General features: G+C 46.3%; 1 long non-coding RNA gene across 1 annotated transcript; it reads right to left on the reverse strand.

The window, feature by feature from the left end:
- Nucleotides 1-25,171: 25,171 nt before the first annotated feature.
- On the reverse strand, nucleotides 25,172-59,927 carry LOC142586819 (uncharacterized). The gene is made up of 3 exons (XR_012829252.1): nucleotides 59,792-59,927; nucleotides 30,991-31,099; nucleotides 25,172-25,446 (listed from the first exon to the last, which is right to left on the reverse strand). It is a non-coding gene; the product is annotated as an uncharacterized LOC142586819 (long non-coding RNA).
- Nucleotides 59,928-72,089: the final 12,162 nt, after the last annotated feature.

Consider the following 72,089-nt stretch of genomic DNA (forward strand, 5'->3'; position numbering starts at 1 on the left):
TCTTTCACAATTAGCGGGCACGCGGGCTCCATTCTTACGAAACACGATCGAAAGCACCGATATTCCGATGTCCAGGAGCGTATGCAGACCATTTTGTTTTAATATTCCGCAAGCCTTCCTCAAAGCCCGCTGGAACACTGTCATACAAACAACATCATTGGGGGTTTTCAAGGGTGCTCTACAGCTTCTCTAAAATGACCATTTTCCCGAAAAAGAAAATATAACGTTTTGCATGATGAAACGTAACTAATTAGCAAGTGACTGCGACTCAAAAAGTAATCCCAGGAAATCCAGACGATTGTGAACAACAACATGCCTTTGGTGCCACTCTTTTGAGTGTACCATTCCAATTTTTAAAATTTGGTTTAAGTTACGTGATACACGCGGTGCTGTTGACAGTTCGCACTGATGTCTACAGCATCAAAAGAGGTGCCATGTCCACTGAACACGGAAACTTGTCTTCCGAAGGGGTTACGCAAGGGTGGCTACTGTAACCAAGGGTCCAGGGTGAAGTCCATAAAATTCCAGAGCTTTAGTGAAAAAGTCGCAAATGCCGTAATTTTGTCGCATGTCGACAAAAAATGACAACTACAATTTAAGAAAGTATCAGCAAACCATGCTAGTGCTGAGACTGGCAAAACGTGCAAGCATCCTTCAGATGTTGAAGCTAAAGGCGCATGGCTATAATGTAGAACATGATATTCTGCTGGAGCTGCACGCAAGTGGCTGAGATCATGAAAAACAGAACGGAGATGCCAGAACAAAAGAAGATTACATATATTTCTACCAGAATGAGTTCAAATGTGCAAAAGATAAGGCAGAGCTCTATTCGTATTATAAAAGAAAGATCCTCTGTTCTTTGCACGCTCTTGATATTCCTACTTTTCAACAGATGCTGTAACGAGGAAAGAAATACCGGCACTTTTCCACTGCAATAGGTCCTGTACTCGTGTGGTGAACAGCGTTAAATTCCTCCTGATACTGAGCCCTGGTATGAACATCGAAATAAGCCGCAGTAATAGACCAAGTTTTCTTGCAGTGCAAGTGTGCCTGTTAAACGGACGTCACCGTACATCTGTCAAAACTTGTGTTTAATGTGACGCATGACAACGCTTTCCTGTTTCTGCACGTGTTCCATCAAAGGGATATCCGTTGCCACTTTCTCTTGAACGCTAAAAGCACTACATCATCAAGCTTTTCTTTAATGATGACGTTACTATGCTTACTCCACTTATCTTGTCGCGCACCTGTTGGAAACATGACATCTAAAATTGTTAGGCGTCTACGTGCTACAACCACGATGTAATTATGAGGCACGTCATAGGAGAGGGCGGGCTCCAGATAAATTTTCTGATCACCCGGCGTTCTTTAATGTGCCCCCGAAGCACTTTACAAAACTGTCTTTGCATTCTGACCCCATGGGAATACGGCCATCGCGGCTGCGCTCGAACCCGCAACACCGAGTTCAGCAAGGAAACGCCACAGCCATTGGTCCACCATGGCAAGTGAACTAAACGGGAGAAACGAGTGTCACCAACTTTAACACCATGAAGCCAAATAAACAAGTCGTATATCTCGCGTGCTGAAATGTGGCTAGGAGAGCAAGACCACGTAGGATCACACTTTGATCCATTGAAACGGAACCTGCAATTTATGCGCAATGAGTCATGAAATACTGCTCCGCAAGAACAAACAACCGGTCGTTATTTGTACGAGAGTTATAAGAGCATGCAGCCGGTGAAGCGTTATTTCAACGAGCGGAAGTGCAATAATAGTGCATACGAATTTTGTCAAACTAGAGAGGGACTATTTTGCAGAGCTTTTATAATGTCTACGCCGAATATCCATTATTATTGGCCATTATTTTCTGCTTGTTCATGAACCGTCAAGGAGCCTTTAGAACTGAAATATGTCTGTGAACACCAGAAATTATCAGTCACGGTGATTTTTCTGCATACGCGATGAGGGATACAAAGCATAGCGGGGCGGGGTTTATTGGAGTCGTCGAGCGACAGCCATAAACGCCGCGACAGCAACCATAGCTCAGCTGCAAGGGCGAACTGGCAGCCCGACAAGCGATGGAAACGGCACTTTTTAGCATGCCACTCGTCATCTGGCTCTGACACTGGCGATGACGAAGGAACCTTCTAGTGCCGTTCTTCCTCCATACGGTCACCCCCGGCTGAAAAAGGAGCCATCATGGCAACGTACTGTGATGAAAAAACAATGGTCTCAAAATAAGGATGGAGCCTAAATGAACAATATCACATCCTCAGCGACGATCGTCACACGGGGAGCAATTGCCTCGACGATGCAGTTAACGGGCGAGGTTTGAGGAACGACGGGATACGGAGCGCCAAATTTGAGAAGTAGTTTGGAAGAGAGGCCACAACTCGCCGGTGGGACCCAGAGCCGTATGAGGTATGCAGGCGGGAAGGTAGGCGCAGGTCGGCCGTCGTCACGTAGAATCTTTCGGCTGCATTATTCTGCGGTAGTGAGCGAGCAGGCGAGCTGCGGGCATTTTTCGGCATGGTTAGCGGTGGAGTAAACCGGAGTGTGTTATGAAGCACCTGGATGATATGGAAAAATTGCATCCATGGTACAGGAAAGTTAATGGCCGTAGAGAAGGAAAAATGCAGGAGACTGCGGCTGTGACCCGTTTGGCGGTGTTGTAGGCGTATGTTACGAACATTAGAACAACGTCCCATTTGCAATGATCCGAGGTGACACACATGGACAGGATGTCGCCTACAGTATGGTTGAATCGTTCTGTCAGATCATTTGTCTGGCCGGGATAGGCGGTGGCGCTGCGATGTGTAATCTTGCATTTATGAAGCAGGTACTTCACTACTCTAGAAAGAACACGCTCCCTCGGTCACTGAAGACTTCAGAGGAGTGCAAATGGCGTAAAACGAGGTGATGGAGAATAAAAGAAGCGACATCGTGCGTTGTGGCTGCTGGGAGGGCAGCGGTTTCCGCATGTCGAGCCAGGTGATCGACCGTGACTAGGACATAACGATTGCCAGCGGCTGTGCATAGTAGATGAGCATATAAATTAATCCCAACATGGTCAAGGAACGGACTAAGCATGAAAATTGCTGCAACGGAGCGGCTGGAGGAGGTGATTTGCATCGTTGACAATCAGGGCACGAGTGCAGATATTTGCTGACGTAATCGTACATGGCCCATAAGTAATATCGAAGTCGAAGGCACGTGTGGGTCTCGGGCACACCGACATGGTCCCATTGCAGGTTGGCGTGAAATTAGGCACAGATATCGCTACAGAGTTTGTGCGGAACTACTAGAATCTACATGCGGCCATCGCAGTGGTAATTATGGTGGTAGAAAAGTCCATATCGAAATTCGAAGTGTAGTGCTTGATAGCGAAACGCGCGACACTTCGGCAGTCCGATAACATTCTTCAGAAGGTTCACAAGAGTGGCAATTCATCGGTCCTTCTGCAGCTCTGAAGCGAAGTCGGTGGTGTGAAAAGCTAACAGAGCAAAGACCAGGGATTAAACGCTGTCGCCGTCGGTGATAAAGCGTTGGCGTAAGATTGTTTGTGCCATGAGGGGTAGACAACCCTGATGTCGTATTTCTGTAGGCGTAGGGCCCATCGAGCGACGCGTCCAGATGGGTCCTTGAGCGACGACAGCCAGCAAAGTCTATGGTGCTCTGTGACGACGTCTAACGTTCAACCGTAAAAGCAAGGCCGAAATGTAGGAAGAGCCCACATAATAGTTAAGATTCCTTTTCAGTCACAGATAGTTAACTTAAGCTTTGGTAAGAGCTCGGCTGGCGTTGGCGGCAACGTCCTTGCCAAAGCTAGCTTTTCTTTGTGCTAGCACTGCAACCAGACCATCGCCGCTGGCGTCAGTGTGAGTTTTCGTAGGTGCATTCCGATCGAAGTGACGCAAAATTTGTTGTGAGGAAGTAAGGTGGTAAATGCGGAGTCGCACTCTTCTGACCAGAGAGAAACCTCACTGGCGCCAGGAACAAGCTGTGTCACGGTTGTAATGATGGCAGGAAAATTTCGCACAAAATGGCGAGAATGTGAGCAGAGGCCTATGAAGCTGCGCAGGGAATTATGTGTCGATGGCTTAGGAAACTCGACCACCGCGCGGATCCTAGCCCGATGAGGAATTACGCCGTGTTGAAACAACCTGCCTCAATCACATTAGAGTTAATTGTATCGTACCGGAAAAACGATTGTTTAAGTTTAGCCGCGAGCCAGCTTGCAAGTCAGGCAAGTCGAAACTTGCTTAAAGCGTTTGAGATGTGTATCGAAGTCGGGCGCAAACACCGCAACATCGCGTAAACAGTAGAGGCATGTTTTCTGCTTCAGGACAGGCAAAATAGTGTCCATCATCTGTTCAAACGTGGCCGCCACATTACAAAGGCTGAACTGCATGAGATTAAATTATTACAAGCCTTCCAGTATGACAAATGTGGTCTTGAAACGATCAGCCTCGGCCATGGGCACCTGCAGTATCTGGAACGAAGATCTAAGGAAGTTGAGAATCGGACGCCTGGTAAGCAGTCAAGTACACCTTCTATGCCCGGTAAAGTATAGAGATCCTTTCGCACGATCTAATTAAAACGACAAAAATCGACGCGAAATCGAATGGAACAATATTTCTTATTACCAAGAACGACTGGGATGCCCACGCACTACTTGATGGCTGAATAACACCGCGAGTGATCATGTCGGTCACTTGCTCGTTAATAACCCGCCTCTCTGTGGGCAAAACAAGGTAAGCTCGCTGCCGCAGAGGAGCACGAGAGCATGTTTTGGGAGACACCTGTCACTCTACCCAAAAAAGTACTGTGGCAACCAAATCAATAGCTGAAAGAATGAAGCTTCTCGCGCTGCGTCAGAATAAGGTTACAGTCGACGAATGTGGCAATGGGATGCGGTGAAGGACTCGAAGGCACAGGGTCTACAGCGGCGATGTAAGCGGCAGGTGGACCTCCGTTCGTGTTGAAAATTAAGTGCACTGGCTCAGCCCGAACGAGGAACTTGTGTAAGAAATGAAGCGGGACTGACGTAGTGTTACAAACACACATGGAAGTGACACCAGTACGGAAATTAAGCAAAGCGAATAGCAGAGGAACCATTGCGTGACGGGTGAAGAGGTCAGAAAGGCGTAAAAAGCACAGTACCGTCACACAAAGAGTCGCGCGACAAGGGGACTATCACAGACGATAACGAAGGTATGTTGATGTCTTCTGTGACGGCATGTTTGGCAGGAAGCTGTCCTTTGAACAGAGTGTTACGAAGAGGAAGGAACGCAACCTCGGCGCGGGCGCAGTCAACGACCGCATGATGGTTTGCAAGAAAATCCCATACCGAGGCGACGTCGTGAGAACAAGAGGCGAGAAGAAAAATTTCTATATCCTAAAGCTTATCTTCGATCACGACTCGCGCTGTGCACGCTCATAATGGCTGAATGTGTTGCGTGTTAGCTGGGGGTAGCGAAAGACCCGATAGCAAGGTCATCACCTTACGAAGTCTGGGGAAAGGCGACATCCATTACCGAAATTGCGGCTCTAGTGTCTACAAGTGCTGGTATTTGTACTCCTTTCGTGACCAAATCAATCGCGTTAGGAGGAGGAGGCCCTGAAGATTTCACAGGACACGCTTTTCTCGCCTCCCGAAATGGGGTGACTAGATTACCTGGGGAAGAGCGATAGGGCAGGTGCCTCGTGGGCGAAATGGAGCGGCGGCGAGAGGAAAGTGGCTGACGACTGGCGAAAGCTGATTTGTCCGATGGGCTCATAGAATCGGAAGGCGGATCCTGTGAAGTACATTGGTGAAATTCTCTTCGCGTGTAGGTTAAAGTTGGTTGCGAGAAGCTAGCATGAGGCGGCATTCGGCGCCGGCAGAAGCGCGCCACGTGCCCAGAAACTCCGTAGGAGTAACAAATCCGCTGATTGTCTCGTGTGCGCCATGGCTTTTACCCGCGGGGATACTGTGGCACTAGCTGGGAAGGAGGCTTGCAGCCCGCGCTGATGCATGAAACCCGGCCTATGTCGGCTTTATGGGCATCGTTTTGACCAGCGAATAGCTGACTCGCGCAGCAACAGGAGTGTTGTGAAAGGCAGGGGGAATGCACTCAGGGACTCATTCCTCGATGACGCACTGCAGCGTGAGCGTCAACGAAGAGTAGGGCGCCTCTTGCGTCAGAGGCACCGAATAAAGTTCGCGGGCCACCTCTTCGCGAACAAACTGCCTAAGCTTCCCCTTCAACGAAGAGTAATCGGCGGTAACAGTCAAGCCAGAGAGACAGCGAGCGCGCAACAGTGAATTGGGCGTGGCGAGCCACTGCTTGTTCAACTCATAGATCTGGAAGAGGGTCACCACTCCAGTCGCAGTGTTGGGGTTCTTTACCAATAGCATCTGAAAGGCATTGTCATCAACCCTCTTCAAAATATACTTGATTTTGTCGTTTTCTGCCTTTGTTGCACTGACACGTTTGCAGAGATCCATGATATCCTCGATATATTTTAACATCTATCACCGCTCTGCGGCGCTTGTTCTCGCAAACGTTGCTCGGCGGGAAGCTAGTGGGCGGCAGGCCGCCCAAACATCTATGTGAAGCTGGTCTTTAACGCCACCAAAGTCTATTCAGGTTTCCGGTTGCAGTACCATAAGTTCTCAAAGTAGCTCGCATAGACAATGGCGTTGTTTAGTTTCATAGCCTCGTCTCACTTATGGTTACCCACCCTTTCATAGGCCGCGAAGCAGGCCTCCACGTCATGGTGTCCCTAGCGCTCTTCCCCAGGTAATCTAGTCAGAAAATTGGCAAGGTCGCACTCACGCATTACACCCGAGCACGCCACGGCCGGCATCGTGGCCGTTCGACGTGGTGACGGTGTTCTGCCATAACGAGAATGGATGGCAGAGGCCTGCTTCGAAGTTTTAGGTTTCGAGGCGTACCCCGCACCTCCAACAAATGTGACGAGCATTATTGGAGTCGTAAAGCAACAGCCAAAAATACAGAGGCAGTAACGATAGCCTAGATGGATGGGCGAACTGGCCGCGCGACACGCGATGCCGAAGGCGCTTTCTATTGTTGGTCAGCAACGTTCGGATAGTGTGTGTATGTAAGAAGTAGCATTGCAAATATGCAATCATACTTGCCGCTTGAAAACGTAAAACACGGCGAGAAAAAATTTGCGTCACATAAGAAAGATTGCGCTACTTCATTCTGCCTGAAAACCTATAATATGTGCCTAAACAGGGTTTATAAGTTACCGTCTCTTCGAAACGCTGGAGTTAGCATAGTTAATGACTTCACAAAGGGTGCGGTGCTGTAAAAATTTGTTACTGCTGCCATAACAAAGGTAGCGTCAGTCAATGTATCTTGAAAAGTACACGGCATTACTCAACTTAATGCCGGTCGTTCAGTGCATTGCTCATCAGATGTTTTCACATTAAACGACAAAGGGTTTGAAAGCCAGGTGGATGAGTGGGGATATTTGTAGGCTATCTTGCGTCATGACCGTTTCCGCGCGGTGTTTACTGAAGGTCCTTAAAAGCTTGGCTTACAGGTGCGCCCGTGTGAGTGGGGTTTCCTTTACTAGAAAATGCAAGAGTACCGTAACATCGATAAGTAGTTGTAGTACCGCCTTGTGAAATGTCCAAGCAAGGAGAGCTCGGTGCTTCCGGGGTAGTACTCCAGAAAATAAAGAGCACCCGCTGCGGTCGCTCGCTTCGTTCAAAGGAATGTGTATTGGAAATCATTCTTCTTACATGCGAAAAATGCTTATAATTAAGGAAACGGTACTCTAAATGTAGCAGTAATGTAGCGCAATAGTACGGCAGCGGAACATGCAAAACAAAATCGGCGACAAAGGAATTTTTAAGCGAGGTTGTAGAAAGAAAATTTCTTGAAGTGGCAAATTGCCTCCTCAAACGTCGAGTGTGAAGAACAAAGTTTTTGCTATATACGTTGATAAAAAAACATTTTAAAATTACGCATAATGAAGTACGATATGAAAGTATGGTGCTGTATTAGAAGGTACGAGCAAATCGATCCGATAACATTTCTCCCAAACCGACTTTCGTGAGAACAAGTCTGGGCAACTCAAAGCTTGGTACACTCAGTTTCTACGTATGTGCGAGCTCATGTCATCCCAAAGTTTTGGAATGTTCACTTCATATGGCTTCTGCTGTTACTACTTCTATTTTTGGGATATGTCGGCGAAGCAAGAAACAGTCCGCAAAATCGAGTGGTCAACTTATACGGGAATGCCAAATCACTCAATTGTCTTCGTCTTGAATTTGTATAGTCGATGTATGATGATATACAGTGTACAAAAATGTTATTTTCCACTGAGAAAAAATGAATCAATTATCTCCGCGTCCTTCTCCCACCCACAGAAATGCTTCGGAAAAGCAACTAGCTGTATTCGCAAGCCACCAAAGGTTATTGAGATATGCTAGGTATGTTTCGCATTTGCAATACAACCAAGCAATTCATTGTTGCTATAACATCGCGTTTATTGAAGAACTGTACCCTAAAACTTGATTACAAGTAATGTGCATGCTGTGTTAAATGAAGGAGCCAAATACGCGCTTGAATTGTACTATTCCAAACTGGACTGTGGTATTCCGGTTGAATACGCTTAATGTACACAGGGCGGATATTAATTCAATTTTAAAGCTTTTTTAATATACAGAGTGTAAAACCTAAATTACCTTAGTGGTCTCGTCTTCAAATTGTCCTATAGAAGCGCTCCAAAACCACACAAATGTAGGCTAAATGGTGTTTATGCAGCATGGTAGACACTATAGGTAAATGAAAAATTGCGTTCATCCAACCGATAAATGCGAACAATCACTCTTCCATGGGTTTCCTCAAACGTGTCAGAGTTTTGCCAATCAACTCATTCGTGCTAAGCCACTAAACACACACTTATCACCGTGGTGGTTTCCATGGTGCGCATGTTTCTCCAGCAGTATTATCATACTTAATTTATAGCACTTGAAGAACTTTTTTTGCAAAATTTCAAACTAGGTGCAAAGCGTGTTTGTGGCAAAATTTCAAAGCTAGGTGCTAAGCGTATTTGTCACAAAATTTCAAAGCTAGCGCCACTTGTAACATGCGCGCTCTCAACATGTTCTGTGAAATACAATTGCTATCTAGGCAGCTCTGATACAGCGACGCTTTCGGTTAAATGATTGTGATCCACAGGGAAATGGGAAAACAAGCAGCGTCATCGTGTTTAATCTTATGCGATGTACAAACGCTACGCTGACTTAAAACATTACTTCATCATTGGAAGCATGCATACACTTGCACAGCCAAGAAGCAAATCTGTCAAAACTGTGCGTCCTGTCTTGATGGCACAGAAAATTTCCCAGAAAATAGTGGTAGCTCCCTGAAGCCACATTTGAACACATGCAAAAATTCTCACAATGACTTACTTGCGTCTATTGTGGACCAAACAAACGTGTTTCACTCACTCACTCACTCACTCACACTCGTTTACAAACACGCATTACCATGATGAAGGGTCCCTTGAGCTTCACAGGATCTTACTTAACGTTACTTGGGTATATATAAGCAGATCTGATGCCCGCACATCTGTCTTTGGCATTCAGGGTCTTCAATTCCTTTTTTCGCAACATGTCAACAGGCTATAAATTCCATAGTTATTTCTTAAGCTTTAGCTCATTCTACACGTGATGAGCGCAAGTGCTTGATAATATGATATGCCCACGTAAACTAGAAACCTAGCAGAATTAACACTCGCTTAGTTCGAAGAATGTGGCCAAAGAAATTTGTAAATATGTAACCTTGATTTTGACATAGATGTAGCGTAAACTATTGCTAAATCTTGCCGACATCTCTTTGAGGACGCAGCTATAACCAGCATTATTTTAATGTTTATTTTTGTCCTCATAACTTTGCCAGATTTTCTTTCTGATAGCTATTTGCTCAATGATGATAAAGAACAGAGCACGAGGTCCCAATTTGTAATGAGAAAACACCTGTATAGTGCACAATGGGTACCCAGTAAAAAACGCAATTGGACAAAATCCACCGTTTTTCAATAAGATGGCCAAAACCAGGGCTGTTTCGTGGCGTTGAACCGCGAGATCTATTGCACATAAGTTAACTTATATTCCATGCCATTCAACAGTCAATGCCACTAAACACACACTTATCACCATGGTGGTTTACATGGTGCGCATGTTTCTCAAGCAGTATTATCATACTTAATTTATAGCAGTAACTTTTGTCTGACTGAGAGCTGACCCGTTATTTATTTATTTATTTATTTATTCACAATACCTTGCAGGGCCCAGAGGCCATTGAGTAAGGGGGACGAACAAGGACATTATAAGAAATGCAAAATATACAGGTCAAAAAAGGGAAAGGGAAAGCATTGCACAGGGCTAGTACTAAAAAGCAGCTACAAACATAAGAGCAAAGTACACAAAATAATTGAAGTATACAAATGCAGCACATATGTCTGACACATGACTCAAGAAAAAAATTAATAAAGCAGGGGTTTACAAAAACACAATAGCCAAAAAGTGCGATATTTTATACAAGAGACGGTTTAACCTCACGATGTCACTTGAAAATATTCGCGCAGATGATTATGGAATGATTGATGTTTCCATATGGATGCAATATTATCGAGAAGATCATTCCAAAGAACGATGGCACGTGGAAGGGCTGATGAATTGAAGGCTTGTGTTCTTCCATATAAGCGCTTGATGCTGTACTGATTATGTAAACGGCTCGAAATGCGTGACGGCGCTTCTAGAGGTAACGCAGATTGCCTGGTGCAGTGGCGATATTTATGAAATAAGCATAAATGTGCGATTGAACGACGAATATGTAATGGCTCAAGACAGATATCAAGTTTGATCTTTGTTACGCTCGAAAAGGGACTGTAGTTACGTGCAATGAAGCGAGCGGCTCTATTTTGTATGGATTCTAGTAAGCTTATTAAGCAGTTTTGATGTGGGGACCAAATGGATGCTGCATATTCTAGCTGTGACCGCACAAGTGTTAGAGAGGCCAGTTTTAAAACATTGTTAGGAGAATTCCGCAGGTTCCTGCGCAGATATCCCTGTGTCCTTGAAGCTTTCGCACAAATCGTGTTGACATGCGTGGCCCATGAAAGATTATGCCTGAGGTGAATACCTCAATACTTATATGATGATGCCTGAGACAATACGGTGCTATCTATGACATACGAGAAGTTAGAATAGGTACGCTTTCGGCTGAAAGAGATAACCTTGCATTTATTCGAGTGAAGTGTCATTTGCCATTTAATACACTAACTGGAAGTTAGGTTAAGTTCACTTTGGAAGGCGTGATGATCATCCTTGAAATTGATGGAGCGGTAAATGATGCAGTCATCAGCAAAGAGTCGTAGACGAGAAGATATGTTAGTGGGCAGGTCGTCAATGTATATGAGAAACAATAAAGGGCCAAGAACGCTGCCTTGAGGTACACCTGAAGTTACGTCACAGAGTGATGAAGTAAAATTGCTAACTGTTGTAAACTGTTGGCGGAAAGAAAGAAAGTTACGAATCTATGACAGTGTAAAAGAATCTAGGCAAATAGCAGATAATTTTGAAAACAAACGGGAATGTGCAACGCGGTCGAAAGCTTTAGCAAAATCTAAAGAGATGCAGTCAGTTATGGAAAACTGATGCAGTTATGAAAAAGAACCTCTAGAATTAATGGAATCCGAACTAGTGTGCTCGGATAGCATCATATTAATTCTTAATAAACCACTAAAGAGACCCACCCATGAATCACTAGTATTCAAGCTTTCCATGAAATCACGAAACAAAACGACGACTTTCAACCAAAGTTGTGTACTTACGTTCTTCTGTGGCTACACTGAGAAGGTCGACAAGCTGACATGTACCTATATCGATCTGTTTCCGATGGGGAAAGCACGCCATGTCACATACCAGAAAGAAAGCATCCGGTTCTAGAGAAATCGCAGGACATCCGGCAATTAAGCGAGCTCATGTCGCAGATCGTTATGGTCGCTTATTGATCTGCAGTTCATGCGTGTGCCAATTTCGATGGTTTATAACTGTCGCAGCCGGATGAGCTCCGCGACTCAATGACCAACACGTGCTTCCGTTTCAGAGAAAGCAGCATTGACAACCTACAGAGATATAAAGGGAACCTAAAGATATTGTAAATTTGTTCGATGGTTTCTGTTGTCGTAAATCTCAGAGCTGCCGCAATACCAATATTTACGTTTTATTTATTGAATAGTTCAACTAGATCCCTACAAAAGACTACCACTTTAATTTGTGGCAATTTTTACTAGGATGTGCAGCTTCATTGCAGGAAGTTCTCAAACGATATGATGCCAAAACAGTAACAAGCAATTCTAGCAGCGCTGCATCTCAGAAACTCTCTTGCGAGATTTCACAACTCGACTGTGTACGCAGGCCATGCTATTCCAGTCAATGAGGAGCTCAGGCTTGTGATTCTACGCAGCACTCCTCAAAACGCTGCTGATGAAGATTGTAGCGCTACTGCGTGCAAGTGCCTTTCTCGTTTCCAAAGTGCCATACAACTTTGTAACGCAGCGGTTGCACGTTTCTATCAATAAACGTGACGGCGTACGCATAACAAGCTCTTGGAACACAACTCCTTAACGTGGTTAATGGCAGCAGGGACGTAGCAGCCCTCAAGGGGCGCACTTAGATCGAGGCACAGCGACGTCAGCGCACTAGCATAAAAAAAGTAAAAGCGGTGTTAATGCGATTGTACTCGCAGGCAACTCTATTTAACAACAAAAGAAAGCACTGCCGGGCTGAAGTATGTTTTTGCGCATCATTTTATTACGGCCACAGAAAGTGTAGTAATGTGTAAAGTTGGGCTAGTTGGTGATTAATCATTGTGCCTTGCGGGTGAAGCAGACACGGACACGGCGAAGACGTGTATTCTTTTGCGTCTTCTCCGTGTTCGTGTCAGTGCGCTGCTTCACCAGCAAGGTATGATGATAGAACGTGCATTGATGTCTATGTTGCTGGCGTTAAAAATAGCGGGCCTCACTTGTCAGCTCAAAAAAGCGCGGCTTTACACAAATAGTTCTTGGTTGATGTGGGCTTTATTCCCAGCTCGGCGGCCGCAATTACCGTCGAGGATAGGGTGTACGTCAAGCAAACGCAGCTGAACAAAATTGACCCAGGGCTCTCCTTAGCATAGTTTTTCATAGAGCCTATGTTTCTTCGGCACGTTAAGTCAATCAGTCGGCCAGCGAATTCGCAAATGAGACAAGCTTGGAAAAGGTGGCCTAAGCGTTACAACTCGTAGCGCTGCCATCTTGCTACCATCAAGCGTCGGTCGCTGTTCTGTCCCGTAAACTAGGCTGCTGAATGAGCATGACAACTTCGACAGCTGCAGACAATGTGTAATGTAAACACCGTTAAATGTTACCGCGCCTCAGAGTGACCGCGCAGGTGCCTTTTAATTTTTGTATTATAGAAGCGTTGGCTGGAGTTCTGGTGGGTCTATAGAGATCGCGGCGGAGCGGAGACATTTGGACCAGCCCTGCTGAAAGTAAATGCAGCAAGTTCCTCGTCTGGGACTGTAAGTTCTTTTCCGTAACTGGGGAAGCATATGTGCGATAAGCAAGAAATAAGTTTTGTTGAGTGAGAGCCATCGCATTTTAAGATAATAATCGGCAATGAAGCAAATTTTTTGGACCATCGCATTTAGGCATTTAATTTTTTACTAACGGCGATATTAAAATCGCCTCAGCTGAAGTGTTGACGTGTGTAGAAGAAACCAACCGCCTCGGTAACTTTTAATGTCAGCTCCTTGGGTACCGTTCGAAGCCGTTTCTTAGCAGCGGTTACCTTGCGAAAACGCCACATCCTACCCCGCAATAGCAATGCGTATGAGGACCTTTATTTCCCGGTTCTTCTGAATGGTACTACAGTGGGCTGGAATTTATGCACTGCTAATTTTCTGCGTGAGAATATTTCTGATGTTCAGCATCGACAGTTCCGCCGCACACTCATGTAGGATTTCCCCTAGCATATGTTGCCAGAGTGGTAGCTGAGGATTACTTGTGCCTCTTCTTGCGGAAACTCTTTGAACATTTCCAACAACTTCAACTGTTGTAGTCCTGCTTAAACTTTTCGTCGAAATTAATATCTTAGCAGTAACATCAAAATTTCACTTCACCTCTTTTTATGTGACACATCTTCCACAAGGTAAACACAAAAGTGCAACGACATAATTGTTTCTTCCTGCGATGTATTTTAACAGCGGGGAAGAAGGGAAATATGCAGGCAAGTTTTCTGAATTTGTGGATCCATTCACAACAACCTGGGTATGAATTTTTATTTCCAAAGTGCTGAAAGGTTCTGTACTTTACGCTCGTAAGTAACGAACACAATTCACTGTTAAGAAAAGAGATAGTGAAGACAAAATGTTTTCATGTTGAACAGCCCGTTTATTGAACGGGCAGGTACCGTTGGCACTCAATATAGTTACCACGCGCATTGAAGCACTAGCTCTAATACATGGCGCGTGCAGATATTACAGCGAAGCTGTATATGGCCAGCCGATTCGTCCATCCGTGTGTAGCCAGTACGCCGAAAACTCCTACGGCGCAGCCCCATGCGCATACGCGGGAAAAGATGAGAGAACGGATGCGCGCGACTGGCTGCGCCAGTAGTGATGTCGTTGTTCTCCGCTGCAGCCGAGCGCGCGCTAAGCGGTTTCTTCCCGGCTTCGATATGAGTAGGCCACGTGTCATACGTACTCCCGAGGCGCAGGCTTTCCATCCACAACAACCCGAGCTGAACAGGGAACGAACTCGCCTGCGCCATGCCGATGCTGGCGGCCGGGAACAGGGTTAGGCTCGTGTAGCCGAGCGCAAGCAGCAACTGCGCACTGAGCATCCGGCAGCCTACAAAGCCGTTGTTTTATCAACTGTCTGGATTAATCCAGTGATAAACATGAGGGTCGCACGTTTCAGCTTCGCTGGTTAACAATCCGTACGGAGTGCAAGGGCGATTTTTTATTGAGCAATAATAACTACAAACCAGGAAGGTTGGGCAATATTCCGTGGCCAACAGGAATCCACGTTAAGATGTCCTTTGCAATGCTGTCTTCAATTTCTATTTCCGGAATATGATTCATATGCAGTGTTTTCAATGTTGCAATTGTGTCGCGACATATGAAGTCTTTGTGCTGTGTTTAGGGACAATTATTTGGCGATTAACGACTTTTTTCCGACTCGACAAAACAGTTCGCGACATTTTAGCAAATTTAAAGTTTAAAGAAATTGCTCCAGGAATGCCATTTGAAGACGCACTTGTTTGCTCAGAAGCTGCTCAAAGCGTGTCGGATTTGGCTGTACGACACGTATTGACCCTTTTCGCGAAACAGTTTGCTCTAAAGAAACTAGATGGCGCTTTCGACGGGGCGCCACACGTTGCCTCAGCGAAATAGCACGAATATGAAACCATTACCTCTTCTGCGTTGCTTCTGTGCGATCAGCTGCCGAAAATGCAACTGGGGTTTCGCTAAAGCGCCGGGCTCCATTCATGCTCCGAAATGTGGAGCGACGGAATGAACTTGTCTGCAGCAGTTGGCCCCCAAAATTGTGACTGGCACATTAAGGAACGAAATGAATCTGTGTGTGTAATTTCACGGACCGCAGCTACATAAAGACTCTCTGTGTTGCCGGCACATTGCGATCCACGACTTCACTCGAGGACGCAACCGGAGACCTTCTCCGTCGGCATAGCCGCAGCTGGCAGGCGGCTCTGAAATGTTCGGAGCTGGAAGACCAACTCTGGGCCGTCCGACAAGCCGCAGACACTGCCTCAGTACAAGGACTCCGAGCCGCCACCTGAGTCCAGTACAACCAGCATTGCCCGACCAATATTTTCAATAAAGTTCATTTTATTCTTCCTCTTGATCCGTGAGCGTTTTAACACTAACCTCCAAGGAAAGGACTTCAACGCCGGATCGTATGCACGAGTCAGTGCCACTCGTTATACGGCGACAAAGGTAGTAACGCGGCTTCTTGGCGGTGACAACGACCGGTGGCGTAGTGAAAGTGAGCTCCTTGTCGTGTAACCGGCGGTGGGACACTTCGCTCGGAGACAGAGGAGTCACTGCGTCTTGTGCGTCTCCGCAGCAGCTGTTGAAAGGAACTAAGAAACGGCCGAAGAAGGAAACCACGAGGGAAAGGTAGGGAGGCTAACCAAGGATGTGGCAGGCTGGCTACGCTATGTGTGGGGAAGGTAAAGGGAGAGTAATGGATAAGAAGGAAAGCTAATACAAAAGATTAAATAGCCAGTTATTGTGAACACCTTCGCAGAGGAATGTCCGCTGCTACAAGAGTTCATACCGTCCAGTCGCCTTCGTGATGGACAGAAGGGGTTTTGTGGCACATTGCACGGACTAATTCATGGACCGTGGTCGCAGAATGTTTTCTCCTGAGAAGGCTCCATTTTCCAATCGGCTGAGTCTAGCTTGTAGAGCAAATCGTTGAGCATCAATGGATGGAGAGTGGCACATAACATGCTCTAGTGTTTCCTCACACCCGCAAAAACTGCACGCCGCACTCTTGCCCATTCCTATTAAGAACGAATACGCTTTTTCGATTGAGATAGCCACCTACTTGTGACACAATAGAGTTGTTTCGCGATGGGAGAGTCCAGGTGGCCGGCAAATTCGCTAGTTATGATCGTTAGAGTGCAAGCGTAAATTGGTGAAATGCGATAACAAGCACGATGTGCTTAGATTGACCAGCAAACAAAATCTGTCAAAAAATGTATTTGAAATAAAGTCTGAGTTGATTTGATTTGATTTAAGTCCACTGTAGAGGTGTGATGGGGCGAGCAGGTTATTGAGTGTGGGACAGGCGTCGGCTGACATTTTTGATGAGCCGAGCGGGCAGGCTCATCTGCGCTATCGTTGTCGACAATTCCGCAGTGGGTCGGCGGAATTGTCGGCAACGATAGCGCGTTTTTTTTTGGCCGCAGTGTCTTGGCGGAATCGTACAGCACTTCACAAATGTCTACTGTCGACTCCGGTTTCATTCATGGGATGATCTTCTACGCGATGTCGGGCGAAGTAGTGAAAGAGCACGTGCCATCTACATACATCCCCGGTCGTCTTCGACGTCATCGCCTCCTCACGTGCCCATCATCCTATGTCGACTAGATAAGACGAAAGATCCCGCAGCGCCCCTCATTTTGGCGGCGGTGGTTGTGGCAGAGTGGCACCGCGCTGCTCGTGCGACTCGTGTATACGTAGGTCGCTTTCATTTGTACTTGTGCGGCTTCGACTTGATTTGTTTTCTTTGTATTGCAGCCGGACCATATCCTGCCATTGTTTCATGGTGCCAACTAAAGCGGAACTTGCGAAGGACACAGATACACTTCGCCTGGATGTTGGAGAGCTGCGGAATAGCCTCTCCCTTGTGAAGGATCCATGTGAAACTGTGAAGCAAAAGAATGGATTCTTAGTTAAAGAGAACACATAATTTCTGCGATCTCTGTGAAATAAAATGAAATTTCTGTGAAATGAGGAGCTGATCAGCCGACTTGCTGATCAAGAACAACATTCCCACTTGAATAACGCTGAAATCAAGGGAGCGCCTAGTACAATGGGGGAGGACGGTATGGCAGTTCTTCAGCGCATCGGGGAAAACTTTGGTTGTGCTATACCCTATGGCGACATTTATGTCCATCGGCTGCTATCCAAAAAAAAAAGCAAGCAGTGAACGAGAAAATCATTATTGCCAGGTTCTGCTCGCGCGTGAAGGAAACTGAGTTCACCGTTGAAGGGCCCCTAAACCACCTCCGATTTGTTTTCTACATTTCAAGTAAACACGCGCATCGAGTTCGAAATGCCGTTACGATCAACAATGCCAAACGAAGCAACGCCATGTGCTGCGAGCGCGCCAGGAAATAAAAAAAAGAACCATCTTTTGCTGTTCTTCGGGCCTTTCCGGTAACCTAAGCGCTCATTGGGACTTGACCAGGGTTTATCCGGTGATGTCGCCAGGAGCAGATGCTGTTGATTGGTCGAACAAAAACGTTAGTCAGCTAGCATGTACGCGCGCGTCCTACTCTTTGTCGTCGTGTTGGTCACTTGTGCGAACTTGCGCATTGGTAACTACGGCCCCAAACGCAAGCGCCAAATCGCTCGCATGCCAATAGAGGTGGGCAGAAACAGTGGGCAAAAACAGCAGAACGTACCAACCCATATCCTCGCCACGATCTGGTGAAGGTGGCAACAGCGGCTGTTTATCTCCGGCGGAGGTGCCTTGGCTCGGCGTGTCACCGTTCGGATTAATTATACTGGCGGACCTTCCTAGACGTGCGCGCAACACAGTGTCCACTGCGGAACGCTTCGCAGGAGCACGGGCCGGCACGGCAGAAACAGCGGGTAGCCGAGAAGTGCGGAGTTGCGGTAACCGGAAGTGGACAGTGCTTTGCAAAGCGCGTTGGTGATGATGCATGTCACTTGAAATATAGAGGAGCACTCGGCGAGGAGGAGACCAGCCGACGAAGCGAGCGTAGCGATGGGAACTGCGCTATCTGCGCGTGTAACTGCGCTATCAGGGTATCGTTTCGAAAAGTTCCCGCGGCTACGTGTTTGTTGCAGATTCGTGCACAACTCCATCAGCCCAACTAAATTTTGACCTCGCGGTGGTTTAAGGCTAAAAAAACTCAACGAACAGCAGGGGCCGCTGGCTTCAATGCACATCAAGACACACCAGCGTTTGTCGACAACCACTTTACTCCTGAGAACAAGCACAATTTCACTCAAGCGCTTGCCCTAAAGAAAGGAAAACGCTGGGAATTTCTTTGCGTTGATTATAACGAGATGAAGGCCAGGAAATAGCCGGCCTTTCGTGTTTGCTGCATTTCCAAAATTGGTGACCATTACGTTTTTATGTAGACTATGCTAATCTCACGTGGCTGAATTATGGCACTGCACACCGTTCCACAGAAGGGGGAATTATTTCACAGCTCCGCGAATTGTCATCGTTTCCTCATTCATTTCAACACCCGTAGTTTAGCGAAACATTTTGACGATTTAATCAAGTTTCTGACTCTCGTTAATCCAAACGTTTCCATCATTTGCCTTTCTGAAACTCGGTTCTCGTCACCAGAAAATGCCTTTGATTGTAATGCAGGTTATCACTCTGAGCTTGTTCAGCGCGCTGTAGCGGTCGGCATGGTGGTTCTGCCATATTTGTAGACAATCCTCTCTCGGGCGTACAGTCGTCGCCATTGAATTACCCTCTTCTATTCATAACTGCGAATCCGCTTGGCTCGAATTCTATGGCTCTTGTCATCTTCGGCCTACCCTCAGTTCTGCATTGGATTTGATGAACTACTCAGTGGAACTAACAATGAATACAAGAACATAATATTTATGGGTGGCCTCAATGTAAACATGATAGATGTTACTGAAAAGTCGTGATCAGATGATGTCAAATGTTTTCAAGAAAATGATATAGAATGTTCACTTAATATTGCCACCCGCGGGGTTCCTTTAAGACCCTGTGCTCTAAATGACCACATTTTCACCAATGTAACTGCAGGTCAGTCTGGCGGGGCTATAGGCTTTCAGTTCCCTGACCCTTATTTCATGTTTCTGTTGCTCGAACACTGCGCAATATATAGGCCCACGATTGTTGGTTATGATGCGTCCATGCAGAATAAATTCCGCAGGATCCTTTGTCACACTGATTGGACCGAAGTGTTAAAGAATAACTACGCTATTTCAGCGTTCCATAATCTATGACATTTAGTTACTGATTAATCTAGGAATGTTTGAGTCCATCATCGTACGTAAAAGGGTGTTCTGTTATTATACAGTCGTGGATGACCAATTGAACTGAAGAACGTTCATTTTATAAAGAAAAGGTTGTGGAAGCAAATAGGCTAGGCCTTTAGTGCGGGGCTCCACTGGCCAAAGCAGCCCGCCGTACTTGGCGGAAGAGTACCTCTTAGGCCTCCTTTTCCTCGCTCGCGAGCCAGGCCTCACAATGATGCGTTGTGAATGCTGGCGCCGGTTTGTGAGGCGTATTAATTTTTGGTGGCCTGAGCTCGCATCCTTCCGTAATGTCGACGAGACTTGGCTGGCCTTCGTACCATGGGCAAGTGCCTGCGTATGCGGTGGTGTGGATGGCAGGTTTTAACCGTAGGTGTGGGTAAGTATTTATCTGCAGGCAGCACCACTCATACGCTTTCCTTACACGTAACTTAGAGTGTGGCGGGGGATAGCTCTGTCTTTCGCGACCCTGGTGTTCTAGGATATCCCGGGGCGTGTGCGGAGCCTGGGACGTGAGGAGGGTGTCTGGACGGGGGACACTCACTCGTTGAGTCATAGCTCGAGCTGCAGTGTCCGCTTTATCGTTCCACGTGGTAGCCATGTGTCCAGCGCACCATATTGTCACGGGGATTCAGGAGCACAACGGGAAGACACGAACCCATATATTTCAGTATTTGCAGGCTGCTTCTACCACAGAAAGGCTGACACCATCTCATGCGGCATGTACCGTCGTCTTTGTCTTAGCGGAGCGAAGCGGTCCTTTAACGGCATGCTCATACGCGATGCCTCGTAACATCGCTTCCGGCGTACTGAGCGCCGTCACGGCGCCTTCTAAAATCAGTCAATACTGCTGGTGAAGTGGCCTTTTAGTCGCGACTCATGGACATCCGTAGTATACGTAAAAGAAGACCGGCGATGTGGGAGCGGAGTGATGAGGCAGTCAACGTCGTTGAGCTTGCGGCGAACATTGTTGGGTCCTGCGTAGCGAGGGACGAACTTCTCGCACAGAACTTGGCGCCAACACGGCGTCCAGAGTTGAACTAGAGATTCAGGTGCGTACTCAACTTCTCGGTACCCGTTATCATAGCGCTCTTTTTGGGAAGCCTGCGCCGCACACAGCCTAGTGTGAGCAACCTGGCGAGCTATTCTGGCCCGAAAGATGACCCTCTGAGCATACGCGCTGGGCACGAGGGGATCAGCAGGAAGGAGTGTCTCGAAGGGCAGCGAAGGGTTGCGACCGTACAGGCGAAAGAACGCTGAATAGGCGGCGGCTTCATGCCGGGACGAGTTGTAGGCATAAGTAACGTAGGGTAGGGTGCCGTCCCAATCGCGATGATTAGTGGACACGTATATAGAGAGCATATGCGTGAGAGCTCGCTTGAGGCGGTCGGCAACACTGTTGGTCTGTGGAGGTAGACTGTCGTAAGGCTATGTTCAGTGCAGTAGCTACAAAGAATTTCGTCAATGACCTTTGCTAGGATACAGCTGCCATGATCCGTAAGGAACTAAGATCCGTGTAGAAGATTGGCGTCATTGAGCAGAAAGTCTGCTACATTTGTAGCGCAGCTACATGGCATGGCGTACGTGATAGCATATCTGGTCGTATGGTCAGTTCTGACGGCAATGCATTTGTTGCCGGATGTGCACGTACGGAAAGGTCCGAGTAAACCAAGGCCGACGCTAAAGAAGGGCTTCGATAGAGTGTAGACAGGTTGAAGCAGGCCAGTCTCTGGAAGAGCAGGATGTTTGCGCCGTTGACAGCGCTCGCAGGCACAAGGTATCGGCGCACAGAAAGATACAAGGCAGGCCAAAGTACCGCTTTACGTTTGGGCGAATTGGTTGTACGTGATTCTTATGTACATCATTGGTTGTACATCATTGTTTATGTACAAGCTACTCGCCGAAAACGTAACTCTTCTAAAGTGCATTTCTAACACGTCGGGCTCTTTTTCGTGTGTTCATCTTGATCACACAAATGCCGCTCGCCAAGCGCGGTCTCTGTGTTCCTGCATTCGTGAAGCCCCAAGCAGACGTCATTGGAAACCGCCTGCAGCAGCTGCCAGTGGACCTCGGCCCGTTCGAGGACCAGAGGACGAGCAGTACAACCCGACGGTGCATGTCGATGCGACGCGGCCGAGGTGGCGGTGCGCGAGTGCTGTGTGTGTGTTGTTCCTTTTCAAATTGGCAAACCGAGCGGAACTCTACCTTAACTCCCAACAGTGTAACTTCGGCAGACAACAAATCACTGTGCTTGGTCATTTGATAAGTGCTACAGGTCTCCAACGTGATCCTGCCTTTGTGCACGCATAGGTTTCTAAAGAATCAAAGAACCGCTGTCGCACCCGGTCGTAGGTGCGTGAGGCGCCGACGTGTCCCGCAGTTGGAGCAATGTGTACATTTTGAAGAATGGTGGTACGCAGGTGTCGAGGAATAACTAGCAAATGTTCCGGCCCGCCAGGTTTTATGTAGCGATGGTATAGCACTGCATTGCGTAGGTTATACTGACGCGGAGAAGGGTTGGAGCGTACGGAAGAGAGTTGCTGAATGGTGAGCGTTAGGGATTCATTCCGAAGCTGTTCAGTGCCGACGTCGCGTGAATGAGATATGGCGAGCACATATGAATCATTGTGACGGTCAGCGGAAGACAATCATGGCGCAAAAGACAAACCAGCATCATGACTTAGCCTGCCATATTTACAAATTATCTCAAATGTACAGTGTACAAACCCAGATCCCAGTGACCAAGGGGACCGGTTGGGTCCTTGAGCGCCGACAGCCAACGAATAGCGTTTTTGTCGGTAAGAACCGAGTATGCGCGGTCGTACAAATACGGGCGAAATTTCGCGAAAGCCCAAACCAACGCAAGGAACTCGCGTTCTGTGATCGTATAGTTCCGTTCAGACGTTGAGAGAAGGTGACTGGCGTACGTCACAACGCGTGTTTGGCTGTGCTGATCCTGACCGAGGACGGCGTCGATACCATGCCTACTAGCGTCTGTGTTAACTCAGGTAGTCGCGAATGGGTCGAAGTGAGCCAATATAGGCGGTGAAGGGAGAAAGTTGGTCAGGGCCGGCGCATGAGAAGGGGACGTCCTTGTTTAGAAGGTCGGTTAGGGGTCGGGGTATAATGGCGAAATTGCAAATGAAACGCCGGAAGAACGAACATAATCCTACAAAACTGAGAATATCTTCATTAGGTGAGGGCACCAGGGAGTCCTTGACAGCACTATTCTCGTCTGGATCACGTTGGATACGTGTAGCACTTATAAACTGACCAAGCTAAGTGATTTATTGTCTGCCTAAGTTAAACTGTTGGGAGTTTAGGTAGAGTTCCGCTCGATGAAACACACTTAGAATGGTCGCCAAACGGGTGAAACGGGTAAGGTGAGTTTCAAACGTTGGGGAAAACACAATGACGTCGTCTAGGTAGCGGAGACAGAGGGCCCATTTGTAACCACAAAGGAGGGAGTCCTTCATGCATTCCAAGGCGGCAGGAGCTTTGCACATTCCAAAGGGCGTAACTTTGGACTGATAGAGGCTGTCCGGTGTGACAAAGGCAGTTTTTTCTTGGTCCAAGTCGTCAACGGAAATCTGTCAGTAACCCTAGCGCAGGTCTATGGAGGAGAATTATCTCGCACCGTGAAGACATTCAAGGGCGTCATCAATGCATGGCAGCTGATACACGTCTTTGCGCGTTATTTTATTTAAGGCACGATAGTCGACTCAAGTCGGTTCTTTGTTTTCGATATAATGTTCTACCTAAGAGGCGGACGACCCAAGCAGCAACGCGGCCGCTAGAAAAATAACTGCGTGCTGATTGAGAGCCCGTGAGGATATAAGACCCCCCCACCTCATGACTTCTTTGGTCGGGACTACGATGGCGACAGCTAAGGTTTCTGCCATGTTTGCCGAACTGGTCTTGGCTGAGGCGTAGGTGAACAAACCTGGCCTGTGGGCCGATAAGCCATGTGTGTCACAGCGGGGTGCGTGATGACCAGTGGTATCCCGCGCAGTATCCTGGGAACGAATAGCTTGCGTAACAAAGTAAATCGCAGCCATTTCTCATATGAATTTCGCGGCGCTTTAAAACGTATCCTAGCACACTGCTTATTTTACGAAGGGACTCAAAGCATAGGTTTTATCAGAACCCGATTAAAAAAAATTGTATCTTCGTCGTTCCTTCAATGCGGTTCTTGCTTCGTCATTCTATGTCATTATTGCGGCTTCGGCATGCAGCAGTCTCCATGTCGCCATGCTCATGACCAACCTTGGCAAGCGAGTGACATAAAAAAAAAAATGTGCCGATCCGCAGAGAGTGTATCACATTTAGTCGAAGCAAGGAAGTCCTGGAATAAGCAGTACAGATTCGTATTAAATTGCCTTCAGCGCTATGGTGTGTCGCTGCATTACTTGAATGCTAATCACATTAACGTCGACCGTCATCGTAAAATGCCTATTGCCACAATTTTATCCACAAACTAGGAAATAGACTGGGCTCCTCATTTAGCAACAGCAGACAGATGCGTTCATTCCTCACAGCAATACAGGCTAACGTCGTTAAGTATTGAGAGAGAAAGTGAGCGAGAGAAATAGAAGAAGAGAAAAGCATTAAGTAATGAAGCAACTACCCAATGGCGCGTCCTGGTTACATGGTAGTTGTATAAGGAATGCTTGTTCTACCACGCGTTTTTCGGAATCCAGAATCATTACTGCTTTCGTTGATTACGCTTCATCGAGCATTTTGATTTCATTATTCGAAGAAATTGTTCACTAATGCTCCTCGTGCTAATATTGTATTGTTTTATTAGTACTCTACTGCAGTGTTGACCATGAGTGCTTCTTCTAAGTGTACATTCCTATTTCTGACGGTCATAGCATGTTCTGCATTTTCTTGTCTTTCTTTAATTGGCTTTTCAACAAATGTGTATTTTGACTATTGTTTCAAGTTTCCTTCCAGCATGTCCTCCTGCTAGAGTAATGCAAAGGACTGGAAGTGTGTATAGGTGAATAAATAAATAAATAAATAAATAAATAAATAAATAAATAAATAAATAAATAAATAAATAAATAAATAAATAAATAAATAAAGTGATCTCCCACGTGCTTGCTCTTGAGCAGTTTATTTAGTACTGTTTCATGCACCTACCTAAACTTCTTTATTCCCGCCTGTCTAGGTTGCGTGTGACAAAACTTCCCTTAACGACCTATCAAACAGTTCTGACCTCAGGACACAGAAAATATCGCGAATGGCTTAGCCAAGACAGTAGCACTTTTGTTGTGTATTAGAGACGCTTGCCGCTGCACGAGTATTGTACTCATTTTTGAACACATAAAGAAAAAAATAAACAAAAGCTCTGTGCTACTTTGGTGCATTGAGCTTAATAAAAAATTTTATTGGTGTTTGCTTGGCTGTGGTGCTGCTTCCTGTGAAACATTTATGAATTATTTTTGAAGAGAAACATTTCCCCATGTGTGTCCCCCACGTCGTATAGTCGTCATCGTACCAGTCTTGCAAAATTAACAATCATTTCTTCAGTCAACAAATATAATCAGGACAGCAGTCAGGATATTCATCGCCAGTTGGTTTCATCAAGACGCAAGGCGGAGGAGGCGTAGAGTAACTGCACCTAGAAAACAGGAGATCAAAATGGATTGCAACATTGGTGTTATGAGGGAAAGCACCACGAGAAGACATATTGAGCCTAAAATTCTGTGACCGAATAACAACTTTCAATTGAAATTTGCTTGCATAGCCTAACGGCATGTAAACATTTCGATGCAAAATGTACGGCCTGAATACATCTGGGACGCTTGTAAACAATTCAAATTACTAGAAGGTTATCGGAGCCACTAAAACATCGTCATGGCAAACGAATCTTATGTATAGCAAAGTATGTAATGGCACGACTCCGCTTTGGGAGCCACCTTTTCTAAGCTTGTCTTCTTCATTTGCACTTGCAAGCTTCCGCACGAAAAATCACGGAATTTAGTTTTAATTAAATTATCTTATAAGTTATCTTTTGATAGGCTTTCGATTGTTGTAAATATTACTAAGGATCAATACCATCAATGATGAAGAGGCTAGCCTTGTCGGAAGCACCGCAACCATTTAGTGTTTGCATTGCTAACTCTAGCCAAGCCCTCTCTGGGGTACTTGCTATACATTCGAGGCAACAGCAAAGACAACAACGGTGATTCCTGCTAGCGTGGGCTTTTGCCTTTTAGTTGGTGTGGCGTATCTCTCTTTAACTATACTTGTGCGCAACCTGCCGTGTATGGCTTCGCACTTAAAGTGTGATGGATGTACGCGTTCCCCGTTCTCGTCAGGGAACTTGGCAGTGGACGCAGCTTTTTTGCTTATTTATTTAAGGTATCTGCAGGGCCATTAATGCACAATAACATAGGGAGATAACAAAATATACAACATAGAAGTGCAAAAGAACAGCATGAAAAATGGTACCAAAATAAAACAATGCATGTGAATGCGATAGGTATAGATGCACAGTATATATTCATAAAAAATAAGAACTGCGAAATTGCGTCTCACACGTACAAGTAATAGCTTCGTGGGGTAATCTCTTCGCAGTAATTGTACGGCAGAAAAAATGACACATTAGAAGCCTCCGTGTTACATCTAATTTAGCGAACTTTCCAGAAATGATCATTTTCCTTGAAAAAAAATGCGAGGGAGACATGTAGGTGTCTGCACAGATAACGGTATTGCGGAAGCAAATGTGATAAAGCCGTACAAGCTTCCCATCCCGCCGTTGCTTAGACAACGGACACGTCAAGTTTACGTAGCCACCGACGCAAGCATCTAGCGATGACCCGCGGTGTCGTTTGAACCGACTAATCAAGCACTCTCCTCGTTTATAGGAGGTCATTTTGTTGGCTTTCAAGCCGAATACCATTGTCTATCTTGACCACTATTTTATTTCATTTATTTTATTGATATACAGAATACCTAGCTCGCCATAAAGGCATAATGTAGAACTAACTAGCAAGAGGCGACTAGCATACAGCAGAGAAGCAGAGGAACGCGGTCCCTGCGCCCGCGATTGGATTGTTTCCCTTTGCTAAGTCTGCGGTGGCTGGCCGACAGTCGTGGCTACGGGGATCTAAATGTTAAAAATGACTCTATAGGGGATCCTCAGCGAAGAAGCGCAGGCAGAGTAATGTCGTGAACGTGGCGAAAGGGGTTGATAACATTATACTGTCACGCAAAAATGTTTAACATACGCAAATAAATCAATGCGCCCCGGCAGCGCTGAGTAGCCAGTATCTGAGTCATCGGTGGGCAGACATCCTCTATTTCTTTTGGAACGAGGGATTATGCAGCTATTCTTACCGAAATTGAGCCTTGTTCTGCAGAATAATGCAATCTTTAATTGGTAGACGTCACTTTGACGTGTTCCTGCAGTTTTATGACGTCGCATGACAAAACGGCGAAGTCGGCGTAACTTGTTGGTCTCATTGGAGAGTGCTAATGGCAAAAAGTTGTGGAAACGCAAATAATTCTTCTTATTTTGCTAGGACTAATCATGCATAAACAGTGTTTACACCTAATATCAGAGGGGAGTTTTGGCTGTTTTCGTGACGTTGCGTGACAGACGGGCCAACAGGGTATGGCGCGAAAAATGTTTCACCAGTCGAGGAGGCTGAATGCAGAAATTGAATTGAAACAGTTCGAAAAATAGCTTTAGATTAGATGGCCGCATGGTCGTTAAAGGATCATATATTGACGTAAGCTTTGTATCTGTTGGTGTAGTTGGTGTAAACGAAGTAGTTGGTGCGATTCTGCACACCTTAAAACATTTCTCACAAGTTGCTAAATTTCGCAAGCGTATTCAATGGTCCACCTTACATTTACGAACTATAAAATTTCTTTACATTTGGGAAGTGCCTTGTAAAAATTTGGACGCAGAAAATTTAAAGGGGTTGGGAAACCAAATTTTGAGGCTATAAAAAGCATGTTGTAGGCTGCTTCCGTATGCAAGGACACCCAGAACGAGGTATTGGACGCTGCAAACATTTTAAAATAATTTTAATTCAGCTCCAAAGAGTCATTAAAAACTCCTTCTCGTAGTCGAGACCCATCGCTAGCGCGGCAGTTACTACGTCACAGAGGAGGAACGAAAATATTGACGTCATAGCACACCAGCACAAAAACGTGACGTATGATGAGTAGCGATGAAATGCCGATTACGGAGCCTGCTGAGCCGAGCAACCGAGCATAGCCTCCACCACGCCCGAGTTACAGGCATATAGAAATCCTTTCGTAATGCAAAGAAGGGGTAAGGCGTGCAGACACGAACACAAGAGGAGAGAAGTGGACAACACGAACGCCGCACGCCGGCCCGCGAACGGCAAACTGCGGGCGGCGAGTTGCCCTGCGGACGGGCCTTTACACGTTTGAGTGTAACACTAGCCGGCCGACTCCGAAAGGGACCAGGATATGCGGCGTTCGTGTTGTCTGCTTCTCTCCTCGCATAGTCGCGTAGTTCGGCAGCTCGGAGCGGACTCTCCTTCGCTTGGCCTTTCCACGTTACCGGCCCGTCCACGTTACCGGCACGGAAACTCGCCGCACGCCGTTTGCCGTTCGCGGGCCCCCGTGCGGCAGCGGTTTTGCTCGCGAACGGCGAGATTTCCTTGCCGTAGAGAGGACGGGCCCGGGACCCGGGCGAAGCGGCCAATCAGCGACCGAGGAGTGATCACTCCGGCATCGACGGCAGCTTCACCGCCTCTGATCGTTCGGCGTCGCCGATATCGTCGCTAGGCCTTTTCCGGTTCACTTCAAAGCTAAAGCTTACGGCGCTTCGGAATGAATCACCGACTCTCACAAGCCGCAATATTTTCTTACCGTTGTTGTCGCTCTTCGCAATAATTATAATAATCACGACATGCACTTCGAATCGCCAGTGGTTGACCTCTGCTGGCAGAGCACGCGTATGCGCGAGCAGACGACGCAGCATAGTTTTACGTCACTATTTTTTGTGGGCCACGGGACCAAGCCATGTTGCGTTTCCTCCTCTATGACGTCATAGCATCCCCCGGAGCCCAGAAACCGAAACCGAAATCGCTCGGTATAATAATGCTATTATTAAATTATTTACCGGATATATATGAATCCCGCTGTGTGTATCGTGCTCCCTGAAGCATGACGCAACGTTTGAATCAACAAACGCATGAACGAAAATTTTGATGTCTCCACCCCTTTAATGTGTGGAAGGCTTTAGGTGAAACGTACTCTACCTGCTTTTACCAGGCGAGGTTGAAATATACGCCAATATACTTGTGTTCTTCAATTCTATCAGGTGGCAAACTACTTAAAACATATTGATTTAGGATTTCTCACGTGTGCGAATAAAGGACATTTGCTGCAATTCGGCAGTGTTTAGTGCCACATTCTATTTTTCGAAACACTGCTGAATACAATTCAGCTCTCCTTGGAGAGAGGACGTGTAGCTAATATTATTTATATTGCGATACATCTCGCAGTTGTCAGCACACACGCGTATATTGAAGGGAAAACCTTGAAATACCTCACTCATATTGTGTCACATCGAGCCTTCCACTAACCCTCCAGCTGAAAAGACCTCGTTGACACCCGATCACACAGCTAGGAGTTTGACCGCGGGTGCAAGGACGCTGACTGCTTGTCACCTTACGCGGTCGACGAAGCGACCGACGCTGGTCGTGAAACACAGGCTGCATCTTCTAATTGCTCGCCTTCACTCAAATGAGCGACCAACAGCGCCGCGACCTATAGCTGCGAGCACTTATTCACCTTCCGCAATATTTACCTGCATTGCATAACGCCTCGGTCTATCGGTTTGTTCTCGCGGACGGTACTCTATACTGCCAAAACATCCACGCTTTCAGACCTTCTTCTCATGCTTGAGACAAACTTACAATAGACTGTTCTGCTCCGGCACAATAAAGCTTCTAGATTCATTATATCTCAGCAAGCAGGGCATGTTCTCTTATTGCAGGCACATTGCGCCGGTGAGAGCTGGTAGAACGTACTGCCTGCATTGCCAAACCATCTGGTCATCGCCAAACCATCTGGTTTGGCGATGACTGCGTCTTTACCGTCCTATACATCTAACTTCCGATCCACTGATGCTGCAATTCGATATACGCTGCAACATATCTTGATGCAATTCATTAATAATGTCCCTCTATGTCTCTAAGGTTGTGCATAGTCTGTTTCGCCACAGACACTCCTACCTGTCCCCAACATATAACATTGCCGGCCCTAAAATTCCCTGTTGCACTAATTTAAAATACATATGAATCCTGGTCCTCCCACATGTCGTCTATTGTGGACGATGCTAATCGCGTACGCGGGTATCTGTGCGCTAATTTAAAAATACGCCCTCCCGCCGTTTAAACACTGAGCAAAAAATCCTTAGTTGGCCCAAAACTAGGCCGCGTCTATCAGGAATTGAATACCTCAGACTCATATTAGCCTGCTAGAGGCAGTAAAAAACTGAGCTGTTAGTCCTGCTTTGAATGATTATCCTTACTACACTAGCGTCTCCCCACTTAAATCCAAAGCCTCTCTTGAACTCTTGGTCTTCCGATACAAGATCTGTTGCCTCTGCACAGACGTTCTATTATAGTTCACCTGCTTTTTCATTAATAATTGAAATGCAGCACGTACCCTGTAGCACATACCCAGTGACCCAAGTTGGCGTCAAAGTGGCTCACTGAACAATGGCAAATACCGAATGACCCAAGTTGGTCTGACAATTTCTTTTAAACCCGGTTCCATGAGCGTCAAAGCACTATCTATTAGACCCTGGACTACGCACTGTCCTAAGCTGGCGAGAAAAGGTTAGGCGCGGACAAATGGACCCACAGACAGGTGCACGTAGCGGTAACAGGGTGAAGCTCCCAAACAACGATAATTGCATTGAAACCGTACTTAAAAAATTGTAGACAAAATTACTACGCAAATACTATAAAATTTTAAGGAGTGACAAAAATGCCTAACGTATTATCCTAGCATCTTCGGCTTTTGCAATAAACATCGCACACACTGCCTTGTAACAAAATTATGTTGATGTGACATGATAGACCGGCGTTCATAGTTGTTTATAAAATAGCATGTATAGCACGGAGGGTTCAATTGTCGTCGAGGGGGTAGTAAAAAGTGCAGTACTTACTTGACAATTGTCAGCGTGTTTTCTTCTGGGTCGCAGTAAGTTAAGCCGCAAAAACCTGGCGTGTTATTTTCCCCTTTCGGATAATCCGTGCCGTTGTAAGTGCAATTTTCTGGAAAAAGTGTTTATTACTTTGTAAGCGTTTTCTACTGATGCTCAGATGTGCAAATAGTCATGCGACTCCCTATTACACAACCTCCCATTATATGGCATCAAAGGCTTCCCACGTCTTTCATACCCGTTCAAATTGACTTAAGTTTATATATTCACAGTTTCAATAGACAGGATCTCCCAGCTAAATTTAGGCAGAGCTTAAATATAAGCAAACCCACGTAGCTGGACAGAACAAAGGTAGTGTTGTTTGCCGTCGCTTGGAGATATTCAAACTATTCTTATCATCCGGCCTAATGAGATAAATAATTTTAATTACCCAATTAGATGTTCAAATATTAAAATTAGATAAAAATTGTCAATGAGAAAATTGTTGAACGACATGAAGAGCTCCTGCTACAGCTTTCTGTTGCTCAATACGGGCTTCATTGAAGCATTTTTCCGAGCGTGAAAGAAGCCCGAAAATCCAAGCAAAATCGCCGCGCGAATGGCTGCTCGAGGCATTTTGTATGTATTCGCGGGCTTCTTACACATTCAGAAATACACTTTTATGCAGCACGTATTTAGGAACAGAAAGCTGTAACTGAGTTTTTCATGTCACTGTACAATGTTTTCATCGACACATTTCATCTAATTATAATATTCTAGCAGTTGAATAATTAATTATGACTAATTATCTGATTAGGCGGAATTAAACAGTACGTTTCAGTATCTCCAAGTGACGGCAAACAACCTTACCTTGTGCTGTCCAGCCTTCGTGGTATTTGCATATATTTATACTCTGGCTAAATTTAGCAGGGACGCCGATTATAAACTCAGTCTAGTTATGGTTTCATAATATTCATCTTCCTGTTCTATAGCTGTAATAAGGCGCTTGTAAGAGGCCTCAAGACGCTTGTTACGGTTCCCGTGAGCTACTCTGCCAAGCTGCATGAAATTGGCTAAAGTTCTCCACTGACAGACTTGCTTTCTAGGCTTCGCGGGCGTCACAAGGCTGTCAACACGTCACTAGCGGCAGCTCGACAACAGAAGCCGATATCATAGACCATTCCTCGACACTAGTCGAGTAGTGAGCGCAACAACTGCTTGAGTCTCTTGAGCCCCATTTCTAGTGCCGAGAATCTGCGGCGAAACCGTAGCATCTCACAACGCCTGACCAGGGCATTTTCCTGGACCTTGGCGGAAAAACATCCTGTCTACTGCTGCAGCTGTCCAGCACACCACGGAAAGCCAAGAACGGTGCTTTTTCGGCCAATACGCCGATACTCCCACCAAGGCCTGTGATAGCAAATGCGTGAGTAGAGCGAGTACGAAGCGGATACTCAAGAACGCCCGCCGATGGTTTTGATGCATGAAGAAGAGCCATATGTCGAGCCATATAACGTTGTAGAGGACTACAAAGATGCAGGGACTGTTTCAAGAGGCATGTCGCATCCGTGTGCCCCTCGGACGTCGTGAGCAACAAAAACGTGACCTCTGTATCAGTCAACCTTATATCAGAACAGACAGGGGCCGTAGTCTTTTTACAGATTCCCACAGCTAACGTTGGCGGCGAAAGATTGTCAAAACTATGCCGTGTTCTCTTCAGTGGCTGAAGCAAGCAAATCTTTATAATTTTAGATCCGCCCCGAGCTTAATGAAGGAAGCATGATTAGGAAAGTTAACTAACGATTGATTAATGATTAAATTAAGGTGGGTTAGGATGAGTTAAAATAGATTAAGGTGGGTTAGGGTGGATACAGGAGTACGAAGGTGTATCAAGTGCACGAAGAAGGATTAAGGTGCAGTAAGGAGGATTAAGGTTCATTATGGTGGATGAAGGAGGATCTACAGTAACCTTTACAAGGCTTTAGCCTTCGCGTCTCTTAGGCGACCACTAAGGACACCTTAAAATGTTTATTTATCCTGAATACCTTTCAAGCGTTAGAAATCACGGCGGGTACTTTGTTTAGCCAAGCGCCTTCATAAATCAAGTGATGTATGCTTATGGTTCACTGTTTTTTGTTCTTTCGTAGTTTTCTACAGCAGCAGTAGCATTACAAGTGATTTAGGTAGCAGGAATATTCTCCCTTATGTACCGTTATCTACAGGCACGGGGGCAGGAATGATACCGCGGAAGGTCTGAAGTCGATCATGACGCATGGTGTGTCTCGAGGCGACATATTCCTTTTCATAGCATGCTTTTGTTTGGTGGTACAAGCAGAAAATGCTCTTTTCTTACTCAATGCGGCGAGTTGTCAGTTTATTGCGTCGCAAGAAATTTAAAAGCAACTACAAACAGCGCCCATTCTATCTTTGCAGCGTTCAGCCTCCGCACAGTGCCGCCGGTTAGCTCTCCGACACTGTGCGCGCAGCTAAACTCTATTAAAACTGGTGCAGTTCGTTTGCAAGTGAAGCATTTGCACTAACATAACTAAACTGATTTACCAGAAAGTAAAACCTCGCTAAATTTTTGGAGAACTGATGGAAGAAACTCAACTTGGTCCGAATTGTTCTAATTTACTTCTCGTTTCACCGAGTTTGAGAATTTGTACGGGCGGCAGGCGGTTGCTGTGCTCCCAAGCCTGGACCTTACCTCTAACACTGCAAAATGCGTGCGCGAACAAGCTCCAATTGTCGGACACAGACTAGCTTACAACACAGATCAGCTTACTATAAACAGAAAGGCGGACCCCCTTACAAATGAATTTCTCATTCGTTTGTATCTCAAGACACACCGACTAGTTAATTTGACAGTTTTAGCCTCGTTCTGTCAATGCACAATATCTATATTTAGCTCCTTAAAGAAAGAGAGATGTTAGTGCAGAGATTATGTAATGCTATATGTGATACACTGCAACATTAGTAAGAGTGCGCAGTTGCCTATGGAGGTCAAAAACAGTCGAGCATTGTGTCTGTAACAGTCGAGCAACACCGCGAAGTCGTGCTTGCACCCTTTCGGAGGCCCGCTACGCACAAACACTTGGCTTTTTTAACATCCGGTTCGCTTGAAAGGTTGCTATTTAAAAGCATTTGATGTGGCTCGCTGGGCAGGCTGGACATTTGCGCGCACAGCGCAAGTGTTTTCGCGATTTAGTCGCTGAAATCCTTGAAACCGATTTAACTAAAATGATCGGAAACAACAACCTTTTCGGCTTCCAAAAACAACTCGATTCAACGTCATAACAGCGAAACGTGCGCAACAGCACCAAGCGATAAAGCCGTGAACCTGAATGTCGTAGCCATCTTTGTTTATTTGGACAATGTTGCCAGCACAAGTAAAGAATTGTGGATTTGTCAATAGCAGGTCTGTGCGCTCTGCTTTATGACGTCATGCTACTTGGACCGAAACTTTCACTGTCAAGCCCGGCGGGAGGAAAGCGGTGACGTATAAATGAATGCGGTTTACTCGCGAGCATCCCAATTAGATTGTATAGCAGTAGGGGAAGGTATCATGGCGCCATGGGTAGAAGTTCACAGGCCTTGTGCTATTTAGGAGTCGTCGGGGTAGCGCCGGCTCAACCATGTCACTTGTGTCGGCTTCATATGCTAGCTTTCGGAGCTGCAGCAGATCATGTCAAATGCAACCAGGGCTACCAACACCAAGAAAATTTCGCTAGATCGAGGAATTTATGCATTGTTTACGTAAATAAGGTACTCTTTGTTCATCAAGGGAAAATTCGCGCCAGGACATTGTAACAGTGAAAGTGCTCTCATGACGGCGCGTTTTGATTTCATTCACTTGCAACTTGCTTAGGCATTAGCATGCGAACTATAATATTTGATTGTACAGCAGCTCAGTGACCGTATCTCGTCATGTAAGCGAGAGTGCGTGGATGCCCTAGACTCTTTAGCAAAGTACTGCTACTCTGATTCTACCTCCCATACCACTAATTGTGCCGTGTATTCGTGTGCACCCTGAACGAAATATTTACCTGTAGCTGGCAAAGGAAACGTATGCTGGAACATAATACGAAGCAGCGCGGAAAATCTGGGCATAGGCAGACACATACAGTGTGCCCGGATAACGCGAACCAAGTTCTTTAAAGGGAAGCTGAAGAGTGTGTCGAATTCAATAAGACGCTCATATACGGATGCGGGAACCTTATAAACCATGTAGGCAAAATTTGGGTGTTTTTTTCAATTAGGAGCGACGTAATCGTCGGTTAAAATTGCGCTGTAGCTCCGCCCCCCGTCGAATGCCGCGCGCTGCTGCTGACGCTGACGATGCGAGCGGAGACCGGAAACCGCGGTGTTGTGACGTCAACTCTAGTGTTTTGTTCGTTCGCAGCCTGCGCGACCGTGCCTGACCGTGCTTGTTTCGCGTGCCTGCCATCGTAATCTGCTTCGATCGACCCTGTATTCCTTTGTTGGTGCGTCTGCGTGTATGTAGAGTGGTAGTCAACGTGCGCAGCATCAACTGAAGGGGTGTGCCGATCATGCCGGCTTTCTGTGCAGCCTACGGTTGCACGAGCACCAGCGGCCGCGACGATGTTGTCTTCCATCGCTTCCCACAAGACAAGAAGCTTTTAACGAAGTGGGAGGCTGCTGTGAAGCGAAAGAATTTCAAGCCCTCAAGAACAACAGTGCTGTGCTTCAACCACTTCCGTGACAACGATTATCACGAGAATTTATCATTAAAACGTGCGTTGGATTTGCCAGTCAAGTCGGCTCGTCTAAGGCCCGGCGCAGTGCCATCAGTGTTCGCGTACAAAAGGAGCTCATCACCGCTGTCAAGGCCAGCTTTCACCTTTTGTCAAGGCCAGATTGCATGTGCTGGAAAGCCGGCGCACGCCAGGACGCTACGCTCCCCCCTTCTCTCGCGCACAGCGAGAGACCGACCGTCTCACGCAGCCGACGGAATTCGCCGCCTTTACGACTTCGGTTACGAGTAGTGTGCGGATGGCGCACAGATGAAGGTCACTACACGTACTGCATGAACCGGGAAGCTTCTCACGCGTTTAAACCGTCTTCGTAGATTGCCGACAGCTTTGGACAGCGCACAAATGCAGACGATCGCATCCCCGCTTACGTTCCACGAGGAGGCATGCAGGAACCCAACACTACAGTTGTTTGACCGGAAACGAGCTCACTAGATCGGCGAAAGATCGGCGAGATCACTAGATCGCTTTGCAAAAAACATACTCACCAAAGAGTATTTCCAACACGAGGAGATCCCAAGACTTCGCTTTCGTTCGAGTCGAAAGCACTGCTCGCACCAGCATCGTTTGCTTCTTCGAGAGGCCGGCTCTTCGCAATCGGCTCGTACATGTGGGGAGTAACGCCGAACTCCTCAGAAAAACGCACTCTCTCTAAATTTTCCATTACCTCTTAATTTTCCATTACAGCACCAAACTACCTGGCACCGCGCTTCATGTGTAGCGGCAGCGGTCGGTCACTAGAGTTGACGTCACGAGGCGCCCGACCAATCACAGGCGGAAACGAGACGCACGAGCTGGGCGTGTCTGCCGCTGCACTTTTCGTCGAAATAAAATATATTTGCGCTTTTTTTCGCTCAATTTCGATACGATATTCGAATTCGGAGGGTTGAAAACTATTATGTACACACGTTCGCTCATTTTTTCTGGAAAACCTTTCAGCTTCCCTTTAAGCATAACGGACAAGCTATGACGGTGGAACCAACGCCATATTGGAAGAAGTGTTCTTGCACTCGCTGGTGAATTTTCCTATTATTATTGATGGGCTAATTAGCGATAATCATTTGTCTAGATATATAACGACTTTCATATTTGCGTAAGCTGCAGCGTTAATTTGTGTTCTGCATTCGAAAACGGCCTATTCAATAGTTTCGAACCCGCATCATTTTTCCCAGTTTATTTTTCTTCGTTTCGTAGTTGTGGTGCAAAACATGGTAAATAATGCGATATGACGGTGGGGCCTGGCCTTCCGCGCGCGCAAGAGGAGCGTTCTCAAAAGTTTCAAAGAGTCAGCACTTCTAAATGGCTGACCTGGTATGGTATGGCATGGTAAAACTTTACTGAGGTCCTGCAGATCGTGAGTGACCACGAAGCAGGCTGCTCCCACGTTGGAACCGGAAGGCCAAGCCTATCGGTCACATTGTGGGTCTGCTGGCCAACCTAGAGTTGGTCAGCCAGAAGAGGGCTGTGGAGAACCACCTCCCGCTTGGCCGAGCTGTTATCGGTGACAGAGCGGGACCGTACACACCGCCAGTGCATATATTCTAACGCGGCTATTTCACCACAATCTCTGGCAAGTACCATCGGTGTAACTATCCGGATAGATCGTATGTAATGCGACGGATTTGGATACGTATTCGTTTGTGCTAGACGGAGCGTTAATGCTTGAGCTCTAGTGAATCGCGGATGAGCAACGTAATGTTCTACGGCTGAGATGGTAGTGTGTTGGAATGTCGTTGTAAGTGGAGCACGTGTCCCTGTTATCTGGGGAGTCGGCCTTCGATTGGTCGGTGGTAGTGCAGTGGGCAAGTTCGCGCGTAGCCCCGTGGGCCGACTCGTTGAGGTTGGGAGGAGCACCCTCTATCTGACGGTGATGTGCAGGAAACCAATGTATGAAGTAGTACGTGATTTCCTTGCCCCCAAGAACTCACAGGGCCTGTTTGGAAACAGTGCCTTTTTCAAATGGTCTAACTGCAGACTTTGAATAGCTATAAATAACAACCCGTCAGCTATCCAGCAAGGCTAATGCAATAGCCATTTGTTCACCAATTTTCGAGCTCCTGGCCCTAACCGAGGCTGCATTGGTGATACCTTGTCGATCGTAGAGAGTGACGATGGTGAACGCTCGACGTCCCTTACAAGAGGCGGCATCCACAAAGCTGCCCTGTCGTTGATCACTGTGTATTTGCCTAAGGAGGTTGGCCGCCCTTGCCCTCCTTCTACGGTGATTATGATCGGGGTGCATGTGCCTTGGTATGGGCGGGACCGTACTGTTCTCACGAATCAGCGGAGGAACGTCAGAGAACTCCTACGCTATTCTACTAGGATGATATCCGTGTTCCAGCAAGATGTATCACCCTGCTTTAGTTCTAGTGAGGCGAGTTAGCTGTGCGTGCTTCAGGGCCTCTGCACTCTCTTCCAGAGTATTATTCGGAGTAATCATTCAGAGTAATCATTCCATAGCTGCATTAAACGCTCTGCAAAAGTGTACAATTGCGGCCAGAGAACTTCCTCAGCTGGGCATTTATCCTGCTCTGCCCGTTTTCATCCATGCATGGCTGCCACGTATGTAAAATGTTACAGAACGAAAGCATGCATTAGACCAATGAAGTTATCCTCCTTGAGCTCATGATGCCTACTTGGCACCCTCCGAAGTAAACGAACGACACTTTTAGTTTTAGCAACAACAATCCTGCCCAAGACCTTGATTAAATCGACTCTGGGTATGCGGTAACCATTTCTAGTATGTGAGTTGATGTCTCTTCCAACGATACCCGCCACTTGGGCCTTGGACTACGTCTCTTGGGACTATACAGTAGGTGTTCCGACCTCAAGGGGCAGACTCTGAGATCGGTGGGTTCAAGATAGATAGTCCATGAGTGTCCATGACCTCCAGTAAGGCTCCGTCATCCTGACTATCATTGCCTCCTGTGCACCATATAGTGATATCATCAGCATACATCGTGTGTTTGATGCCTTGAATCTCGCGAATATTTCTGCTCAGGCCGACCACGGCTATATTGAATAAAGAGCCCATGATGACCGCTCCCTGTGGCCTGCCCCTCTCGCCAAATTCCAGCGCGTGTGATTCGAGATCTGCCACCCGGAGTTTGGTCTTCCTATCTGCAAGGATCCATCGGATATAGTTGTAAAATCTCTCACCGAGTTTGGTCCGAGATTTTCACGCTAGGATATGCGAATGTTGAACGTTATCGAAAGCCTTCTCAAGATAAAGTTCCAAAACGGCCGATTGTCACTAGAGCTGTTGTCTAAGATTTAATGCCTAATCAGTTTCATACCCCGCAGGGGCGTCTGCGTCAGCAGGTGTTTGGTGTATTGCGACACCACGTACCCGAGAACACGAGGGTTGGACCCTCCCGCGTGTAGCCGTGCGCGGCTTAGCCGTGTCTGGGGAAAGGGGGATCCTGGGGGCTGAGCTGATGCTGGGTGTTTGGACCTTTAAGGCACCACGGCGGAGGTAACACACCTCTTTGGCCTCTGCTTCGCATAGACGGCACCTGCAGAATGACCCACCTGGAGGAAATCGGCAGTCGCCTTTTCCTGTCCTCTTCTTCAATCTTCGTCTTTCTCTCTAGCCTTTTTATCTTTTTTGTCTTCTTTTAACTTGTTCTTACTTCCGACTTTCCTTGCGGCAAGGGTTAACCGTGTGTAGTATATCCAATCTAGGTTATGTGCATTAGGTTATAGTGGCGGTACATAGCTGGCGTGCGCAGGTTGCTCAGAACCTGTAGCGTCCCCTTGTTGGGCTCGGTGGTGGGTGGCTACCACCGCCGCCGAATTTTGAAACCACATTATGGCAGAAGCTTTCTCGCGACTTGCAGATCGGCCTCTGAAAAGAGGCCGCACCGATGCTCCTTTTCAATTTACCCTCCGAACCGGCCTAGAGAACTTTCCACGTTACCACGTCTTGCATAGTGAAGGAAAACAAAGTATGCGTATGCTATCCCGTTTCTTGGTAGCGAAATGCCTGATAGAAAAAAATTTTCGAAGACTACAAAGCCTCGAAAATGACCAGTGGAGACCTGCTTATAGGACTGAGAAACAAAGAACGAGTGCCAAAGCTTTCCGAACCCGCCAGTATTGGTGAAATCAAAGTCACGATTTCCTCCCATCGCTCCCTAAACACCTGCAGGGGCGTTATCTCAGGGGAAGATTTTCTCAGCTTGAATGACGAGGAACTCCTCGAGGGGTTCCAAGAAGAAAATGTCATTAAAGTACGAAGAATTACCATCCGAAGGAACAATGAACAACTGCCCACCAAACATGTGATCCTCACATTTGGTACAAGCATTCTGCCCACTTCTCTCGACGCAGGATATCTAAAGATAAATGTCAGACCGTACATACCGAACCCAAGGCGGTGTTTTAAGTGCCAGAGGTTCGGCCACGCATCACAATCATGTAGAGGCAAAGAAGCATGCGCGAAATGCAGCGCCAACGATCACCCATCTGAAAACTGTAACGCTCCCCCACGCTGTGTGAACTGCAAAGGGGATCATCCAGCGCCTTCACGATCATGTCCCTGTTGGAAAAAGGAGAAAGAAGTGATTGCTCTTACAGTAAAACAGAAGATTTCATTTTTCGAAGCAAGGAAGAGACTCTCACTCTTACCTCAAATAAGCTATGTCAATGTGGCGCCGCAGGGGGCAGCACGACATCGGTTTCAGGAGTCTACAGAGGTCACAGTCAGTGGTCTTGTAGCAACTCCATCCGCCCCCTCGGCGGCAGCAGCTAGTGCTGCTCCACCATCATCCAAGACGGCCCTGCAGACAGTTGTTCCGCAGGTCCCAAGGCTAAACAGATCGCCAAAGCCCGAGGCACGTGTCTCGGCCCCTGGCTCTCGATCATCCAGCGCCTCTGAGAAGGCGATGGAGGTCGATACCAAAACCACGGCGCCATTGACGCCAAAAAAACAGCGCTCTTCTGAGCGCTCTAAGAAGGACAAGGTCCTTATAACTATACAGAAAAAGGGACAGGCAACCTGAACGGTTACCGCCCATTAAACGTGTACTGTCCCATATCGCATGTCACCTTTACCTTTTAAGAAGTTCGCAAACATCGGTACATTTGTGATTTTACAACCATGGCTTTCATTGTACACTGGAATTGCAGAGGTCTTATTCACAATATAGGTGACATCAAAGACATTATGAACACTTTTTCGCCAGTTGCAGTGTGTCTTCAAGAAACGAATCGTGGTGCAAAAAATAGTAACATTCTCAAAAGTTTCATCGTTGTCCAAAGGGACCGCGAACACTCTAGCCGTTTGTCAGGAGGAGTCGCCATAGTCGTTCAGGGCGGCACCCCTACACGAAATGTTCAGCTGAATACTTCTTTCGAGGCTGTTGCCGTCACCGTTCTATCGCATAAAACCATCACCATCTCTTCACTTTATATTCCACCCCATACTCACTTTATTACTAGACAACTGGAAAATCTAATACACCAGTTGCCGGAGCTTTTTATTCTAGTAGGAGATTTTAATGCCCATTGTAGCCTCTGGGGCAGCGATAGAACAGACCAAAGAGGGCAAGTAATCGAAGATTTTATTTTGTCGAACAGCATATGTCTTTTAAATTCGGGTTCACCAACATATTTCTCACCAAGCTCACGCAAATTTAGCTGTCTAGATTTAGCCTTCTGCTCACCGTCTGTATTTAGCGATTTTAAGTGGGAAGTCCTGGACACTTCATATGGAAGTGATCATTTGCCGGCACTTATCAAGCTAACATCTCCATTACCTACCAGAAACTCTAAGCCACGTCGCTGGAAAACACATCTTGCCGACTGGCCGCTCTTTATGAAATGTGCAAAACTCGAAGAAGTCCTTTTAAATGAACTCAGCGTAAATGAAATTAATGAGAAGTTCACTGCGGTTTTAATTTCAGCGGCAGAAAAATCAGTACCTCAAACATCCAGCCTCGTGCGAAAAAAAACATTTCCCTTGGTGGACGCCTGAGTGCACACAAACAAAAAAGCTTCAAAATAGGGCCCGGGGTATGTTACGAAGACACCCCACTTATACCAACCTTTTATGCTTTAAACAGGCCAAAGCCAAGGCACAATTTATCAGAAGGCAGGCAGAAAAATCATCGTGGAAGAAATACGTATCTTCCATAAACAGTTCAGTCACATCTAAACGCATGTTGGAACAGGTTAGAAAGTTTCGGGGAGACTACTCATCTTATACAATACCGTTACTTACAAGTCCAGACACACAAACAACAATACAAGAACAGGCAGATATACTTGGCGAACATTTCCGGGATGTATCCAGTTCAGGGAATTATACAAAGGAATTTTTACAGTACAAATAGTCTGCTAAAAAACAGAAGCTGCCCACTACTGGCGCGTTAAATGAACCATACAATTCCCCCCTCACACAACAAGAAATAAACAGAGTCCTTTCTGCAGGGGAAAACACAGCGCCAGGACACGACCGTATTCACTACGCCATGCTGGCTCATCTAACTCAGGCACCTGTAGAAGCTCTCCTTAAGTTTTTCAACATAATCTGGGAATCAGGTATAATGCCCGAAAAGTGGAAAAAAGCTACAGTAGTTCCATTTCTAAAAGCCGGTAAATGCCCAACATCCGCAAGCAGCTATAGACCCATTGCCCTCACGAGCTGTTTGGCAAAATCATTTGAAAGCATTATCAGTATCAGACTCTCATTTCTTTTAGAATCAAGAAACCTCATAGACCATCACCAGTGTGGATATAAAAAGGGTTGTTCAACTACTGACCATCTTGTCCGTCTTGAACATGAAATTCGACATGCATTTTTACACAAACAACACTGTCTTGCAGTTTTCTTCGATTTAGAAAAAGCCTATGATAGCACATGGAGATATGGAATTTTAAGAGACCTGGCTGACCTCGGCATCCGTCGTAAAATGCTGAATTGCCTAACTGATTTCATGTCCAATACAACATTTCAGGTACGTCTGGGTACAGTTCATTCTAATACATTTACGCAGGAAAACGGCGTTCCGCAAGGCTGTGTTCTCAGCACGACGCTGTTTATAGTAGAGATGAATTCAGTTAATAAGATTACACCGTCGTCTCTTATGCACTCTATTTACGTGGACGATCTCCAAGTGGCTTGCCGTGCTTCAAATTTGACAACCTGTGAAAGGCAGCTTCAAATGACAATAAACAAACTTACACAATGGGCCAACAAAAATGGTTTCCGTTTCTCCACGCAAAAAACAGTTACGGTTTTGTTCTCTCAGAAACGAGGGCTACACAGCGATCCAGTCCTAAAACTGAACGACACCATACTGCCGGTGAAACAAGACCATAAGTTTTTATGAGTAACCTTTTACACCAAACTAAACTTCCTAGCCCACATTAAAACACAAAAGATTAAGAGAAATAAAGCATTGAATATCCTCAAAGTTTTATCTCATAAGCACTGAGGTTCCGACAGAACCTGTCTTTTACGTATTTACCGGTCTCTTGTGCGTAGCTTTTTAGACTACGGCTCCGTGGTTTACGGCTCAGCCAGGCAGTCCTACATCCAACGACTTGACCCAGTACATAACATTGGACTGCGACTGGCAAGTAGTGCCTACCGAACTTCACCTATTCCAAGTTTATACGTCGAGTGTAATGAACCCTCCTTACAGCAGCGCAGAGCATTCCTCACTTTTTCGTACGTACTCTGAATTCAGTCATCACCCCAACACATATGCTACAACATCCTCACACAATGCAACACACGCTTACACTACACAAATAAACCGAACACGATTAGGCCACTTGTCCTGCGGTATGAGCAATACTGTCGTGATTATGACATTCCCCACGAAGTCCTCCAGGTTGCCAAGAAACCACAAGGATTGGCCCCGTGGTACGATTTCAGACACTTATGTGATTGGACGTTAACACATCTAAAGAAAAGAGACATCCCACACGAACACATTATACAGGAATTTCGTGCTCTTCAGGACAAATATCAATATCACATGGAATTCTACACTGATGGCTCTAAAACAAAAAATCACGTGGGTGTGGGGGCCGTAACGGAAAATTGGGAAACAAGTATTCGATTGCCACAACACGCCTCTGTTTTCACAGCTGAAGTTTACACTATATGGGTTGTTGTTAAAAAGATAATCACTGATAAACACAAACCTGCACTCATATACACTGACTCTTTAAGCACAGTGAAGGCTCTACAGCTGAAATCTGAGCGTGAACCCCTGATAGGAGACATTTTAAATATGTTGGCGCTTAACAAATACGGGAGGTCAATTCGTTTCTGCTGGGTTCCAAGTCATGTTGGGATACCGGGTAACGAAGCAGCTGATAGATGTGCATCGATGGCAGCGTACAAAGTGATAACAAACACAATACTTCCTTACAAAGATAGCATCCGTGCGATTAGAAAAGCCTTAACGGCAAAATGGCAACGCGAATGGGACCGTTGTGCCGACAACAAGCTACATCTCACTAAACCCATAGTTGGCGAGTAGAAGTCATGCTGTCATCAGCAGCTGTTCATTGAAGTAGTTTTATGCCGACTACGCATTGGGCACACACACCTCACAGACAATTATTTACTTACGAAAGAACACAGACCAACATGTGAGAAATGTCAAGAGCCACTAACAATAATGCACATCTTACTGACATGTACGCATATTGAAACACACAGACGAGCACTTTTACACAAATTATATCAACTACACATACCTTTACACCCTTCTCTAATTTTAGGTGATGATCCGCTAGTCCCAATATGTGACATCCGTAAATTTCTAGATGACACTGGCTTTTTAAATAAAATATAGATTATTAACATAGCCCTTTCCTTCACAAACTGGATTTTAAAACATCACGTGTTTGGCGCAGCATAGCCTTAGCCGCTTTTGCGCCATTAAACTCCATCTAACTAACTAATCAGTTTCATAGTATCCTGTGTTTATAGGACCGCTTTGAACCCTATTGTACTATGGGGGTAAATGTCATTGTTGTACAAGAACCTGGAGAGTCGAATGAGTACGGCATGCTCCGCTACCTTACTCACACAGGATGCAAGCGAGATAGGCCTCAAGTTGTCAATGCTAGGTGTTTGGCGAGGTTTCGGGATAAGTACTGCGAGAGCAGTATTCCAAGGCGATGGTATGGTTTCATTCCTCCAAATTTCTATAATTTCCTCTGTGTGGTATTCGATTGATGTAGCATGCAGATTTAGCAACGCCTTGTAACAGATGCCTTCCGGTCCTGGGCGGGGGGGATCTATCATCTAGTCCATTATAGAGCCCTATGAATGTCCTCAATGCCAAACTCCGCATCCAAGTAGGAATTGGCCTGGCCTTGGAAATCGAGATCTACAGTAGACCGCCCTGACACGACTGGGAGATTTGTCAGCAAGCGCACGGATTAACTCAACCTCATAGGTCATTGGTGCGGTCTTATGTATTGTTCTACCAATGTCATGCCTCTGATTGGACTTATTATTAGTCTCGGTAAACAGGTGCTTAAGCAAGTTCCAAGTTCTACCATTACGCATCTGGCCGTCTATAAAATTACAAACCTCGTCCCAGTGCTGTTTAAAGAGGGTTACACAATTTCCTCAATGTGTTTATTAATCTCAGATATCCTTTTGCGTAGCATACGATGAAGCCGTTGACTATTCCATCTGTTGAGAATAGACTGTTTGGCTTCTAACAGGTGGGCTAACCTGCTGTTCATTTTCTCAACGGGCAGGTCGGTGCAGACTTTAGAGGTTGTACGCCGAACGACCTCTTGGAGCTGACCCATCCATTGATCTATGGTAGGTCAGGAATCTGAGGGAGGCCTCCGCTCCCAAAGCTTCCGCAGTTTATCCAAGTCCGTGTACGACAATTCACGCCGTTTTAAAGCGAAGCATTGTTTGCCTCTTCCTTTGACTTTCCCACTGCTGCTGCTGCTTTTGTCAAGCACACCACCTCGGAAACGGGAGGCGTTGATTCCTAACGTATGTATACATGACAGAGGCGAGTTAGAGAGTTAGAGATACTAGAAACTCGTTTTCACACCACCACGTCGAATATGCACAATGCCTTCTGGAGTTCTCTGGCCGTCACCGCTTAAGCATCTAGACAGCTGTAATTATCCATGCCTCCGCTTAGAAGCATTGCAGAAACTGCAGCGCTTCCCTCTCAATTAACGTGCAAGTCCAGAGGGGAGGCAGGCAGAATTGTAGGAAGACGGGAGGAGAAGAGGCAGTTCCAATACAAGGGCGGGGGGATGACGTGAGAAAGCAAGCACACCCTACTACCATACGACGGTGGTTGCGGGGAAATTGGATAAGCTTAATTTCAAGGCAGGGAACAGTAGGTTGCTGCTATTTCTGAAAAATAAACACCTTGCAAATATGTCAAGCGGCCAAACTAGGCAGGGCGTGCAGAAGCAGAGCCCCATTGCTTAAAGCGCACTGCATTGTCCAGGCGACACTATGGAAGCGGTTGATTGTCAAATCAACACTTCTGCGCACGCCATGGTAGCTCTGCGGCTACTGCATCGCTAGATGTCGCAGATTTGATCCCGACCGCGGCAGCCGCATTTCGACGCGAGCGAAATAGAAAACGCACGTGTACTTAGATTTTGGGACACGTTAAAAAACTTCACGGTGTCAAAATTAATCCGGAGTCCACCACTAGCGCTTGCCTCATAATCTGAGTTGGGTTTTAGCACATACAGCCCCCATGATCCAATTCAAGTTTAATAGTCCTGCCACAATGCGATGTGCCATGTCAGGCAGGGACTATGCTCAATCCTCTCAGAGGTTATGAAATATGGCGCACAACAACGCCTCAAGCAAACACCTCTCCCTACGTGTTCTGTGTACTACGCAGAGAAACAGCACTGGCGCCCGCTAGGTAACGGTTAACATCAACTCACCATTCTCCTGTTAGACTAAACGTTGAAAAATTGACCTTAACCGTGAACATCACCGCTAATTATCGGCAATCAAAGCATTCAACACGGAAAGCTTCGCTTACATCGATTCCCACAGTGCGTGGGATCTGAATATTTTTTTACCCCCGATAGGAAGCTAGGCCTTACGGATGTAATGATCATTACCAAGGTTCTGAGCGAAGTTATTCCATTCAGTCTCAGGCACGTTCTTGACAAAGATGAAACCAGGGGTAGAGTGCCTATACGTGGATTTCTCTAATCGGCTCGGAAATTTAGGATCAGTGATCAGCGTCAGGTCCAGATCCATGGAATTCTGTCAGAGGTGCTTAATCTTATTGGTGTCATATTTATAACGCCAGACCTGAAGCGGGGCGTTCAAGTCCCCTGCAACAATAGTAGGGCTAGAGCCTGCCATGTCTACAGCGTTGCGCAGCAGTCTTAAACCTCTGCCTTCTATCGTTAGGACTACTGTAAATATTAAGAACATAGCGCGCTTAATCTGGGCTATCTCAGCCGTTAGCCTAATAATGTTCTCTCTTAAGGCCACGTTCTCACGCTCTGATCTCTTGATTTTTTTCTAAACTATGACCCCGCTCTGGCAGCGACCTTGACATCGCCTCGAATGGTCTCCCGCGGACCCGATCTGCCCAAGTGGGGCAGCCTTCCTCGTTGACGACCTGCTGCTCCTGCTTGTGTCCCCTTGCTCCGGTTCTGGACCTGGTTCGGCTGCTGGGCTCGAAGCAAACCATGGAAGCAGATCGTCCTATGATGCGACCATGGGAAATGCTCCGGCATAAACCCCTGGAACGGTGACAACGCCTAGACCACGATCTGGAGCGGTGGCGTCTTCCCTCGATTGTTCGATGCTGGTTCCCCACTACATCAGTTCCCCGGCAGTTCCCCACTCCGGGAACTGCCGTTCGGCACCGCGGTATTCCGGGCTAGGGCTTTTCATCTGGCTCCTTTCGTTTCTGGCTAGTTCTCTTCGAAGACATCGAATGACCTATGGGATTTCAAAGCGTTGTCTGCATTCTTTGCGTGCCGTGAGATGGCTCTCGCCGCAAAACATGCACTTAGGCATGGACTGATGCTGCTCCTCCGGCTTCGAGGCTTCACAAGGTCTGCATATGCCTTTGTTGGGTGTCGGACGTACTTCGGCACGATGGCCGAGTCTTCCGCAAACGTAGCAGCTGTCGATCTGCTTAGATCTGACCAATGCATTGCCATACCTAACGCAGTTGGGTACCCGGTATCCGTCAAAAACAGTTATGTGGGTTCTGGTATCTGATTTTCTTGGCTGCCAGTGCCAGGGAATGACCCGCTCTTACTCGCACGCACGGCTAAGAGCGGGTGCGAGCGAGGAAATGTGGGGACTTTTGCTCCTTGAATATACGACTCTGCCTAGGTACTACGGAGGAGTTTCTTAGCGCGTGTTGTATGCGCTTGTCGCCAGGCGCGCCGGCAGAAGTCGCGGGGTGCGGTAGTGATGAACCTAGCATCGCAAGTTGGCGGCTCGACGCAATCATATTTATTCAATCGTGTTGTTTGCTAATTAAAACAACGTGTCGCTATTTCGAATTATTAGTGGCGCCTCCAGAACACCAAAGAGGCAACGGGGACATCAAAGCTAGAAGCCGGACTGGTCCATGGGTTGGGGCTCGCAGAGGCCTGTCCCTGCCAGAGGAGTAAAAGATTGGCTGTCCGTGATAGCGGACAGCCAATTTTTTTTCGAGCACCCCCTGGCGCGCTTCATCCTCCACGGCCTCAACGCACGGGCTGCCCGCCCTCCAACTTTGATCCCCTCCGCTACCACTTCGGTGCCCCGGAGATCCCGCGCCGCCTGCTTTAAACAACCTCAGGTGCTCTCCTGAGGCCACGGCTTGCCGGTGATATGTGCCCTCCTGGAGCAGTGCTTGTAGAAGATGCAATCTATCGTCACGGCAACAAAGTAACCTGCGTCTTATACAACACCAGTCAGAACCTTGCCCCTTCAGAGACAGTGATCACCAAATGGGGCGTCCGTGCCCACTGCCTCACCGCGCGGGCAATCAGCGGCGGAGCGTAAACAAACTCGACCCTCTCCGCCATGCCGGCACACCTAGGCACAAACGCACGCTACACCCGCAAAGAAACTTCTCCACCGTAGTGCCTAGGCAGAGTCACATATTCAAGGAGCAAAGGTCCCCAGATTTTCTCCCTCACACCCGCTCTTACTCGCGCTTGCGCATAAACGTCGAGCGCCGCCAAAAGCGCAACGCCCCACTGTACCTACTAGCAATTGTAAAAACTCTGCCCGGTACGGCATCACCAGCGCGGTAACGTCGTCTTCGGCAATGGAGGAAGGACGGATTCACGTACATGCGTAATTTTTGCACGAGTCGCGCATCCGCTCCCTTTGGATGACCTTTATACACCTTCCATCCTTAATGTCGGGTGCATACCATTGCGTTTCACACTGCTTGCTACCTTTCTTTTAGCACATACTGAGGCTTTTCTCGTTTACGAATAACGCCTACCTCCTGTGCATGGCGTAGATTTTTCTTTCACCGCATGCTTATTGCCGTAGGCAGTGGGTCTTTCAAAACAGTACTCAAGATGGCAGCTATAGACCGCGCACACAATGGGGTTAAACTGCACCCTCTCGTTCTGTATTAGATAAAGGGTTGTCTGGCTAAGCATTTCGTCCAGTTTTTGTAAAGTGGTTTTCTGCCTTGACATTGAATTTTACAGCCGAGTCCCCACAGAGTGCTGCGCATTGAATTTTACCAATGTGCGCAATGGTCATACTAGAAAAGCACAGTTGGCACCTACGTTACACTTCGTTGCCATTTTTTTAAACTGCTTCGCCGCTTTAGCAGCGACACAGTTGTACCTGGCGCTCAGCATGACAATATCATCGTGACGGTAAAGGCCAACTGCAAAAAAATTTCACTTGGGTTGTCTGTAAATGCTCAGCATATACTATTAAATTAAACGTGGCATAGCCGCAGCGCTGGTATTAGTATTACGCTCTCATTAGAAACATTTAAATAGCGCTTAAGCAGACGACGCGCCCACCTTGCGTTGAGCGATAGTGATGCTGACATGACGAAAGTTTCAGAACTGCTGTACGCGACTGGTAATCTTTCAGTGGTGCCTAGGCGCCCAAGCGCGCCATTCGCTTATCATTTGCGAGTTGATGGGCGTCTCTCTCGGCGCACGTGATTTGGGCTATATTGCAAGACTGCCTACGCGTTGCGTGGCCGTTTGGGGCTTGAAGACGTACTCGAACACGACCGATGGCTGTGCAGTACACCGTGCTGCGTAGTGGAAAGTAAGCCCATCTTTCCTGTACCAGCTTTCAGAACACAAGCGTGCACAGCACCGCAGTAGGCAAGTGTGACGCGGACCAGTCAACGCGCGTAAGGCATGTAAACTGCACTTGACGAAGTGGCACTAGCTAAATTTTCCGAACACAGTCACTTACCCATGGAAGACCTGCTTGCTAAATGCTTTCACGGGACGATTATAAACACTATAAGCCGTGATGGCGCACGAAAAGCAAAGGTAACCTGCATTCAGGAGCGAATGTTTCCGACAAAGCAGCAGAAAGACACAACACTTCAAGCATGAAGCAGCAAAGTCTGAAAAATATTTCGGGAAAAGGCACGAACGTTCATTGATTCTACCTGGTTGCGATCCTGTCAAATATTCCCTAGAAAAGTCCTTAACATCGGACATGACAACTTATTGTCTGGGCATCAAGGCATTCGGTAACCGTGGACAGGTTGCTTGGATAATTTTATTGGTCCTCCGTCCAAGAGGAGGTTGAAAGATTAGTCAGATCGTGCGATGCCTGTCAAAGAACCTTTCCAAAGGGCACAGCTAGCCCGGCTCCACTTAGAGGAATGCCGCTTAATAATACCCCGTTTGAACGGGCCGTAGTAGATATCATCGGTGCTTTGAGTCCGACATAGAGCAAGGGGAATGGGTATGCAGAGTGTTTCACATAACTTGAGCCAAACTTTAAACGTATGCAAATAATACTTAGCTAGACCACAACAAGCTAATGTTGTTTGCCATCGCTTGCAGATACTCGGATAATTTTTTGCATGCCAACTAATTGGATAATTATTGATGATTAATTAATGAATTCCTCGATTATTATTGTGAGATGAAAACGGTCGATGAGAAAGTTGTTGAGAAAGATGAAAAACTCCATACAGCTTTCGGTTTCTCAATACGTGCTACATAAAAGCTTTTCCGTGCGAAGCACGCAAAATTTGGCAGCAGTGACAGCATCGACTGTGCATCTGCTAAACGGTTCCTGCTTCACATTGCAGATTTGTCGCATACGAAAGCCCGAAAACCGTATCAGCATCGCTGGCGAACCGGCCTACGATAAACGTGACGAACGACTGAGCTGGGCAACTGCGCAAAGCCGGATAGTTCCTTTTAAAACGGCGCTGGACACCAGGACCTCGTGACCAACTTACAGCTTATAAAGACGGCAATGCTCAGGAGAGACTTCATTTGGCAGCAGTGACAGCATTGACTGAGCATCTGCTAAACGATTCCTGCTTCACATTGCAGGTTAGCATTCTTTCCTTTTGCCTCTTTAAACTTCTTCAGAAGTTTTGCTGTCACTGCTGTCACAGTGTACCATAGTGTGTATCTATAGTTTTTACCCGGTTGCGTTAAGGTTTGCAAGTGTGCCTAGTTAACTCTAGAAATGGCTTCTAGCAAGACTGACGCTCTGTCGGATATTGCTAAAGCCTTGGTTGAAAAGGCGCCAGCTAGCATTAAGGAAGTATCAAAGGTGCTCGCAGCGATGTCCTCTAAATTTGTTGATGCAATGGGTGACTTATAGAAGGAGATGAACAAGATTGATGCGACGAATAACTCAGTGAAAGCTGAGCTAACTTCCATCAGACAATCAGTCGAGTACATGAACGAAAACTTTGAAGATTTCCTCAAAGAAATAAAAAGCCTTCAACTTGAGCTTACTGAAGTGAAAAACCAGGGCCTGGAATGCAAGAAAGAGAACCTAAGACTAAACGAAGAGCTTCAGGAAACGAAAAAGCAGCTTATTGAGTTAAAGCCGTACAACAGGCGCAATAACCTGGAATTAAGGGGTATACCAAAGGCTGACAATGAAGACGTCCTCGGAGCAATCGGAAAAGTCGCATCTTCCTTGTGCGTCCAGCTTTCTGATGGTGACATTGACGTAGCTCACCGCGTCCCATCGAAGAACAATACGCCTCCAAACGTAGTTGTGAAGTTCACATCCAGGTCAGTTCGTGACAAACTGTTGAAGGCAGCCAAAAAGAAGCGACTGAATACAGCCATGCTGGGTTTTCCTAATAGCGATACAGTGTACGTAAACGAACACTTGTGCCTCGAAAACAAAATCTTGCTGGGAATAGCCATCCAACAAAAACGAGAGAAAGCATGGAAATTTGCATGGGTTTCTGAGGGGAAAATACTAACGCGGAAATCCGAGAACTCCAAAGTAGTGCATCTAACACGTGAAGAAGACTTAGCAGAAATAGTTTAAGTAATTTTATAACATGCACACCCTATTCGTTAACAATGGCTTATTCAATCAAAGAGATTGACAATCTTTGTAGAGCAAAATCTACACCAGTTTTTCATTGCAATATCCGTAGTATTAATAAAACCCAGACTTGCTTTCTGCTTTCCTGTCGCTACATGAACATTCGTTCAGTGTCATTGCAACAATTGAGACGTGGCTGCGGAAAAGTGAAATAATCAGTCTTCCAGGTTACAGAACAGAATCAAACGCGCGCGACTCACGTTCACGCGGGGGTGGAGTTGCATTGTTTGTAAGAGATAATATATCGTATAGTAAAGTTGCAGCGGCCACATATAGTTGCAATCACATGGAATCCCTTTTTATTCGGCTAGAGTGTGACGTCATCATTGGTGCAGTTTATCGGCCACCGAGCGGTAAACTCGCAGGATTTCTCGATAAGCTGGAAACAATTTTCTGCGCTGTGTCACAGCAGCGAAATGAACCAGTGATAATAGTAGGCGGCATGAACATAAACACATATGGCATGCATAACTGCGACTATAGCTATTTGTTGCAATCTTACAACTATCGTAATTTAATTACGTCGCCGACGCGTATAACTAAGGCCTCTTCGTCTTTAGTTGACCACGCATTAACAAATCTAGACACGGGGGTTTCCGGGGGCGTTTACCAAGAGCTAATCTCTGATCATCTACCTGTCTTTGCCGCTTTAGATAATCCAATTAGTACCAAAGAAATAAGAAACAGCATTGGAATGAAAATAGATTACAAGCTATTACGAGAAGAAATCCTTCGCATTAATTTCAGTGAAATTTTGAGCGAGGATATCGACATTGAAATAAATAACCAAATTGCATATCTTAATATCGCCGTAGCTAGGAGTAATCGCAAGGTCTGGAAGGGTCGACATGATACGCCCATGTGCCCTTAGATGACAGAGCACATACTTCAAACACTTAAGGTTAAAGAATACTGGCATGACAAATGTCGCCGTAATAAATATAATATATACTACTTACAGCAATTCAAAGTACAGCGGAATAAATCTGTCGCTATGATTATATCGCGCAAAAGAGCCTATTATGCTCACCTAATTACACAGACCGCTGGTAACACAGAAAGGCTGTGGGAAATTATAAACGAAATCACAGGAAAACAACGCGAGCTAAGTGTGCTTCCCGAAACCACTCATAATGACGTTGTAGAGAATGTTAACACATTCTTCGTATGTATCGGTCCATCCCTGGCTGAAAAGTTTAGTGAATCAGAAAATATATCTATCTTGGAGAGTCCCCTATACGTATGTATACCATTGAACTTGCAGACGTGATGGCAACAGTCAATAAGGTGTCAGCCTCTAAAGCCTCCGGACTAGATGGTATTTCTATTCGAATGATAAAAGAGAATATAGATATGTTAGGGTCAGTATTGTGCCACTTGTTTAACCACTCCGTTAACTGTTCTAGATATCCGTCTCAGCTGAAGATAGCTTAGGTTGTCCCTATCTTCGAAGATGGAGGCCGAAATGATCCTTGCAATTACAGGCCGATATCCGTGCTCAGTACCATTAATACTATATTTGAAAAAATTCTAACGCATCGGTTCCACAAGTTTATTGATAAGTACAAGGTTATGTGCCCACAGCAACATGGCTTTCGTTCGAATCATTCAACTTCGTCAGCAGTGTTAACGTTAACTCAAGTGAATAATGAAGCTTTGCAAAATAATATACTTGTGTGTGTCATATTCCTGGACCTAAAAAAAGAATTCGATACAGTTGATCACAACATGCTCTTACATAAACTACAGCATTATGGCTTCCGCGGTAGCTCATTAGATCTTCTTACTACCTTCATGAACGAGTACAAGTACTAAGAATGAACAATATTGCATCATCGCCTAAGCATACGCGCACTGGAGTCCCTCAAGGATCCGTCCTTGGACCCCTTTTATTTTAGTGATACATTAACGACTTCCCACTTATTTTTGGTACAAGTGAAACCCTTATGTACGCCGACGACACTTGTATTGTAGTAACAGCCGATAACACTTGTGATCTGGAAACTAAAGCAAACGAAGAGTTGAAAAAAGCAAGTGAAAGGTTCTCAAAGAGCAAACTTACGAATAACGTTAGTAAAACCAAGTATGTGGTATTTCGAACGCGTAACGATACTTTTCCTGCTAGATCATTAGATTTAGAAATAAACAATTTTCCATTAGGCGAAGTCAACTCATTTCAATATCTTGGCGTGATTTTCGACCGCAATCTGCACTGGCAGGAACAAATAAGCGCAGTTTGTGAAAAGCTCGCATCAGGATGCTATGCACTCTCACAAGCACGGCATAGTCTCGATACTAACACACTGCGTATTTTATATTTTGCACTCATCCATAGCCATATCACATATTGTAATGAATCATGGGGTACGACATACAAAGCTTATCTTGAACCTGTACGCAAACTTCAAAAGCGCGCCCTGAGAATAATTACCCATTCACGTTACGATAAACCAAGTCTGATTTTATTTAATAGAATGAATGTGTTGCCGTATGACAAGATACACGAATTGTGTCTTCAACATTGTTAAACACAACCTCCCTTTTCAGGTTTCTATATGTTATTCATCTTTTCGTGCGACCAGAAATCAAACCTGCGGTAATATTAATCTTCCTCCAACTAAAAACATTTATGGACAACGTTTGCTACAGTTTTCAGGGTCAAAAATTTGGAATAAACTACCAGCAGAAATAAAACAAGCAAATAATTTTTCATCGGTACTTAAGAAATACTTGCTTAGCCTCAATAATGGTTTCCAACTGTAACAATCATGATGTCCCTTCTTTTCTTTAGTAACTCGCTGACACCTGCTGAACATATCTTAGTGTTTCGATTTTGTCGAGATTAATAATGTGTGTTCATATTAATGCAGAAACTTGCATTATTATGAACACAAATAAACACAACTAGTGTGTTGTTTTTACTTAGAAATGTTTATAATATAAGATACTTTTCACTGTTTCGCATTTCATTGTGTAGGCTCGTGAAAACTAATGTTATGTGACAAATATGTGTATGCACGTGATGTATTTTATTTGCTTTGTACCAGCAGTTGTTATTCATTTTTCATTGGACCCGCAGCTAGCCTGTGGCTATGGGTCCAACCAGTTCTGGTATTTCTGTATGTTCTATATCTGCAAATAAAGAATTGAATTGAATTGAATTGAAAGAAACCCGCCAATACACGCACAATTGCCGCGTGAATGGCCGCTCGAGGCACTTTGTGTGTATTCGCCAGCTGCTTTCACGCTCGGAAAAACACTTTTTTGTAACACGTATATGCTAGCGCAAAGCCGTGTGGGGCGTTTCTCATGTTTCTCTCCAATTTGCTCATTTACACTTTTAACGTATTTATAATGATTGAGAAGTATATAATCAATTCAGATTATTGTCTAATTAGGCAGAATTCAAGAAATAATCTGAGTAGTTCTACGCGCCCGCAAACTACGTTACCCTGGCTCTGCCCAGCTATGTAGCATTCGCATATATTTAAATTTTGGCTGAAATAAAGTGAAACATCCTATATACTCACTATTGTGGACTTCGCAACATGATTCCCGGACGCCATCCCTTTACGTTCGATTGACTCAGCAACCGAGCTAAACTTCATGTTGAGATGTTCCTTGAAGAATTCGTTTCCCATGCGAGATTCTTTGTGACCAGGCATTGCGTTTTATATCAGTGTTGATGCGGACAATAAGTGATTTAATCGTAATGGAGTATCGGAGCGCAAGACCCTATCATCTTATGTGTAAAGGCATAGTGGAGCACTTCAATGGCACACTTTAGGTGATGCTGCGGAATCTATGCCCAGAAAAACTGAAAGCCCGGGATTGATATCTCGCCCCCTGTTCTTTTTGCGCACCGCTAGGTTCCGCAAACTAGCCTCGAATTTTCGCGATTTGAACTGATATACGGATTTCAAGTACGAAGACTCTTGGCCATAATCATGGATATTTACACAAGAGAGCGGCTCAAGGAAGATGTTACAGCGACACACGCATATATCCTCGAGCTCAGAAACAGACTACAAGACACCTTGAAGTTAGCTCACTAGAACTTGCGCGAAGCTGAGAGGACATGCTCACACTCAGCCAGTGATAACCAGTGATAACCAGATATCCCAACCAGTGATAACAAAGTCATGATGCTCAATATCCCTTGAACGTCGATGACAACGGGACCGAAAAACATCTGATGCTTAATACCACGGCTAGTTTGAATGCTAGATCTTGCCTGTACATCTTGTAGAAATAGGTACTTATTTCATCTGATCCTGGAGACTGGCAAACGTTCAAGTTCTCTACAGCCTCCTTCGCTTCGTCTGCGGAGATAGGCAGTTCTAGAGTTCCTTTAGTGGCATCATCCAACTGTGGCATAAATAAGACAAATTCTATCTTGAAGCTTACAATGTTTACTGCAGTGTAAGAAAACAGCTTTTTATATTATATAAAGAACGAGTAGTTCAATTTCAGACTTTTCCTTTGTGGAGTTTCCGTCGAATTCTATCTCCACTATATCGTTTCGACGAACATATTTCTTCTCCATGCCTAGGGCATGTTTCCTCGGTGTTTCACCAAAGGCCAAGCGTTCTGCTCTAGCCCACACAAGTGCTTCTTGATAACGCTTTCGTTAATAAATTCAAGTTTCCTTTTCACCGAGCAAATGTTATTCTTAAATGCTGCAGGCGCTATACTTTCCTCTGTGCTTAGCACCCAAAAATCGCACATAATAACCTCTCTTCCTTCATGTTTTCGTTCTTTACCTTATATTCGCTCGTTCTATGGCAGCCATCCTAAACTTTCACTCGAAACGTTCTCATTCCGTAATGAATTCAGTTCCTCTGACAGTACCTCGAATTTTTATTTCATCAATCAGCTTCGACGTAAATGTTTCATCTTCCAGAAGATTAGTGTTCAGTGTCCACATTTCCGACGTGAAGTTTTAGTAGCTTTCTTGTGGCAACCCATACCAAATACCGTCAGGAAATGGTCGTTATATCATGCAAGGACAAGACGATAATTGTAACACAGTGGAATAATTTCGAACGAAACATATGCCCTATCCAAGAGAGCATGGACAGTCCCTTAAAATTGTGTGCACGGTAATCATTGGGCAGAGCATAAATATTCATCCTCAAGACTATACTGATTAATTATGTCGGCCAGCACAGATGTGATTGAATCTCTGAATGGCAAAGGGCTGGTTTTATCTTCCTCTACACACACACAATTAAAGTCCCCCAGAAAGATTAATGTCCGTTCGCTACTGCAATAATGCTTAATATCCTCCAAGAAATTGCGGCGTTATTCGGTTTTATTAGATGCGTAAGCACATATTGCGTGGCACTGTATAGAGGAGAAAATGAAATCGCATACACTGGAAAGTTCCAACAGGCAACTATAACTTCTTGTGCAGTTATGCCTGAGCATTGATGCACAAACTGGACACACCCCGGTGACTTACGGACTGCATGAGAGTACCATACTTTCGATCCAGTCATCACCATCCATTTTCATTTCCTGAATTTCGAATAAATCTAATTCTTTCTCAGATACCAATAGCTGACTCTGCTTGTTTTCTGCTGTAAGCTGTCGGACATTTTGCGTCGCAAATCGTAAAGGTTTTCTTGTGGTTGGCGTTATGACGGGGTAGGACCAGGCCTAGTGTACAGCCACCACTTTGGCTCGACATGCGGGCTTCAAAACAAAGCTCGCGAAGACGGCCATTCGTGGCGCGAAAGTGACTTATTACTCCACTCCGGCTCGAACAGCACATGACGGCGGCTGGTTGGCTCGTCATGGCGACGCTTTGGCGCACCTCCGTCGACCTTAATTGCAGTCGTTTCCTCACGTTCCTTTGCCGAAACGACGGACCGTTCAGCAGTACCAGGGTCTTGCTCGGACGCTGTCACGTTTTCCACAGAATTCGGCTTCAGGAGCAGTGTCTCATTGTTTTCTTTTTATGCTCATCGTATCCGGTCTTGGAGAGGGACTCCGTCATCGTTTGAGAAGGCACGGCTGCGTTCTCTGCTTGCCCCTCATACATGACGAGCTTCTCATTCTCTCCTTGCCTTCATGGGCCAGCGGTACGGGCGTACGTTCTAGACTGCATCACACAAGTAGCTTGCAGCACTGCCGAAGCTACGAGGCGCGCACCGGGGATAACCTTGCACAGGGGAATATAGTTCTGGGTGTAACTGGTTGGTTGCTGGCTGCACTAGAGAGTTGTATTTGTACTCGCTACATGATACAGCGCAGCGATACGTGACATGTTAGGACCACGCGCATGCACCTGGTTTATCGAGAATTACCGTGGCAGTTACCGCCGGTAACCATAATTGCCATGCTTGCCGTTAACATCTGGCAACATAATATCCATTCTGCCACGACCACCCGCTTCGATCTGATTTCGCGCTTCTTACTGGCTCTCCGCCCTGTCAGCAAGAAAAGAAAGTGAGAAAAACCAAAGTCGCTAACTCTCATCTCAAGCTCAGGTAAAAGCTTTAGGTACGTTTGGTCGTAATTACTGTGATCGGCTGTCTGTTTTCACGCTGCTAGCACAAAAGAGAGGGCGCCGAGCCGCGTAAAGAAAGTTTACAGGCAATTGATGACTGCTTATTCATTAACGGCAAAGAGAAGGAATCACAAGTTTGCAAGAACTTGCTCTAACATTAAGCGCGACGCTTTAATGATAGTTTAGAATACCGAAGAAATTTTGCATAACCAATGCGGAGAATAATTCCATCATTATGAAGAAAAAAAGAAAGCGCCAAAGCTCTTATCCCAATAAATGTGGACGGTAATACAATAAGCATTGGCGAAACCTAGCATGCCGTGTTAGCACCTCTGAAACGCGTTATGTGTGAGGTGTGTATGCAGTGGGCTCCTCTGTGTCTTTTTTTCTGCGCACGTTGCGTCATCTGGCAGTCCCACCGCGAGGTCGACACGTCGGGCGCATAAATATAAATTCCGTCAAGTATATTTAAATATACGACATACGGGTTCGACTCCAGGGAGAGTCGGATAAATTTCGTACGATGTTTTGCATATAAACGCGGCACATACCAAGTTTTTCTTGTTGACACCAAGGAGGTTCATTGAATAGCCGCACATACGCAGTGGCACCTACAGTGACCCTGGTAAGCGTGGAAGAGGTTCTTTGAAGAGCGGAACATCACCGAGTGGAACATACTAAGTGAAGCAAGTTGGCGCCACAGTTGGCGCCACAGTTTGCATCACAGATTGAAGCGCAGCGCTCCCCCAGCGGCGTGTAAGAAGTAACCCACAACAGCGCTTCTTCAGCGCAGCAGCCCAATGCATTAGACAATGAACTACTCAGTTATCCATGTTGGCAGGAGAACGGTTAGAGACCCATGCAGAGAGGCAGGAAAAAATTTAGTTACCGGAAAGTGCGTGAAGTATCCTAAAAGCGCAACCACACTGAAATGCGCGCTTGACGGCTGAACGAATATTCTATTTCTAGGATGCACAGACGGTGTTTCTATCTACAGTGAAACTGTAACGTTACCTGAATTAGAGGAAACGTTGTACGTTCGTACTGATTGACCATGAATGTTGGGAAACACAAGTAAATGCATTACACCGTACCAGAGAAGGAAACGAACCATTGCTGCTTTCTCGCTCCGCGGAAAAGCGCTGCTTCAATATGCCTTTTATATAGACTGCCCTGATCCATCCTATAAAAGATGATACTGACTAGAGCAGTGCATTGCCCTCCTGACCTTGTCGTCCTTAAGATACCCATTTACATTTGGGATGAAAAATCACATGCTGTACAGCAGTCCAATTGCAGTATTTTTCATGGCATCTGGCATTTCATACGCACGCACAGCAGAACAGGCAACTGCCTCGTTCTTTGACGTGCTCACAAGTAATGGAAAGCCAGAACAGGGCTAAACGAAGTTTAACGGTAAAGTAGAAAGTATCAATAACAATGGCATTCCCGGAACCTGCCATTGTTCTTTAAATCTGACAAAAAAAATGTGTCAAAAGTTAGAGATTTAAGGTTAGAAGAAACGCTCGTACATCGCCTGCTGTTCACGCTTAAGTTATCCGTTTTACAACAGAATTGGAAGCTTTGCACCATCCAGAAATGTACTTGTGATATAGATTATTACGGTCATTTCTATACGCGTACTCACTACTGCATTGGTATCGTGTTCGTTTCTTGCCCGTTTCTTTTTTTGCGCGATTTTTCGTCAGTACTACTTTCATTTGTTCTTGGCGTGCTTTTGCACATTGGAAGGGAATAGACTGCAGTGAACATTGACACGCGCACATTGTCTATACTTCTTCTGGGGACCACTCATCACCTGCTAACAAATGGTAAAATTATGGTTAGGCGCAAAGCGCACCTTCAACTATTGCAACTTTCTCGAATGTTGTCGCCGACTCTAAAGCAAAGCAATCTTGTCAACAATCATGCTGCATGCGTGACGAGAATAGTGGTGTGCTTTGTAGAACGTGCGCGAGCACCTGCAATAAAGCTGGAATGCAGGATGAGCTATATATAAATAGCCGACTCAGTTCATCCGTGGGTCAGATTCCACAATCGACGATTGTTCTAGCCGCTTCGTTGGGCTCTGATTGTACTTGAAGCTAAATATTCCGACAGAATTGCCTGTTCTGGTTGGGAAATTGATTAGGAGTTCAGACTGACTGCAACCAAATAATTGACTTTTATTAGCCCGACGTTTCGGAGCCCATTCGGCTCCTTCTTCAAGGGGTTGCTCTTCGGGCGGTGGCGGTGTGCAGCTTTTAAACGTCTTGTGTAAAGAAATGAAGGGGGAGCACGGGAAGTGGGGCGGCACGTCACCGACATAAAGGGGGGGGGGACAAAAGGGGGGGTATGTTGACGGCTGCCGTGGTGCTGGGGACAGTGCTCGCGAGGGTGCCCTTGATGGGAGGTGGGGGGTGGGGGAGGTTACAGGGTCGCGCCGACGTTCTTGTGTCGGTGAAACAAGCGATGGTCTACCTGGCTGTGCGTCCTTTTCTTCCTGTCGCCAAGGCCATGGACATACACCGAGGGTAGGTTGCCCTTCACGCGGTTTATGTTATTCCCCGTATTCTGAATGTGCCATGACTCCAGTAGTAGTCTCTTCCGCGAGCTCGTCTCTGTTTGAAGGATTTCAGCTTCCTGGAAAGCAATTTTGTGGTCGGCGTCTTCAGAGTGTTCAGCGACGGCGCTGCGAATACGGTTGAATGTTCTGACGTCGTTCTCGTGTTGTCTGATCCTTTCTTTTAGATTTTTGGTTTCCCCGATGTACGACGCCGGGCAGTCGGCACAGCTGATTTTGTAGACGACGCTTTGAGCTTTTTCTTTAGGTGAACGATCTTTTGGTTTAGAGAGGATGATATTGAAAGTGTTTGTTGGTTTGTGCGCCACTTTGAGGCCTTTTTTTAATATTCGGCTGAGCGCTTCGCTGGTGCCTCTGACGTACGGGATGGACACTCGCTTCTGGGATTGGGGAGAACTCAACGGCTGAAGGTTACGCAGTTTGCTTCTTCTTTTTTGTTGTCTGGTTGTTTTTCGAATTAAGTCATCTGTGTAGCCATTCCTCTTAAGTTCGTTGGGAACCGTTCTCTTTTCTTTCTTTTGATCCGATTCCGATGAGGAATGAGTTTCGGCTCGTTCGAATAAAGAATTTACAACGGACGCCTTGTGGTTTGCTGGATGGACTGATTGGAAATGAAGGTAGCGGCCTGTGTGGGTTGGTCTTCGGTAGACTGAGAATTTTAGAATGCCGTCTTTTCGTGTAAGATGTACATCTAAGAATGGGAGTGATCCGTTCTGTTCGCGCTCATATGTGAACTGTATATCCGGGTCTATGGAGTTTAAGTGTTTCTGCAAGTTTTCTTCTAGCCTCGTCTTCGCGATGCAGAAGCAATCATCGACGTACCTGGGGAAGACTTTTGGTTTCGGAGAAAAAGTATTTAAGCTCTCTCCTCGATGCTCTCCATCCAAGCCGTGTGCGCGCAGGGTTACCTTGATGGCGAGTGATGGCGGCGTATAGGTTATCGCTTGCGGCTGAAGTTGGAACGATGCGGGAACTTCTGCTACTTACAGTGACCGCTGAAATATTCCCTTGACTTCGTCTCAACTTCTGCAGCTCTTCCGATACGACCGCTCTAAGTGTCTCGTGAGAGTGTCGTCGGGGTCTAGCACGTGAGCTTCGATGTAGTTGGTTGACAGCGGACGGCAACATGAACGAAAAAACCAGTCAAAAACACAAAGGACAAGAGGAGAGGTCCACACCACAACGACTGGACTATGAACTGAGGTTTATTAGAATCAGTGTAGTCCCAGCAAGGCCAGCAGAGCATGCGCAACTGCAGCGTCGCTAATCGCATAGCATGAAAAGACAAGAAACGCTCCTATCGTGACCGACCTAGAAATTCAAATTCTTTTTCTAGTAAGCGCACCGAGGTTGTGCTAACGCAGTCATCACCTAATAAACTGATGTAGTACGCTTCCAAGATTTCTCGCTCTTCTTTGCCCTTGCCCCTACCAAGAATCGTCACATTGCTGAACAAAGGGTAACAACCACACTCATTGCAATGGCGAGGCAAGTTTGCACCGTTATCTGACCCCAGGGAGGCGTGGTGCTCACGCAGGCGGTCAATAATACATCGACTGGTTTGGCCTATGTAAAATGTTTCGCACGTGAGAGGGAACTTATAGACAACCCCTACAGCACATGCCGTAAAACGGTTTTCATGCTGCGTTGTGCAAACGTGGTTCCTTGCCCTGCCTCGAGAAATGCGCGAGCACAGACCCGAAAGCTTACAAGGGGCAGAGAACACAACACTTACTCCCTGCTTGGCGGCAACCTTCTTGATATTGTGGCTCACTTTATGCACATACGGCATAACTTCAAGTTTCCTACGTTCAGTTGCCCATAGTCGCTTCGTACGTTCCTTCTTTAGCCTCTGAAGCAGCGATTCAGCCACCGCTTTCAAAAGAGGTGGAGGGAACCCTGCGGCTTCTAAACGTTGGAATCGTGCGTCAAAGTTTTTTCGTTCAAGTATGTACCAACTGGCCCAGATTTCAACCCTTCTGGACGGCAACTGTATTACGTGGTGCGCATTTCGAGCGTCTTCTTGACTGTTGTGGCCTCCGAAACAAACTCGGCGACGGTCTTGGCGGGTACCAATTCGGCGAATAGCTGTTCTTTTGCACCCCGCAATAGGAATCGAACTTTCTTTTTTTTAGATATGTCGGGGTCGGTGCTGCGGAAGAGGCGAGTCATCTCCTTCGTGAATATCGCGATGTTCGCGTTCGGTAGCTGTACTCGGTTTTCCAAGTGAACTACGGCACTTTCCGGAAGCGGGAGAGGGGGGGGGGAAGGCTGTCAGGGAGGAAAGCAGAACGGGTGGTAATGTCATCAAGCATGTTCTAGGCGTGCAGGTAAGCGGCAATTTGCTCCGCTTATTCGGCCATAGCTACACATCCTCTCCACGCGCCGTATCTTGGAGGTAATTTCGGGGGGGTGCAAATACTGGACGAGCTAAAATGACTGAAAGCTTCATCTACGTCGTTTTCCAGTGCCCGTATATTGTTGGCCGTAGTATACTGTTGCTTTTCAGAATTGCATTGAAGGGAAGCGCTGTACGAAGCATTTGGCCTCTAAGGCCGGCGTTCGCGGTCATATATTGATATCGGGGGTGATAAGCAGGATGCGCCGAGTTTATCGTTCGCACGAGTTTTACCCTGCTTTGCTCGATAGAAGTAAGTGAACGAAGATAGCATCAAAACGCAAGAACAGCAAGCAAAATAGGCAATGTCGAGAAAGAGGCGCGTTTGCAACACGAGCGCTCCTGCGCGACACACTGCTTCCGCGGTTCGAGCCTTGAAGGCGGCGCAACGAAACCGGCCAATGCCGCCTATCGTTATCAACGCGTTATCGCAATTTTCCAAAACCGTGACTGCCCCCCTGTCTAACTGACCACTTGCCGTGAGCCACTTGCCAAGCCTTTCTCGGGCGCGTTAAGGCCGTGCCTCCTTTTTCAGAGCATTATCGTTCAATCCTCCATCGAATGCAAGGGAGGAAAATGCGGCGCGTTCTTGCGCCTACAATTTCCTTTAAAGAAATACGTCAAAAGAGAACAAATCAAACAACAAAACATTGTATTTCTTAAGAGGAAGCTTTAGCTCGGGCCCAACCCCGACCCGGCCTATTCAAATACATGTAAAACTCAGTAACGTTTTTCTGACATACCCCCTGGACAGATTTTAAAGATATTTCTTGCATTCGGGAGAGAAAGTTCCATTCTATTGACTGTTGGAAGCGGAATTTCGAGTTAAGGCATGAATTTTTTGGAAAGAATTATTACAAATTCGAAGTTTTAAAAAATAGCAGTACGAAGTTTAGAAATTAATAGCTCTGCATCAAACACAGATATCGCAGTTCTCTACACGGCATCCACTAGATCAGTGAAAGCGGACAAATTTTATATTTCATTTTGTATCTTATGTGAATTTCCTACGTTGTGTGCAAGAGTTCTGAAAAACCTGTATTTCCACATTACTAACTTTGTTGAGATTCATGTGTAACATATCAATTTTGTTGGCTTTAGATGTACTATTAGATTCAATTCACATAACTGTGATGTCAGTTTTCATGGCTGAGTTACACAGTTGCAAACTTGATAGTTCCGTTTTCTAAAAATTTTCGATTTTTGCCACTATATAATGAAAGACTGATGACCTAAATCGAAAATTCTGATGACCTAAATCTAAAACACTAGACCTTAAGTTTTTCTTTTAAATGCAACAAAGCTCGCCAAATCTGGTGCAGTGGTTGCCGAAAAATGAATTCTTCTTTTACATTTATTTAGATATGAGCACCTGAGCTAAAACTTCCTCTTAAGGTATTGTTCCCCTTTTGAATGCTGCAAAGTTCTGATGAAAACGAGTACCGAGGTAATTGTTATAGTTTGCACTTTTTGCCGTCAGTCGCGAAAGCGAGGCGAAATTTTGCAAGCATGTACATTCTAGAGGGTTGCACGTACGGGAGAGTTGATATGGTGAGCAGTCACCACGGCAACTGCAGTATTATTCTGGATAAAATCAGTGATGACAATGATCTGACGATTCACTGTCTATTAGGGGAATGGGCGTTCACCGCAGGTGCTTCACTCACGCTTCTAATGTCGCCGCTTTACCAACTAAACCCCGCAGGGGCATCTGCGCAAGCAGGCGTTTGGTGTATTGCGACGCCACGTACCCGAGCACACGAGGGTTGGACCCTCCCGCGTGTAGCCGTGCGCGGCTTAGCCGTGTCTGGGGAAAAGGGGATCCTGGGGGTTGAGCCGATATCGGGTGTTCGGACCTTTAAGGCCCCCCGGCGGCGGCAACACACCTCTTTGGCCTCTGCTTCACGTAGACGGCACCCCCGGACTGACCCACCCGGGGGAAATCGGTAGTTGCCTTTTCCTGTCTCTCTCTCCCTATTACCTTCGTCTTTCCCTTACTTTCCGCCTTTCCTGTCTCCTTCTCATTTCTTTATTACTTCCGACCTTCCTGGCAGCAAGGGTTAACCTTGTGTGAGTAGCCAACCTTGGTTATGTCATATAGGGTTATAGTGGCAACGTACAGCTGGCGTTTGCAGGCCCTGTTTTTCAGGCCCTGCAGCGTCCCCTTGTTGGACTCCATGGTGGGTGGCTGGCGTTGCTGCCGAAAACTACACGTCAACACATGGCTACTTCCTTCCCTTCACTACCTGATCGCCCTCAGAAAAGAGGGCGCACCGATGAAGTCTTTCAATTTTTTGGCCGCCAAAAAGAATCGTTCCCGCGTTTCCATGTTATCCATTCTGCAAAACCAGATAAACCAGTAAGAACTATCTCACCCTTCCTTGTTTCGAAGTCATTGACTGAAGCCTTTGGTCCTGGATATAAGGCGTCGAGGATGTCAAGCGGGGATCTCCTCTTGGAGCTCGGCGATCAAAAACAATATGCAAAATTGTCAACACTAGTGTCATTTGGGGAAACCCAGATAATTATAACCCCGCACCGCACGATGGACACCACCCGTGGTGTTGTCTCTGACGATGACTTGATGGAGCTCACTGAGGCTGAACTCTTGGAGGGCTTCAGTGACCAGAATGTTATAAATGTTAAACGAATTAAGATGAGGCGAGATGGAAAAGAGATCAAGACGAAACACCTGATACTCACTTTCGGCTCAAGTGTCCTTCCCGAGACCATCGAGACTGGTTATATCAAACTTCGTGTTCGACCATACGTTCCCAATCCTCTCAGATGCTTTAAGTGCCAACGTTTCGGCCACAGTTCACAGAACTGTCGAGGCCGGCTGACTTGTGCCAAGTGCAGTGACAATGAACATTCCTCCGAAACGTGCCAGAACACCCCACATTGTGTCAACTGTGATGGCGAGCATGCCGCATACTCGCGCGCCTGCCCGTCCTGGAAAAAAGAAAAAGAAATTGTGACCATAAAAGTAAAAGAAAATATCACTTTCAAAGAGGCACGGAGGCGGGTGTCATACCTTTCTAAGAGCAGCTTTGCCGATGTGGCGCGTAAGGGGGCAGCGTCACAACGGCCTCCGGCGGCTGTCCGACCCACAAGCAGTGAGTCGGCAGTTACGCCATCTGCCCCCGCGGCGGTCGCAGCTAGCGCTGCTCCGTCAACACAGCAGGGGGGACCATCGACCCCGAAGATGGGCGCAGCTGAGGGTGCCCCAATCTCCCCGGCCCCTCCCAGCGCTGGCAACAGGCGGCGCAGCCAAATCCCGCAGGGTTCCCCATCGACCTCCGGGTTGGTGGGCGCAGGGGTCTTGCCCTCCAAGGCGGGACCCTCTCGGGAAACTTCTCGCTCGCAAGAGCAGGTGTCCGGCGCCTCACAAGAGGCAATGGACACTACACCTATCCTCAAGGCGCACCAGGTGCCTAAGGAGCGGCGAGGTTCCCTCGAACGCTTCAAAAAGAGCAAAACCCCGGTTACAGGGCCTCGAAAGGGCTCTGTAATCTAAGGCATCACTTCCGTTTCCGTAAGCACAGCACCAATTTACTTTAAAAATGGATACACAAATAATTCAGTGGAATGTCCGAGGTCTTCTTAGAAACCTTGATGATTTGCAAGAACTCATCCACAAACATAATCCAAAAGTGCTGTGTTTACAGGAAACACACTTAAAATCCAAACACACAAACTTTCTCCATACGTATGTTACGTTTCGCAAAGATCGCGATGATGCCGTCGCATCATCGGGTGATGTGGCGATTCTCACACATAAAAGTATAGCATGTCAACCTTTACAGCTCCGAACGCCCCTTGAGGCAGTGGCGGTGCGAGCTGTTCTGCTAAACAAACTCATCACTATATGCTCGCTTTATATACCCCCACATCACAAATTAACTAAACATGAATTTCAATCCTTTATAGATGAATTGCCAGAACCTTATCTGGTTCTTGGCGACTTCAATGCACACAACTACCTGTGGGGCGACCCTCGTATAGATGCGCGAGGACGTCTTGTTGAACAGTTCCTTTTCTCTTCTGGTGCTTGTCTACTGAATAAGAAGGAAGCGACATACTATTCTCTTGCAAACAGAACATTTTCTTCAATAGATCTTAGCCTAGTCTCTCCGTCACTACTGTCTGAACTTGAATGGGAAGTAAACGACAATCCTTACGGAAGCGACCACTTCCCTATACTACTAAGAACATATAAAGAAAACGAATGTCTACCACAGGCTCCCAGGTGGAAAATAGATACAGCCGACTGGGAGAAATTCAGAACTCTCACCAGGATCTCATGGAATGACATGGCCTCTTTAGAAATTGATGCTGCCGTTCAATATTTTACAGCCTTCATTATAGATGCCGCATCAAAATGCATATCTGAAGTAAGTGGTTTCGCATGCAAACGGCGCGTCCCGTGGTGGAACGACGAGTGTAGGACCGCCCGTAAGAAACAAAACAAAGCGTGGGGGTTGCTACGCGCCTCTCCCACTGCGGAGAATCTTATTAACTTTAAAAAAGCAAAATCTGAAGGAAGGAGAACGCGCCGACAGGCCAGAAGAGAGAGCTGGCAGAAGTTTTTATCGGGTATCAACTCTTATACTGTGGAGGGGAAAGTCTGGAACAGGGTTAACAGGATAATAGGACGACAAACTTATTCAGTCCCCCTAGTAAATACATAGGGCGATACACTGAAAGATCAGGCCGACTCACTTGGGGAGCACTTTGAGAGTGTATCAAGCTCAAAACATTATTCGCAATCCTTCCTAAAATATAAACAAATGGAAGAATGCAAGCCACTCGTCAATAAATGCCGACAGAATGAACCGTACAATTGCCCTTTTAGTGCTGCCGAGTTGAAATATGCCTTGAGCGCATGCAAGAGCTCTGCACCGGGATCCGATAGAATCATGTATGAAATGCTCAAAAACTTACACAATGACACGCAAGTAACACTACTTACACTTTTCAACACTATCTGGGACGCAGGGTACCTTCCAACGGCATGGAAAGAAGCCATTGTGGTCCCTCTTTTGAAAGAAGGGAAAGACCCTTCTTCAGTGGCAAGTTACCGCCCGATAGCCCTCACAAGCTGCATGTGTAAGGTATTTGAAAAAATGATAAATCGGCGACTCATCCATTTCCTTGAACAAAACAAAATGCTTGATCCCTTTCAGTGTGGCTTCCGAGAAGGGCGCTGCACAACCGACCATCTTGTACGTATTGAAGGACATATTCGTGACGCGCTTGTACACAAACAGTTCCTCTTATCGATATTCCTCGATATGGAGAAGGCGTACGATATGACCTGGCGCTACGGAATCTTGAGAGATTTGTCGGAAATGGGCAGTCATGGTAATATGCTAAACGTAATAAAAGGCTACTTGTCCAGTCGTACCTTCCGGGTGAAAGTCGGCAATGTGCTGTCACGTCCTTTTACACAAGAAACTGGTGTACCCCAGGGAGGCGTGCTCAGTTGCACACTTTTTATTGTTAAAATGACAACGCTTCGTGCGTCCTTACCACCAGCCATTTTGTATTCCGTCTATGTGGACGACATTCAAATAGGCTTCAAATCCTGTAACCTCGCAGTATGCGAGAGACAGGTACAGCATGGTTTGAACAAGGTGTCAGGGTGGGCAGAGAAAAATGGTTTTAAAATCAATCCTCAAAAAAGTTCTTGTGTCCTGTTTACAAGGAAGAGAGGCCTAGTTCCGGATCCTTGCTTACAAATGTGTGGACAACAGATTCCTGTAAACAAAGAGCACAAATTTCTAGGTATTATACTCGACAATAGACTCACTTTCGTCCCACACATTAAACAACTCAAAGAAAAGTGTTTGAAAACAATGAACCTAATGAAACTTCTATCCCAGACTACGTGGGGTAGTGACAGGAAGTGCCTAATGAATCTGTATAAGAGCCTCATCCGGTCACGATTAGATTATGGTGCCGTGGTATATAACTCTGCCGCCCCAAGCGCGCTAAAGATGCTAGACCCGGTTCACCATCTAGGCATCCGTTTAGCCACGGGCGCTTTCAGAACAAGCCCAATTGAAAGCTTATATGCCGAATCGAATGAATGGTCTCTCCACCTACAGAGATCATACAACAGCTTTACATATTTCCTTAAAGTACGCTCTAATCCTGAACAACCATGTTTTGATACCGTTACCGATATGACGTGCGCTACACTTTTCAGCAACCGTCCCTCCATAAGACAGCCTTTTTCGCTACGTGTGAAGGAGCTTAGCAATGAAATGCATGTCCCACTCCTCGAGCATCGCTTAATGCACACAATCAAGCTCTTACCTCCTTGGGAGTGGAAGGTGATACAATGTGACATATCCTTTATAAAAGTTACAAAGCACGCTCCTGAGGCCGAAATCAGAATGCATTTCCTAGAACTCCAGCACAAGCATTCCTGTGCAGAGTTCTACACAGACGCTTCGAAGTCAAATGCCGGGGTATCCTATGCAGCCGTCGGCCCATCCTTCTCGGAATCCGACGTACTGCATCCGGAAACAAGCATATTTACGGCTGAGGTCTACGCATTACTCTCTGCTGTGAAGCATATAAGAAAATCAAAACTTCCAAAAGCAGCGATCTATACAGACTCCCTAAGCGTCGTGAAGGCCTTGATGTCAGTCTACACACACAAAAATCCTGTACTTAGTGATCTCTACACCGTCTTGTGTAAAGCGTACATATCTAATCAGCGTATCATTATATGCTGGGTGCCTGGCCACAGGAGCATTGAGGGTAACGTTCTGGCGGACGAGATGGCCACGTCAGTCGCATCGCAAACTGTTAAGTCTACCGCTGCGGTGCCTGTCACAGATCTGAGGCCTTTCTTGCGAAGGAGATTGCGGGACCACTGGCAACGCATGTGGGACGCGGAAACGAATAATAAGCTCCACCTGATAAAACCACAGTTAGGATTCTGGCCCTCTACTACAAAATCGCGCCGAACAGATGTCCTATTCTGTCGTCTCAGAATAGGACACACGTTTGGCACCCATAATTATCTGCTTACTGGAAGTGAACCTCCAACCTGTGGTAGATGCGGGGAGAGGCTGACCGTGCTCCACGTCCTTCTGGAGTGTCGGGAAGCCGAATCTGAAAGAATGCAACATTTTTACTTAGCTTACAGACAGCACATCCCTCTTCATCCAGTAATGTTCCTCGGCCCAGAACCGCTTTTTAACACAGACACAGTCCTAGGTTTTCTGAGAGATGTGGTCCTACATGTTATTAGCCCCATGCATTCCTAGCGCTTCCTCTCTTTAGAGGATGCCGCTGGCATAGTTGTACGGTATAGCGCATGCCTCCAGACCCTTGTGTTTCAAGGGCTCTAAGGAGGCAGTAGCGCTCTAGCATTTATTATAATCTGATATATTTTACCTATTGTATCATTCTTTTTAGGTGCATCGAAATGTTCATAGTACAGGTCATATGTCATCGCCATAATTTTATTACACAGATTTTACGCACTGTAGAGCGTATATTTTAAGGCCCCTTTACAGCCACGTCACACCAATTTCATAGTAATCATAGTTACACTGCACACCCACTACCACAGACATGGCGCTCTTTGGCCATTCCTGGCCCTTGCGCCATAAAACCCCATACATCATCATTACCAACTAAAGATGACACTGCCATTGAGACGAAAGCAACGGCATTAGCTGTAAAATGGCGGTACGGTATTGAGGGTCCCAAGTGACGCAGCACAGTGAAAATGTACTTGTTTATCAGTGCGTGCGATGCCTCCGCAGTGCATTGCGATGCAGAGCGTGCTGTCCAACGACGCAATTCAGCGTGTGTTATCGCTTGCCGTGTGAAGGTGCCTCTGTGTGCATGTATGCAGTGCTTCAGTGCGTTGTGCACTCCGAGGTGCTTGCCGATTGCCTCTGCTGCAGCATCCAGTGATCGCAGAAGGATGTCGTAACGGCACCGCAGCAATCGGATTTTGTTATTTGAGAGCTTTTGTGGGCAGTTACGAAATGAGACTTCGAATACAGGAAGGTGTTCCAACAGTTTAGTGGGCTGTGCTTGTGATGAAGAACTAGCATCGCACTAGGTCTAGAAAAGCCAGCGACTCTCGACTCTGACTGTGCTACGGTCACTGTGATTCCGATACGTCACCGATGACAGAGCAGCCATCTCAAATGACAGTTGCGATACCTTTTCTTTGTAGAACACTACGCACTCCTCAGCATCGTCGTTCAACACGGCGCATGAACGCCTTGCAAGCAGGCTACAATGACGTGCCGATAACCAATTGCTGTGCGCTACGTCACCACAATGCAGGCAGTGAA

The sequence above is a fragment of the Dermacentor variabilis genome, chromosome 7 (genome assembly GCF_050947875.1).
Source record: "Dermacentor variabilis isolate Ectoservices chromosome 7, ASM5094787v1, whole genome shotgun sequence".
NCBI classification, from domain to species: Eukaryota; Metazoa; Arthropoda; class Arachnida; order Ixodida; family Ixodidae; genus Dermacentor; species Dermacentor variabilis.